We start from the raw sequence: 72089 nt of genomic DNA on the forward strand, positions 1-72089 counted from the left end.
TTCAATGGCTTGGAAATGTTGCTTGTGCTTATATATATTGATATAATTTAATTTCCCAACAGTGACCTCTGAGAACTTTATATAGGTTAAAATTGATTAAAGCTGTGTTATTACTCATTTAAGAGTTACCCTGCCTTGTAATAATGCTGCAGTGTTGCTGAAACCTGTTCGAGATATTAACTGCTAGAGTTGTCACAGAGAACATACTGCACATCTGCAGACATACCTGAGAGTAAAAAGAGATTTTTACTGTTTTTCCAAGAGATATTTAAAATATGAGTTAAAAAAATAGCTTGTAAGGATAAAAGCTAAATGTGTATCAAGGGATACTGCGCTGCTATTGTTTGTGATAAAAAATGGTAACAGTGAAGAAAACTTGTGTAAACTGAACCTTTTTCAGTAACTTGCTTTTTCTGCATGTGTTTTTCAAAGACAACTCTTTTATATCCAGTTGCCTCTTGAAAAAGTCTCTTAGGAAGTATTAGTCAAAGGGTGCAGAAAAGTAAGGCTTTTATGCAGAGATATAAAAATATGTTTTTAAAAAATTGAAATCTGTATTTTTGAAAGCACTAACTATACAGACATTGATGCTGGTAAGAATGTTGTAAAATTACCATGCAGATTTTCTTTATTTGTTTTTATTTCCTTTTCAAAGTCTTTGAGAATACTTTGTTTTGATGTGTCTTTGAAGGGCTGGGTCATGCAGGACAGTGAGTAACATAGAATACTTCCACCTCCCTGGGTCACCCCTGCAAATGCAAGGGTAGGAAGAAATGGTAAAGGTTAAGAATTCACTGATGTATTGCTGCAAATCTATAAAGAGAAAAGTGAGGACAAGTTAGGCAGAGCGCTGATTTGAATGACAAGCTTTGGTGATCAGGGAAGCTGTCTGCATAGCCTTCTGTTCCATGTTGTGACACTCTGTAAAATTAAGTCGGGGCTCTGGAATACATGAAGAGCCAGAGCCAGGACTTTCTTGCTTAGTAATTAAAGACCGCATTTTAAGAGGGCAGCAAGACCTCAGGTCTTATCTAGGCTTAAAAAAGGGGGAATTTAAATTCACACTGGAGACGGTGACTCCACCACCTCCCCGGGCAGGAGGAATACGCGGCACTGCGGACAGACAGCAGAATTCCGCCTTCCAGAGCGTCCAACTTCTGCAACTTGCCGGGTATTTCAGCCACGCAGAGACACAGCGACCTCCCAAATGGTTACCGCGAACGGGCGGTACCAGGACACTTCCCAAGGCGTCTTTATCCCCTCCGCAGGTCCCCGGACGCCTTGCCCGCACCAACCCCCGCACCAGCGCAGCCCCGCCGGCTGCTGTCCGCACGGCTCTCGGTGCCACCCGCGCTGCCCCCAGCCTGGGCCAGCCCTGCCTGGGCCAGCCGCAGCCCCCCGGGACAGCCCGGGAGGGCCAGGACCGCCGGGCAGCGCCCCCGCTCCGCACCGCGGGGGCGGGCAAGGGGCAGCTCCGCGCATCGCCCCCGCCACGGAGTCCCCCGGGCCCGCCGTGACCGCGCTACGCGGCTCTCACCAGGACGAGGAAGAGGGCGGCGAGGGCCGCGGCGGCCGCGGGCAAGGGCAGAGGCAGGGGCAGGGGCAGGGGCCGAGGCAGGGGCAGGGACGAGGACGGCGGCAGCACCGTCCCCACCGCCCCGGCGGCGCGCGAGGCGGAAGTGGCCGCATCGCCGGGAGCCGCCGGCGCCCCCCCGCGGCCGGGCCCCGCCAGCGCCGCCGCCCCGAGCGCCGCCGCCCCGAGCGCCGCCGCCCCGAGCGCCGCCGCCCCGAGGGCCGCCGCCCCGAGCGCCGCCGCCCCGAGCGCCGCCGCCCCGAGCGCCGCCGCCAAGGCCGGTCCTCCCGCAGAGCCCGCCCGGCGGGCCCGCCGCCAGGGGGCGCTACATGCGGGGCGGCGGCGGTGCCGCCATGGCGGCCGCCTTCAAGTAAGTGCCGGCTCTGGCGGCCGCAGTCCCGCCCGCCCCGCTCCGGGGGCCCCGCCCGCCCCGCTCCGGGGGCCCCGCCCGCCCCGCTCCGGGGGCCCCGCCCGCGCGCGAGGATCGCGGCAGAGCCGGCTGGGTCCCGCGGTGCCGCCGGGCTCCCCTGTGCTACTGCGCGCGCGAGGGGAGCGGGCTCGGCGCGGCCCCCGGGATGGGGTCGGTGCTGAGGACGTGTGCGGGGGGCTGCTGAGCGAGCAGGGCACCCCCTTTCTTGCCGGGAAAGTGCCCGACAAAGCGCGGAACTCGGTGTGGCCCGGAGCTGCCCAGTGTCACAGAATTGCAGAGTATCCCGAGTTGGATCCACAAGGACCGCCGAGTCCAAGTCCTGGACCTGCGCAGGACACCCAAGTCACACCACATGTGACGTCTCACATCTGAGAGCGTTGTCCAGATCTTCTTGGACTCTCTCAGGCTTGATGCTGTGACCACTTCCCCGGGGGAGCCTCTTCCGGCACCCATCCACCCACAGGGTGAAGAACCTTTTCCTGATATCCACCCTAAACCTCCCCTGACACAGCTGATAGAATTACAAGGAAGTTAAAACTGTAGGGAATTCAGTGGCTTCCCATTTATAACTACTAGTTTTAGAATAGTAAAATGGTTTGGGTCAGAGGGGATCTTCAAAGATCATCTGATTCCAACCTCCCTGCCGTTGGCAGAACAGTTTCCACTAGAGCAGATTACTCAGAGCCTCATCCAACCTGGCCTTGAACACTTCCAGGGATGAGACATCCACAGCTTCTCTGGGCAGCCTATTCTAGTGTTCTTGCTTCTGTATTTATGTCTTAAATGCACAAAACACTGTTTAGTAAGTGCTTTTACGTGAATTGGAAGAGAACAGGCCTTGTGTTGGGCTTCAGAAAACCAGTAGTACAGGACCAACATATGTGGAGCCAACAGGAACTAATTCATGCTTGCCATTTGTTTGTGATATCTCTATATGTGAGTTTGCATTTGGAAAACTTGCTTTTCCCTTTTATCTTTGGTGTTTTTTTTTTCCTCCAGAAGTACTATTTTAACAAAACTGTGAATGCTTTGTTTGTGTTAACACTTTTATAAAAAAAAGGTGAGGTTTTTTTACATTAATCATCCCTGCTTAAAATACTAATACACGAAGACTGTTAGTAGTATGTAATTAATAAGGAGCATTAATTATTTCTTACCTGAAGCCTTGCATGAAGCATATTTTGTAATTTTATATTTTCTCAAAGATTCTAAGAAAAACTGTAGCATTTAAAATTGTTTTATACCATTTTGTACATCTGAATGTGGTCCTTGAACTAACATATTTCAGACACAGTTATAACATTATGCTTTCTGCATTTCTTGAAAACCATTCTATACCCTTCTGTCAGTAAACACTTCTTTTGATTTATAACTAATATTACTGAGGTGAAAGCTTAGTAGTTTTTGTTAGGTATATGTGCAGGCAGGTTCCTTGTAAGGAGGAGGCATTTTGGAACTGAATGTAGGAAAACATCTTAGACAGTTCAGAGTTTCCTCCTCTTTCTGTAACCATATTGCTAAGCAGCTTTGCCAGACATCTTGCTTCTCAAATTATATGTTGTTGTGGGTTAGTGCTTGCTTATCTTTTTTTTTACTGTCAGTTGCCTACTCAAGAGCTTGCATGTGAACTTCTCTTTCTATTTGTTTTAGAACTGTGGAACCATTGGAATATTACAAAAGATTTTTGGTGAGTAAAATGTGAGATGCTTGTATAAATAGCTTATAATGAATTTTTTTTTCTTGCGGTTCTTCAGATCTAACATGATGGAATATTATAATTTCTGACTTAAGAGTCCAGTATTGTACAGCTTCTGCCTGATGGTATTTGAATTATGCGGTTTTTTGGGGGTTGTTTTGGGGGTTGTTTTTTGTTCACTCTCTTTAGAGCTCCACTAGGTGGGAATGGAGGAGGGGAATTGCCTACGAAACCTGAACAATGTAGACAGGTGGAAACTCTCATTTTAAGTTACCAATGGGTACTCATTCTTGGATGATATTCTGAATGTAGCCTGTAGTACTTACCTTTGAGACAATAAATCTATTGTTATATTTTCTAAATAAATTATAATAAAGGATATAATAAATTATAATAAGGGATTTTTTTTTTTTTGCAGACCTACAACCACAAACTACATATCAGTTGATGAAAAACCAGCTAGAGTGTGACCAAGTTTTCCCTAGCATTTTTGAGGCTACATATTTCTGCTAAAAAGAATATTATTTTATATCAACTCCTATAGCATAAATATTACTGTATTATTTAATAAAATATGTTTTCTAATTTGAACTTTGTAATTTTTGTTTAGAAAGAGAACTGTCGACCTGATGGAAGGGAGTTAGGTGAATTCCGGGCAACCACTGTCAACATAGGCAAGTGCTTATTTGGAATGATAATAATAATGGGGGAGGTATTATTAATATCAGGTTATAATAGTGACCTTAATGACTTGCTTGGTTTTCTTGGTGCTTGCTTTGCAACAAGGAAGAGAAAGGATTTTTATTTACTGTTTCAGCAAGCGTGAAAGAGATTGCATGGTACAGTAATATACTTTAACATTGTTTTCAGTCCTGATCCTAGGTTGATGTGCACAGTGTAATTACTCAGGTCTGCTTCTGTCCTGGTATATGCAGCACAAATTAGGTGGTTGTGGAATCTTGTCTCTGTCTCAGGTCAGCAGCATATGTTATAGATGTGGAAGGCAGTGTCAAGGCATACGCTGCCCAGCACAAAATTGATGCCTGAGCGTCTTGGGAGGGACACTGAGTCGTGGCTTCTGCTGTGTTCTGAGCTTGGTAGGCAACTGAATCAAGCAGAGGCAAAATGAGCCAGTAAAGTGCCCTTGCTGCAAAGAAGCCAATGCTATCCTGGGCTGCATTAGGCACAGCATTGCCAGCAGGTCAAGGGAGGTGATCTTGCTCTCTGCTCAGCACTGGTGAGGCCATACCTCGAGTGTTGTGTCCAATGCGGGGCAGTGTATATAAGGGGGGGTGCGGAGAAGACAAAACCGGGTTCTATTCATTAGTGCCCAGTGACAGAACTTAAGTCAATGGGCACAAGCTATAGCACAGGATGTTCCCTCTGAATATGATGAAACACTTTTTTACTGATGGAGTGATGGAGCGCTGGCACAGGTTGGCCAGAGAAGTTGTGGAGTTTCCTTCCTTGGAGATAATCAAAAGCCATCTGGGTACAGTTCTGGGCAACCAGCTCTAGGTGGCCCTCCTTCAGTAGGGGTGTTGGACCAGATGAGGTCCAGCTGTCTCAGCCTCAGCCATTCTATGTGATTGTCCCACTCTGGATTTGAGCTGTTGCTTAGCCTCTGTTTAGTATAAAATGATGGGACGTTAACAGTTTGTGAAGGCAGATGTTAATAATGCTCTTTGAATGAAAAATAGATTTTATTGAACAGTACTTTTTCTCTTCAGGTTCAATTACAACTGCAGATGGTTCTGCCCTGGTGAAGTTAGGAAGTACCACGGTGATTTGTGGAGTGAAAGCAGTATGGTTGGCTTTTATTTTAATTTATCTGTTAGCTTAATCTGTGCACTGGTGTTTAGAATGAATCGCCCACAGAGTTACAATAATGTGCCAGTCAGACACAATTACAGTTTTTCACCTGAATTACTTTCAGACATGAAATTCCTTAATATAGGAATTTAATTACCTAATCCTACCTGTATAGTCTGAGGACATGTATTTTTATGGTGCCCATCATGTAGGGGGAAAGATGTATACAAATACAAACTCTTTGTTATTTCTAGGTAAAAGATATATAATTGAGAAGTTACTGAATATGGATCAATAAGTGCACTGGGGATTAGATGGCTGGACTGTTACATGCTTTGTAGCCTCAACTTTACTGCTGGCCCTCCATGAACTATGAGACAAGTCACTGCATGCCCGTGTACTGAATTTTTCCACAGAAAATTTACAGACAAGGACTGATTAAAAATGGCTTTTGTAAATATCATTGTAATGATAACTGGTAAGAAAATGCCTATTTATGTATAGAATAGCTGGAAAATCTCTTCTTTTTTGTTTCTCCGGGAACTTGCTGCACCTGCAGCAGATTCTGCTAATACGGGATATATTGGTGAGTGTTTCAGCATGGATCTTGCTCAGGTCTTGTACTGCTTCAACTAAGATGCTGTAATTACAGATTATGTTGTGAAGATTTCTTAAGAGAATGGATTTGGTAAAATTATATTTTCAAATTGACATCTAGGCAGTGGTACTTCGAAAATTTTAGAATTCCCTCTGCTCTGCTTGTGAGTTTTCCATGTAAAAGTACTCTTTTATGGCTGATTCCAGGCCAGGTTGGAAACAGATCTGCAGCAGGGGTAAGTGTGTATATTAAGAGGGGGAAGGTAGTTAATCTATAAAAGATTGTGGCATGAAAGGTTGTGCAAAGGCACGTTAACTCCAGTTTTGAAGTCCCAGTAGGCAAAAAATGTAACTCTTAAAAAAATAAACCCTGTTTATTTCTCAGAAAACTGTAAAAGTCGTGGGAGTACCTCCCTGCTCCTGTTAGGAGTTTCTTTGGAAATAAAATAGTTCTGTGGAACTGAGAGGTTAGACCAAATCCCTTTTTTGCAAGGCATCTCCAAAGTATGTTCTTTTCAGTGAGCTTGGGGTTTTTTCCAAAATGTTTATGCATGTTTTTGCTTCAAGTTTAAAGCCTCAGTTTTTAATGGATGATGAAAAACAGATAGCATACCGGTCAAGTCAGGCAGTGGGATGAAAATATTGCTGTTTCCTGATCTACTGAAGAGTGCCTAACACTTCAAGAAGAGTTTGTGTGGGGTTGTGATAGCCATAGCAGGATTATAAATAGAATATGGTAGTTAGGATTATATGTTTTTCCATGAAATATATATTTTCTATATACAGAGTACTACAAGTTCTTTAATATCAACTCATGCATAACTTTAGTTTTGAAGGGAGTAGGGAGGCTTGATTGAAAAATTTTTGGTCTTGCCTTGCATTTGAAGTACATGAAATGGTATTAAGAGTGACTGTTGTCATATCTGTTTTTGATATCCAGTTGCCTGCTTTTTTGATACCTAGTACCAAATGTAGAACTGCCATCCCTCTGTTTAGAGAGGTTTCGCTCTGGACCACCTGGTGAAGAGGCTCAAGCAGCGAGCCAGTTCATTGCAGATATGATTGAAAAGTAAGAACCATCTTAGTACAGTTAAAACACAGACAACTCTGCAACACAGTTTTCTGTTTCCTGGCTTATTCTCTGATCTTATTTTAGTTCACAGATGATAGTGAAAGAAGATCTGTGTATTGCAAATGGCAAGGGAAGTTGTATATAGAAGTGAAGAGGGAGATACTAACAAGATCTCAGTAATGAGATGTAAAAGAAGGTATCTGGGGTTATAGGTTGTTCTGTTGTTTTGCTTTTCAGTCTTCATAGCTTGGTTTACATCTGAAGTGTAAAAATTGCAAGATAGAAATCAGTATCTGTATTCAATGTGGCCAGAATTTTCTTGCATATTGCACCATTTGCTTAGCTGCTGTGATATCTCACATGTGCAAACCTTTTTTGATAGCTTGCTTGGGTGTTATACTGTGATATCATATGTCTGGACTATGATGGAAACCTTTTGGATGCCAGTGTCTTTGCTTTGTTAGCAGCATTAAAAAATGGTAAGTCTTCCTTAGAGCAAGAAACATGTTCTGATTAGTGTTGCTTGGAGAAATGCGTTAGTTTTGAACCATGATTAACAGGTAACTGGTTCACAGTCTGTTAGGACTGTTTGTTTCCTGTCATTTGAATGCTAAATTACTAAAACACAAAGTGGAAATGATGGTATGGGTGCCACAGGTGTGTAACACCTGGAGAGACTATATTCCTGGTTTTTATATGTCCAGTGGGCTTTTTGGGGAAAAAATACTTTTTGTTAAATATGACTCCAAACTATTTTAATTGCATGGCATTTTGGAAGTAGAAAATGCTTCTGTGCAAGGAGAAATGCTACTGTTACTTTGAGGAGAAAAATCAAATACTTCCTTGAACAGGTAGTCCTAAGCTAAATACTTTGCTTGAAATCAAGAGTACCATTAACATAGCCAAATCTCTGATTGATTTTTGGTGGGTTAAAAGAACAGCTTAAATATTTCAGTAGTCTTGGACATCTTTAGGCCTGCTAAACCCAGCAATGTTTAATATTAGACCACTGTAATTTTTTTATCTCTTCAGTACAACTGCCATCGGTTATTATAAATGAAGAAACTGGTTTATCAGAAGTGAATTTAAAACAGAAGACTCCTTTGATTATCAGAAAGCATCCAGTTGCCACATCATTTGCTGTATTTGATGAGTAAGTTCATAACTGTTTTGTACTTACGGAAACAACTGTGTCTGTAAAAGTCTGAGTGAAAGACAGAGGATGCTACCAGTGATGCCTCTGCACTTCTAGTGATGAGTATGCAGCCCCAGGCAGTGCTGTTTAACTCGTCTTAAATCCAGGCCTCTCTTGTTGAACTGACCTGTAGTTCTGTGATATGAATGAGTATGCAGAACAAAACATATATAGCTTCTTCCTGTTACTTGAAGCAGAACTGTTCCCCAACCTAAAAGATATGCTTAAAAGTACGGGGTAGGTATTGTTTTAGGTTTTTGTAGTATCCGTGAAATGAAACAATGTTACCAATGCAATTAATGTTTTAGAAGCCTATGTAAATAACTGATATAAAAGATGGTAGTTTTTGAACAGCTTATACTAATGATGTAGTCAACAGAGCAAGTAAGAAGTAACAGTCTAGTTAGAACATAACCTCTGGATAACTGAAAATATAATTACCCAAGATGAAGTATGACCAGCATTCTTAAGTCATTGTTCATATAGGAAAATAATCGAATTATGAGATTTCAGAATAATCACATCTGGTAATTTACTCCTCACCTGAAATTGTTTACAGGCTCTTCATTAGTCCAAGTATGTTAAGGATATTTTCTGCTGCTGTTTAGAAGAAATGCAGTCATTTCTGGTGGCATCCATTTGAAAGCAGAAAATGACAAGAAGGACAGTGCTCACTGCACTGTGTAAGATTTAGCTCTATTTAGAGATATCCGTGATTTATGGCACATTAATCTGTATTCACAGAAGTGATTAGCAGGGCCTTTCACTCAAATAAGAGATAGGGTGGGGAAAGCAATTAACTCAAATGTTGACCAAGTGATTACCAAAATGAGCCAGAACACCATTTTATCAGTACTTTAGAGTGCCTGTGTTAATTGCTTTAATACCAGTTCTGATGGGTCTGAAGTTTGATGTAGACTGAAAGTGAGAGAGGTTGGGTAACATACCAGACAGACACACAAATCACACTTACTTACACACGGATGAAAAAATTGCCTTTGTAAGAAAGCTTTCCATGCATGTCTCGGGCTTTGTTTCCTTCACCGAAATCAACTGTTGCATCAAACAAGCTACTTAAGTCTCCCTTGAGCTCCTAAAACTAAATATCGAGGGGGTGTGTGCCTATGTTGTGTGGTTTGTTTAATTCTCATTTATTAGTTCTACAGCTGTTGACACAGCCCTCTAAATATAATGCTTTACATACTCTGGCATTCAGAGGCATTTTTATTCTGTATAAAAGCCCTCCTTAAATAAATAAAACTTGTAGGTTACTGGATAGTGTGGCCATGGGTGAGGAGCACTGGTGCAGAATGTGGTGCAGCTCCACAGCTGGCTCCTGGGGTGTTGAGTTGTACATAAAAAATAAATGATGCATTGAACTCTTCACACCTCCCTGCATCACACAAAGGGCTGATGTGTCACAGTGCATGCGGTTAGACTTCAAAAAGCAGCATTTTTGAACAGCGTAGCTAAGGACTTCTGTTTTTGTTACTACTGCTATTAAATGGCAATCTGAAATATTGGTGAGGTTTTAAAGTTCAGCTTTAAGTTCAAGTTTTATTTGTTGAACAAAGTTGGCTTATAGTTAGATCCTCTTTTTTTTCCATTGATTTTGCTCTATTTTTAACTTAAATGGCTCAAAAATAAGAGTATTTAATCTCTCAGAGATATGCCTCATGTGATGTATGACAAATTTATTTTGGATGCCTTAAGGACAGTCAAACACCCTGTAAATCCATTTTTTAATCATTCCCAGGCTGAGTGATATTAGAGTTCTCTAACAAGAAACTGAGAACTACTTTGGTGAACTTACCATTGGAAATGAGTTTTGCATTAAGGTGGAGATTAGTGCAGCCTACACCCTGTATCAGTCTTCATGTAACTACAAAATAAGTGACTGCATCCTTCAAATGGCAGTTTAGTGGCATTTTCCTGCAAGACACGGATGTCACAAATCTAGGAAACTTTAGGCATAAAGCTGCATTTTCAATAGACATATGCACTTGATTATGTGGAATCTCCCATATTTTTTGACTTTTTAATTTTTTTAAAATTGGTGCACTTTGCTAAGAAAACAGGTAAGCCTGGGCACTAAATCCAGCTGCAAGTATTTTGTAAGACTACAGTAAAAATTAACGTTATATGTGTTTTGCAATAATGTTAATGAAGCAATATGTACAAACAAGTCTGCATGAGTCTTGCTTTCACAAGCACAGTACTCATTGTTGATCCAACTGCTAAAAAAGAAGATTTAGCAACTGGAACAGTAACCACTGTCACTGATGAAGAAGGCAGATTATGTTCTGTCCATAAACCAGGTACTTCCAAACTTATTACAAAGAAACCTATGGAGATGATAATGTTTAGGTCAAGAAAAGACTATGTACCTGCTTTGTTTTGTAAGATTTGGGTGCTTTATAGTAATGGAGTGCCTGTTCAAGTACTCATTAAATTACTTGCTCTTGAAAATAGTTTTTAAGATGGTGGCATGACTGAAGTTCAAAAAGAAGTCACAGCTTGACCTACATACAGCAGAGGACAGATACTGAGCATGTCTCCTGTTACAGCTCTAGTTTGTTTCCGTTATCTTTGCCTGAGGCTAGAGCTGGGAAAGCTGCATGCTCCCCTATGAAAGGTGTTGCTCATTGGAATTACTGTATTAGTACTCTTATTTGGAAATCACATTTAGAGATACATAACTGAAGTATAAGTAGAAAATCAAATTGTTCCCTTTAATTTTTAGGTGGAAGTCTTCTTACAGGAGCCAAGCTTCAGGACTGTATCACCAGAGCAATTACAAGACACAAAGAAGTAAAGAAGCTGATAGACAAAGTAATAAAAAGTATAATGCCCAAGTGAACAAAAGGAGAGAGCTTTTCAAAAATGGATTTGTAAAAATTGTATTTGTTACAGTGTTCACAAACCTTTTATACTAAATAAACAAATACCAATACTACCTTTACAAAGTTCATTTTTTCTAAAATGTTTTTCACCCTATGTACAGAGCTGTTGAGTGGTAAAAAATACAAGATAAAACATTCTGTTAAAAAATTGACTTAAGGAAACCAGATCCTAGCTGCTTTATAGATGAAATTTCTAGGTTCTGTAGGGCTGGCTTCCAAAATCAGTTCATTTTTTTTAGTGTAACGTCAAAAGTTAATTTTCCCACCAGTAATAAAAACCACTGATTTAACTTTAAGCTTTCTCCTTACTAATCTGAAAAAAATCCCCTTTGAACCAATTTTTTGGGGAGGAGGCAAGTCTCATGATTTTGGAGGGGCCGGTGTGCCTCTTTTCCTTTTACTTTTTGAGTGGCTGCCTGAATGCTGTTGATGGTGCAGGTGAGCTGCTTGTGCTGCTGCCGTTGCCATAGCCATTTGATGCTGCAAGAATCGCAACTGCTGCCATGAAGGAGAAGGAGGAGAAAAAGCTTGTTAGTGTTGACTATAAAGCTTTCATGTCAGGAAGAATGAGAGGAAGGTGGGGGGGGAGAGGGGAAGGTAGAAAAATGAGGAAGCACCAGGTTGACCAAAGGAATACACCATGTACTGGGGCAGTGGGTACAGTCAAGCAGCACCAGTGGCACAGAAACCTGCTGAGGGCACAGCTATCATTTTATATGTGTATGTGCCCAGCCTTGTTTCTTTGCCCTTTCTCTCCATTGCAGTAACTTCAGTAACTCAGCAACTTCTGTGAATATTTAGGTCACATAGTACATTTTTAACATATTACCTTCTCAGTGTATGCATCGTATGTATTTTCTGTATATATTACAAAGAGGGGACTGTGTGCTGAAAAAATATTAAAATATTTTCATAAAGCATCTGGATGACAGAATGGTAAAAGGAATGCTTTGTAGAGCTGTTGCTTCCACGTGCTGATTGTAGCAGTGCTGCATTTGAACTTGCAGGTGCTTACATTCATGCAATTTTAAAATCTATTGGCACCTGGCAGAGCTGATTTAGATATGTGCCACAAGCACCCCTTGAATGTTTTCGTATCAGGAAGGTGGATGGCTTAAATGAATAAAAATAAATTCAGTGCTCCAAGCTGAGATAACCACAGATTATAAATCTTGCATGATGGTTTGCCAAATTCATGTTTGTTTGTTTTTTGTAATTTGTGAGACCATAGTGACATTAGTTAAAGAAGTCAAAAGGGCAAGATTTTTGATTTTGGAGCCAAGAATTGTATTTTTAGTTTTTTGGTTTGTTTGTTTGTTTTTTAAACACAGAGTGAAGTTGCTGGATTACTTGTATCTGTTGCTGCTGCTGCTGCAAGGCTTGTTGTTGCTGTTGCAAGCCAGAAGAGAGCTGGAGTCTCTGCTGAGGAAGGCTTTGCCCAGGTCTGTTCATGGCAGAGCCAAGCTGAGACAACACTGAGAAAGGAGAATGGGAAAGCAGGCAGGTCAAAGAGGTCGAGTTTGTCAGGGTTGGGGAAGGAAGACATAGGAATACAGTGTAACACAGGAATACAGGAAAGGGGGATCCATAGAATTAGTTTCAGAGTCAAACTGGAAACAGTGCAGAATAAGGTATACATGCTATACATACTCTGTTAGAACATAGTTAGATTATGAAGTGCTTGTGGAGGCACAAAGAGGTTTCTCACAGTGGATGTTAAGCACAGAGTTAAAGAATTATTCCTCAATGAAGTCTGGCATGGAAGTTCCCTGCATTTTCTTTTTGTATTAAGTGTAGCTTATTTTCGTGTGATACAATCAATTGACTGCACTTAACTGCCGAATAAAATAGAGAAGTGCATGCGTTAAAAGTCCAGTATTTCTTGTGTAATTGACATGCTGATAATCATTAAATTGTTCTGATCTAACACATGACTTCTTTAAGACCAAACTTCATTTCAGTGTGAATTTATCAATATACACATTTAACTACAAAAGGAGGCTCAGCAAGCACATACCTGTGGCTTGAGGTTGCATAAAATTCCCTACTCCAGTCAGGTTAATTACAGCAGCTTGTTGGGCAGATAATGCCTGATCTTGATTGGATGGACCTTGGTCAGACCCCTAGCAAAAATGAAAAGCTTGATCCTTATTACCAAACTTTGGTATCAATGAATAAGCAAACAAAGCCAGTGTGCAGGCAAACTTTTGAAGTGCCATTTAAAAACATTTAATGCTATGTCATCCAGTGCATGTAGATGTAGCAGTCACTACAAGTAGAACAGATGCTGATTGCCCCAAAACAGCTTTATTTTGGCAGAAATGCTACTGCACCGGTTACCCTGCAGAAGTCCCATGTAGTTGTCAACTTCCTTCCCTGCAGTCTAGCAGAGACTGCACTTTATGGTTGTAATCTTAGGACTATTTCCTATCCTACTCCCAGCCCCAGAGTCTTCAGGTGACCCTGAAACCATCCATGTGCAAAGGTCCTAATCAATCAAAGTGTGCAAAGCCTGACACTTTACTTTCCCATGCTCATTGTGCCACACACACCTTAATTTCATAAAAAATACAAACCCTGCTTTTAAAATTACATTTTCAGAACAGAGTAGTTCTCAAGTAATCACTCAAATGGAGTAAGTGGAGTCTGACAGTATCTCCTGAAGTCAAAGGGTGCTGAATAATGACCTCTTCTAGAACTTAAATTATGCATTGATTTATAACATAGGGAAATAAAGCATTATATTCACAATCCAAGCAAGCTGCATGGCTTATCAGTCAGATAAAGAGCTGGTGCATTCCAGGATTTGTGATGCTTCTTTAGCATAACCATATGATATAATGCCACTAAGATCTAAGTAAACCAGACCAAAAGATTGCACATTAAGAAGACATCATCACCTCAGTGATGACTAAGACTTATAGAATCATAGAACCACCATGTGGGGAAAACCCTAAGAATGACATGAGAATACATATATTCTGTTGGTAGCCAAGAAAATTGTTGGTCTTTTTGGGCTTAGTTTGTTTCCACTAAGCACTATACACCATAAAACATCTGAGACAGGCATCTTGTTTATGAACAGTCTACAGGAACACAAGTGAAATTATTATGACAAACTTCAGTATCCAGTAGAGACTATTTGGTAAGCAGAAGTCTTGCATGTCTGGGAAGACGAGCACAAAAGCAGAGCAGCTAGTTTTCCCAAATTGCTGCATCAGTGTTGGTAAAGATTTTTTAGTGCAGGTAGAACTAACCACTCAAAATTTGTCATTTTGATAACAGGTCTCGAGAACAAGACTTTAGACATTTTCAGTGCTTAAAGCCTTTAACACCAATTACAAGCAGCATTAGAGCAAATGCCTTAAGATTACATCATTAAAGCCAACTGATACTTCCTTTGGTGCAAAGAAAATTCTGTTGAACTACAGCAGTGAGGATTGTAAGCCAACTCACAGCAGTGTAAGTAGGAAGTTTTAGTTAACTCTGCAAAAATCCTGACAGCGTTTTTTTCTCTGTTCATCTGATGTATCGGCTAGTTATGACAAACGTTAACACTAAGCTGATTTTACACCACTCATACAGTAGGCTGGCTCTCTTCATGATAAGAGTTAGACAATGCTCAGCCAGTTGTTTTGTTACAGCTCTTCTATATAGGATACAAATAAAGGAGTATAACCCAGTTAGCAACAGAGCCACTGCAGTCTTTGCTGTTTGAGAAGATTTAGGAGGAAGACTTTCCTCCCCCTCTGCTACAGATCTGTTGGGTAAAGGCTCATTTACTTGTGAAGATGGGGAGAATAGGAGAAACAGTTTCATCCATGCACCCCAGACTGAGGGAGGTTCTCCCTGTTGCTGAGATCTACAGGTTGTGGGCTGCTGAGATTGTTGCTGTGGAGAAAACTGTGATAGCTGCTGCTGGAGTGGGTTAAAAATAAGTGAACCACCTGGAAGCTGCTAAAGATTAAAAACAAAAGGCATAATTCAAACTGCTGAGTTTCCCACTGTTCTAGGATGAACATAATATTGATAATGACATACTCCCTAGAGGTTTGGTTTTTGTTTTGTTTTTTAATTCCTTTAAAATCAGTAAGTTTACAATTGCTGCTGTTTGTGAAAAAGTCTTATGTTCTGAAAACAAACCTGTGTGCAATTATAGTGAGATATGTCCACAGAAGAATATATTTTAATTATTCTAATTAAAACAGTATTGTACTGATACTGAAAATGTAAATGTTAGCCTTCAAAAGCCCTGCATATTGTTTCCACTTTCAGAACATTCCACTGGATTTTAATAGATAGTGAGATGGCCTTGATTCCTCTCCCTTACCCCAGCTTTAATTGCACTGATTTCAGCCAAATATTCTTGGTGTATATGGGTGGCAGAGCTAGCCTGAAATGTACTTCAATGTGGAATCACACAAATACAAGCATTTAGATCTATAGAAGAGCTCTACTCTGGCATAATTGCCTCCTGTGCCTCCCTTTTCCATGTTTCTGGAGTATGTTACAGGAGTGGGAGAAGGAAGTGGCAAAGCTACAGCTGTTCTTTCACTGGTAATAATTTTTTGAAGCATGGTGCAACACATATGGAACACCGTAGCTGCAATTCTGCACCTGTAACTGGCAGCGGACTTCAAGATCCGGGAACGCCAGCCAGTTCCACAAACAGTCCCTGTTCTGCTTTTAAATGCAACTCTGACATAATAAGCAATATTCTGCTCATGTTTATATTTGTATGCATGCTTAGTGGAAAGAAAGCATTTACAGACATTCTAAACTCCTTATCCCACAGGAGCTTCTATTTCCATTACCAGAAACTCTTTAAACCTATTACTGTACTTACCTGGGCATGCTGAGCTCAGCTTTTAGGCATTCTATGTGTAACCCCCGAGTGATTCTACTGTACTGTTTTGTACAGTATAATCATAATTTCAGTATAGAGAATGATTTGTCATAAGAGCTTAGGCAAATCCTGAAAATGGAACATCGTATTTTAGCATTAATCTTTTGAATCCAAATGTCAGCATTTTTAGATCGTTACTGAAAATTAACTGCTTTGTTCTGAGCTAGGAATATAATTTCCACCTGGTATCTATGCATGTAGCTTTTTCACTTATTCTAAGCATTTTAAATAAGCAATTAAAATTTACAGTAAATGGTCTGACCAACTGGCTCCAAAGATCTGTGTGGGGCAGTGCAGTAAACAGGTCTCTATAGAAAGATAAGAAATTATCATTCTTAGTGTCCAAGTATATCAATTACCTGTAGAAGATTTAAGGGCCGAAGATTTGATGTATTTTTCAAACCAAAGGGGCTGCCTGTTAAAGAGAACATCTTTTCATTAGTAGGGAGGCTTTACTCAGTTATATTTGTGAATTGCAATATACCTTTCCACTGGGACTATTTCTAAGTTGGAAAACTGACAAGTGTAAATTTTATACTTAATACAATGCTGCATTTTCCATAATGTAAAATTCACAGTTATTCAGACTCAAAGTACAAGAGAGCTATATTGCTACTAAACACTGCACCTTGTAACCTATAACTTGCTAATGCATTTACACAAAGGTGAATGGAGAACCCTAGCAGTTACTCTTCAGTGATTCTTATTCTGCCTTTAAAAACTTTTACTGTTTGTGCAGTAAATGTAAAAAACTCCATGGTCTCAATGAAGTAAGACACTCTCAGTTTATCAATCTTTAACAGAAAACAATCCCACACAAAATCTGAGCAGCTCTCCAGTAAGCCAGCAGCTATCAAGCAGAACCCCTGGAGGTCTCACACAGACCCATCTCAGTTCACTACTCCCATCTGTTGTGTGGGCGACAGCACAGCGTGGAAAAATCTGTGACACCAAAGTGGTAAAGGTTGGTAGTGCTTGAAAGGGCAGAGTTAGACTAAAAGTGATCCTAGTGAATTGAACAAATGGTCCAAAATTCAATAACACTGAATTTAAAAAAGACAAATGAACAAGTACAAACTTGTAACTAGCTTTGTGTCTATACAGCAAGAAAGGACATGAGAAGTTACAATAAGTCACAAACATATCCAAATCATCCATATCACAAACTACAGAGCACACAAAAGAAAAGAACCTCTTCAGAGAGTTTACATTTATAAAATTCACTGTCACAAGATGCTGTAGGTTCCAGAAGTATAAATGGGTTCAGAAACCAATTAGATAAATCCACAGACTAGAAATCTAGCATGGGATATTAAGCACAAAGATCCATGTGGATATTCTTCAGCTTAGAAAGTCTCAAAGCTGTAGATTGCCAGAAGAGGTACAGTTGTAGAGAAGGGATGTTTTACGTCACACTTTTGCCTCATCTTAAACTCTTTCCTCAGTATCCTCTAATGGCAACTGTCAGAGACAAAATATAAACTGGATGGATTTTTGGCCTAAACCAGTAAAGCCATTCTTATGTTAATGTAATGCTCTTGCAAAAAAATACAGATAAAAAACAGGCAGACCTCATTTGGGGAAATGTTAACAGGAATGTTGTAAAAGAGATGAGATGCATTTATTCTGCTGTGCTCCACAGTGGTAAATCAGCCAAGCTCAGGCTTGTGTCCAGTTTTGGTTATCACATTTTAAGAAGGATGTAAGCAAATTGGACAGTCTAGAAGAGAGTGACAGCATTATGAAAAGTTTGAAAAATACGACCTATCAGAAAGAGAAGACAAATGTGGGACATGACAGCATGTTTGATATTTAGAAGGTAAAGAGAAAGGGTGAACGATCATTTTACATGCCTGAAAGGTATAGGAGAAAAAAAATAACTTGCAGTTAAGGAGATGCACTGTAACTAAAAGGAAACAATTTACACGGATAATAAACTACTCCAAAGAGCTACTGAGGAAGATTGGAATCTTCTTTAGTGAAGGTAAAGACAATTTAGATAAACACTGGTTCCATATGGTTTAGACAGACTTGACTGTCTTAGCATAAGGGATGGATATCTTGAAGTCTCCTATCATTCTCATTCTGTAATCATACATTAGGGTTTTTTTCTTTATTATATGTTCAGAAAAAATAAACTGAGAATTTAAATTGGGCTTTTAATATTTATACGGTCACATTTGAAGGCAATAAGGAATTATTTAATTGTGGTACTAGAAGAAAGTAGTACCAGGGACAGAATAAAATGCCTCACACATTTAAAAAGTGAGGCCTCTTTCTAAGTTCAGTCATGCCCTTTTTCTGGCAGTCATCATTATCAAAGTTGCATTTGAATTTGGAGTTTCTCTCAAATTTCCTACTGAGCATACCGAACAATCCGGGTTTCGAGTGTGTATCCCCCAGTCTAGCTTACCAAAAATCAACTTCAAACAATCTCCAACATAGTCTATACTTTGAATGCAAAAACACATAGGTTATTCCTGAGCTCCAGCCATCAAATCCACAGTCTATTCCCACAATGGTCACTTTCGTCCATGTTTCTCACAAAACGTTCCCACACTGTCCCTATCTGAAGGGTGGCTTTTCAACTGAGTCACACTGACCTGCTTGAGAGGCAGACTGCATTGCAGCGGGCAGCGCACTTGGTACCAGACCTCCTGATGGTAAAATGCCACTCAGATTTATACCTGCAGGGGCAATGGCACCAGTGTTGCACCCCAGCATAGGGTTTGAACCACTCATCAGTGACTGTGCTCCACTGTAGAAGAGGAAAGACAACATATGAAACCCAAGTGGCACGAGTGAATCTGAGTAACTACATTTTTTCCCTCTGTCTCATGGCAAGTAAATCAATTGTTTGTTGTGAATGGGATAAAGCATCAATGCAGTTTAAAAAAAATTGTTTTGCCTAGAGCATAACATATTCTCACCATATACAGGTTTTTTAATTCTATGGTAGCAGCTAAAGAAAGTAAACTACAAGCGGTTCTTTTATTCTAGAAATACTAAAAGATCAACAGTGTTCAAAATGGTTGTACTACCATAAAAGGAACAGGTCTGCATTTTCTTTTTGCCCTATAGAAAATATTTCCAATTTATCAACAGTGATCAACTGCTAAACACCTTAGATGAATAATTCAAGTGTCGGATACTTGCACTGGCGCACACTGTGTCTTACACCAACTATCTTAATTGCAGAATTTCATTTAGTCTAAAAAGTAGTTCATGTTATACCACACAAATTATTCTTGACAGCATTTATTATTTTCTTTAAACCACAAAGTGAGTTTTAAGGCCTGAAGAATGTTTAACCTCAATGTTTGTTTAAATTGATCAAAACAAATCTGTTTCCATTTTTCATTTAAATTGGTCTGCATATGGTATTCTACCTCCTCTCTGATTAATAAAAGCTTTCAAAACCTCTGAGCAAAACCTCAGAAATCAACCAAGATTAAGCCTTAAGAAATATGACTCCAAAAAGATTAACGTAATAAATGTCTTTCTTAATAGATCTTTTCAATATTCCAATAGTAAGTGCCTTCTATTTGAGAAATAAAAATATTTTCTAGTGGCTCTTCACTTTATAATTAAAAAAAGTGAGTGAACTTCTTATATTGCAGATCCTGAAATATATCTATCCTAACGGATGGTGGACAGTTCTGGACTACTCTCCCCCTCCCACCAACCAACCCACGGCAAATTAAGAAACCATCATAATAAAAGACTTACCACACAGAGCCCACTACATTGATGAAGTTAAGTCCTGCAGGGTTTGCCATGACCTGGGTGGAGGCTGTTCCTGTAGTAATGGATGTTACCATGGTGGAAAGAGGAATGGTCATTACAGGCAGTGCCTGGCTCAGAGACATTTGCTGCTGAGCAAACGGGGTTAACAAAGTGGGCTGAGGGGTGAAGCCTGAATCTTGGGGAGTAGGGGTGGCAGAAGGGGTAATAGGAGTTGAGCTCTGAGCATCAGGAGGGTGTGGGGTCGATGAAGGGGTGTTGGTTGGAGTAGGAGTAGATGGTTTAGGAGTTCCAGACCCTGCTCATTGAGAAAAATAAAAAGTGCTAGTTTGTTATAAAAGGCCAATCCTTTTTGTATAATATGGTTAATGGAATCTTACTTAGCAGTGACAATTTGTTCTGTTTTTTAGACTGCAAGTGTTCTACATGGCACGAGTGTTGCATCACGCACTCATTGTTAAGGATGCAGTATAATCACAAAGAAAACCCGTTCTCCATGCTTCATTCCTTATGGCATACACTGATTTGTATCCTCCTTTAAGGCTTCCATAATTTATCGTACATTAAGTCATAACTCCATTCAGGAATACTTACAAGTTCTTAGTGCCACTTTAACCTACTTAATGTTTTTGTCCTAGACTGTTATATAAATACTATATATGCATGGTCTGCACAATAGCATAGTGTTAAAAACATATGGAAAATGACAGAGCCAACAAAGAACACGTACTATTTCCATCATCACGGGGCTGATCTAAATTTCATCAGATAGTTAAACTGCCATTTGCCAAATATGGACCACCTAAAAAGCAATTATTTAAGAACCAGAGGATAATACTGCATCTTTAAAAGCTACTGTGTAATTCCTTCTGCTTGAATGTAGCATGTTACAGCTGTATTTCTTGTGGATGCAGTAGCCAAAGTTTATCATTAGAAAAACATAACCCCCCAAAAGCTTGAGCTGGTTTTTTTTGTTTTCTTTTTTTTTTTTTAAGCTTTCATGTCCTGCAGAAAGAAAGGAAATAAATGTGAATGGTGACCAGAGCCTTAACGTAACAACTGTGTGCAGCAGATTTATGCAATTCAGAGCACTAACATAAAACCAGAGTCAATATATTAGAAGAAAACTTTTTATAAGTTTTCTTTTTTTTCTTTGTGCAAAACAAAAAAGTTACACCTTATGAGCTACCCAGTTTTTAAATTATTTAATGCAAAAAGCACATTATAATACTGTGCAGGATACTGAAACGTGCAGTATACAATTATTCGTAAGAAAACTGAGAAACTGCAGATATGGTTTCCTCTTTGTATAAATCTGTTCATGAAATGGCTCAAGACACATACGTATTTTAAAATTTTTTTATGATCTATAGCTATGATTACAATGAACCTGACAATGTTAAACTGGGACATCACTTTTGATTGAAATTTGCATTTTAACACCTCAGGATATGGTGCTATTATCATCAGCATCACCACCACACTTGTAATCAGCAATGATTTGTAAAACAGTGTAGGAGTGTTTTTAAAAAATCATCTTATCGTTTATTGTATTATCACCTTGGGACTGATCAGATTATATACATACATAGATACACAACTGCACCAGCTCCTATAACATTTAATAAACTAGATGCTTAAATTATGTAAAGGCAAACTGATCTAACATACTGTTTTTACATTGGAGGAAAAAAATCTACACTTTGGAATTTTATCTCATCACATCATCTACCAGCCTTTCATATATGAGGAGATCACACTAATTGCATAAAATGTATTAAAACGTATACACAGAGGGTGCATACATATATATATACAGAAAACAAACACAGTTACAATAAACAGAAATTACATACAGTGAACAAGAGACCTGCCTAAAGCTGCACAACTTATACAATTTAGGGTACACTGTACACTTAAGTTTCATCATTCCACAGGTTAAGAAGTTTATCTCAGGAAGCATTTATACAAAAGCCTAAGATTTAATGGAGAATTTAGGTCGTGACTCACTTTGTGAAGAGCTCGCAGGAGACATGGCAGCTGGAGAGAGCATGTTAACTTGATTAAGATCCATAGATTGTTTCCGAGAAAGACCAGGAGGCTTAGAAGGAGGAGGAGGAGTTGGGGATTTTAGATGGCCACTTGACTGTTGTGAACTAAAAATATTACCTGAAAAAGCATAATTAAAATATATTGTTGTTCTGTGAGTACAGATTAACTCAAATATTTGTTAGGGTACAATTTTGTAGCCAATATAATTAGAAATCAAAAAAAATATGCTCTTCTCACAGATAAGACACTGGTATTTTTTTATTAAATCTTTACTAAAGGTATATCCTGTAATTTTACAACAGGCAGAACATGTAAAAAGGAGAGGCTTGAGTCAATAAATAATTACCTGAAGAACTACTTCCTGAACTTGAAGGTAATTTGATAGGAGGAGGTCGGTGTTTTACACCTTTCCCCAGCACTGAAGACTGAACAGAACCTGATATGCTTTCTGGCTGCTGGGAGGAAAGAAAAATTAACACTACCACAGCAATGATGTGAGCTTCCACACAGTTGGCAGAAAAGACAATTCAGTTAATGTGTATTAAGATACCTCAAAACTATGACAAAATTCCTGTCATACATTTCAGCAATTAGATTTTTATGTACTTATTTAAAAAACATAACCTATGACCAACTCCCTTTATCTACAGTGTTTATGATCAAGAAGCAGCATGAAAGTGCTGGCAAAAATTTAAACTGAGCAAATTAAAGTAATTAAGGAGTTTCACTTTTATCCATAATTCTGAAATCCTTCTTAGTAATTTTCAGAAATGCAAGAGTGACAAATGCACTTGAAGTAAATGAATACTTTGGTTTTACTTGAAAAATTGCATAATTTCATTCATTCTCTCTGTATATACTTGCCATTTCCAACCAAGATATATTTAAAGAAAGGGATCAGAATTCCTGATTCTAGCAGTAGGATTTTAAACACATTCAGCAAAATCCTGAATGTACAGAAATCAAGACACATTCCCCCATTGGCTTCAGTGGGATCAAAACTTCATTAATGTTTTTAGAGGGAAAATGCTCCCTTTTTATTTGTTCTTAAAATCTACTTATCAGGCTATCTGAACATAAATTAACTTCAGGTACTTGAGTCGGTAGTTTGCAGTCACTCACAACAGACCAAAATCCGTAACTCCAATAGCTGACAGTGTCAAAAGACTCAAGAATGAAACATATTTACAGTTATATATAGTCTACATATTTTTACCTATAAAATTTTTACCTATGTGTATTTTTCCATAAATGAAAGTAATGTCTAAACAAACGTAAGGCCCACAAACTGCTGAAACTAGAAAACGAGGCTGTTGACATGGTGAAGGGAATATTTCAATGCTGGAGCCTAAATTAAATGTGCATGGGTTAAGAAATCAGATCATTCTGCATTGTGCAGAGTCACCCTTTCTGGTAAGCTTAGCTTCCACTGATTCTCTCTATTCTCATAGAGTCCCTCTATGTGTTTCTAATTGCTTGCTTATAAAAAAGAATCTTATGAGGAAAATTTTAAGGACTACCTTTCTCTTCTTCTACTAAAATCTGCTTTCTTGGTTTTGAAAATAAAGACTAATGCCCCATTTCAAAGGTAACAAGATCACTGAATACAGTAAACCTGAGTAACTTTGGTCCAGATTTTGGTGGGGGCTTGTACAGGCAGACAAGATGACTTCTGCAAGTACCCTCCCACCCCAGGTTATATGATTTTAATGCATATATACATGTGCATGTACATGCCTGTATGTGTATACACATAAACATTCATATCCCTTTCTGCAACTGCTGGCCTTGGAATGCTGCTGGTCTGGTTGACACCAAGAACTACCTCTTTCACAGCAATGTTGTAGGAGTTTAAAACTAGGTGTTTAGAGGAGGATGTCACTAAGGAAATAGCCCAACAGATACAACTCTCATTGACTACTTGAAGCCTAAATACAGCTCACTGCTGAAGTACTGAATCTGACCAACAAAGCCAGAAGCAGAATGTAAAACAAGGCAATGCCAACAGGCAGGAAAATTTGGGAATGCAAGAATTTATACTGGAAAGGTAGAAATGTGTGTGCATGCAAATATACACATTTTAAAGTTCTTGGGGGGTTTTTTGTTTGCTAGTTTTTGTTTTGGGGTTTTTTGGGTTTTTTTCTTGTTTTGTTTTACGTTTTCCTCTTCAAAGTAAAGAGAAAATAATTTTAATTTCTACAGGTAAAAGAAGTTTAGCTACTCCATCTCCTTCTGTGTTTACTGACCTGCAAAATAAAACACATAGCTGCATTTTACTATACTGTTCTGTGAAAGGTTCATCTGAACAGGGGAAAATGCTAAAACAAAACCTTGGAGCTAACTACACTATACACAGCCAAAAAACCCCCGAAACATCTAGAAGACAGCATTTGAACACTGAAAACATAAATGCTTTCCTTTAACTTTTCCAATGAATGATCATGACCACAACACATTTAAAAACTCGTTCGCGATGACATTTTTAGGTTATTTTACTTTTAAATGTCGGTAGCAAAGAGAACCCTGAGATTAACTCAGTTGGTTAGAGCACATGCTACGCCAACGACACGGGTTTGATCCCTGTATGGGCCACTCACCTAACAGCTGATGATCCTTGTGGGTCCCTTCCAACTCAAAATATTCTTTGAAACAAACAAAGCAATCTCTGAAATTCTAACAATTCAATAATCAAAGGCAAATAAAAAAATGTGTGGCTTAATAAACTCACTTCCATTTCCTTCCCTGGAGAAAGATGACTAAGATTGACTGATCCACTTGAATTATGAAATATTTTCACAGGACATTTAGCTTCACTTTGTACTAACTCCTGATACTGATTCACTACCCTGAAACAAACAATGAAGACATAAAAAGATTAACAACTTTTAACTTCTAAAATAGATACATATATAAAAACACATAATTGCATATGTTACGGTCATATATTTTATCTATTATGTAAGCATATCTCTATATAAAACAGATACGCATATATATAAAAAATATTTATATCTCTCTGTATCTTTCTACATTATGTTCCTGGGCTCTTAGGTTTATTCCATTTTAACTTTTAATCCCGGTCTTTTTTTTTCTAATGCAAAATACAGTGTAAGAAACACTCTTCTGGAGGAATATGTAAAACAGTAGATGGAGCAGTTCCCTTCCTGAAAGCAACTGCAGGTCTTTGGGATGTCAGTCAATGGGGATCCCATTCCCTTCACACAGGCCCAGAATCTTTTATAAAGGTGTCTCTTCTGCTTATGCTCCCTGTGGAACAGTCAACCCCTCCTTTAACTTGAGGTCTGTGTCAGATGAGGAATCTAAATGCAAGGGATGAACAATCACTCCTCTTTGAGCATCACGACAGACATTTAATAAAGCACCAATAGCATCAGGCAAACAAATTTAAAATACTGTTCTATCAAATGAAATACTACATCTCTACTAATCTAAGACAACCAAGTTGAGGGAAAACTCTTTCACAAACATGAGCAGAATATACGAAGTGACCTTGCTGACTTGAAAAATCAAGCTGAAGTGCTGTTGTCACTTACAGACTGAATCTCAATGAAAAACTGCTGGAATATTTCTATTACCTTACACCTAAGCGTGATGAACTACACTTTATTTTGGTATAGCACTGATTCTGTAATATGCTGTTACTTGACTAATGCAGACCTAAGCAAGGGCCCTGAGATACACAGCAGAGGAAAGGGTGCAGTGTACTTTTTTCAGCAATTAGATTTCAGACTGACTTAAAATTACAGTGGAATTAAGAGCAGTAAAATGCCAAATACTCAAAAAGGTAGTCCTGACCTCTTATATTGTTGCATCTTGTCCTAGTCCCTGGAACCCAGTTGCTATTCTGACAGAAGGACTTGTGCAACCAAGTGACAAGCAGGATCGGGAAACCAACCCCAGTTACAACTAGGCCCCTGTATTATTGTTTTAGTTTTCAGCCAGCCAATCCCCCAGTTCCGCTTACAGAACAAACAGCAAAAGTATCAGCACAAAGGATGCAGGAGAGAATATAAGCACAGGGTTTCTTGATCAAAATTACCTATTTAAAAAAAGAACACGATTACTGATTTCTGATCAAATCAAATACTCATTTCCCTGCCAGGCACATAAGATAGGGATAAGAGCTATGGCATGTACATCAGCTCGAGGTATCCTATGGAAGTATAAAAACACAACTGGCTTTGACAGAGGTTGATTTTTAAAGGTTCTGTGTTCATATGCACAGGTATCTAATGTGATGCATGCAGACAAACATTTGAAAAAACAGTTATTTTGCTGCCTGTTTCTCTGAATTGCTACTCCTACTCATTCTATGACTAAAATACACTGAAATACTCTTTAATTACTTGATTCTGTAGGAAAGCTGAATCAAGTAAGGCACAACACACAAAAGTAAGTTGTATAAATCTTAAGTCCTAGATTACACTTCAAATGACAAGTTCAAATGTACCAGTTCCATGACTGGTAATTTACTATCCAAAATGTCAGGATGAAATTCCTGCAAAGTGCTCTCAGAGTTCAGGTAGCACAACAAACTGTGCTCACATATTTGATTTCCTCTATTCTTTCTTGCTCCTTAAATAAAGAAACTACACACTATATTCTACTTCTTGTTATGATGATTAATTCCTCTTATTTCACCTCATCTGTTCTGCATCTGTTTCCATAATCATAACATTAGCAGTCATAATGGCTAAAAGGAACAAAATTCATTATTTGGCATCAAACCAAATGGCTGTACATACTATATTAAATTACCTTTCAGCATCAGTCTTCGAACCAATAAGGAACCTAAAATGTAAAATACATTTTCAGTCATGAATTGGACTAAAAGATCATATTTTTAAAATTACAAGACTTCAGACAAATGTCAGTGCTACCTTTTTTTCTGACCTGCTCAAAATACAAGTGATAATGTATCCATTCAATGGACTGGGTATTATTCAGTACTTGAAATACATACTTGACTTCCTAACTATATATACAATATACACACATGGTCTAATACGGTCTCCTTTAGGAGCAAATAACCTACAGAGAAAAAGGCAGAGTATGGAAGTTTGGGATTTTATATTTTCAAAGAAATGGACGTAACTGCTACAGAATTGTAACTGTAAAAAGTACAAAGTTATGTATAAATCAACAACATATCAATATGCTCACACTGAAATATAACTCTTCTGAGGGTATGTCAAAAGCAGCCCTACCCATAATATTTTAGCAAATATTTAGTTTCCATTGTTTGATTTCACTTATGTAAATTCCAATTCCCTCTGATTTTCCAGCCCTCCTAAATAAATATTTATCTTTTGCATAACACTTACAGCTTGCAAACTTATTACTGCAGTGATTTTTTTTAACACTTTTTTCCTCTTTCTCCAGCTCCAAAAATAAAAAAAAATTATGTAAAAAACATTGTTTTATTTTACTGAACAACTTTTATTTTGTATGACAGTTTGCTAATGAGGGATTATCCAAGTTTTGATGAACTTCAATTGGCAATGTCTTAGCAATGAATTCCAACCTCCCCTGAGGCATCTAATACCTCTAAATCCATTTAATTCCCAGTCTTATTACACAATTCTAAGTTAGCACTGCTGGTTTAGGAAGATAAATTCTAAGTATGTATGCTGGTTTTCGCTGGGGTAGAGTTAACTTTCTCCATAGTAGCTGATATAGGGCTGTGTTTTGTGCTGAAAATAGTTTTAATAATACATGGGTGTTTTAGGTATTCCTGAGCAGTACCTACAAAGTTCCTTTTTGTCTCTCACCAGCAAGTGGGCTTGAGGTGCACAAGAAGTTGCAAAGTGATACTGCAAGGACAGCTGACCTCAAGTGACCAAAGACAGGGATATTCCATACCATATGGTGTCATCAGCATATAAAGCCAGTGGGAAAAAGAAAGAAAAGGGGGAGGGGAGTATTTAGGGTGATGGCATTTGTCTTTCCAAGTAACCATTAGACATGATGGGGCCCTGCTGTCCCTGAGACAGATGAACACATGTCTGCCCATGGGAAGTGGTGAATGAATTCCTTGGTTTGCTTTGCTTGCGTGTGTGGGTTTTCCTTTTCCTATTCAACTGTCTTTATCTCAACCGACAAGTTTCCTCACTTTTACCCTTCCAGTTCTTTCCCCCATCCCACTGGGGAGGCAGGGGGAGGAGGGGCAGAGTGAGTGCCTGCATGGTTCTTAGTTGCCAGCTGGGGTTAAACCACAACAGTATGGAAACAAACTGTAAATACTGAAGTCTATGGATAAAATATTCCTAATACTCAAGATGTTTTACGATTTGGATAAAAAAAATAAGAGAAGAATTACATACTAGACAATAAAAATAATTTTCATTAGCAAAACTAAAAAGTTTGCTCAGGCTCACTGCTCCTTGCCTTACTGAAATTTATAGGTTCTACTCTGCTGCACAGGTTCCTCCACACAAGTAATCTAGTACATACAACAAAAAGAGCCAAGAATAGCAAATATTTGTAGCACCACAGCCAAAACCAGCATATTCAAAACAATTCAAAATTAAAAAGCTTCTTAGAAGCTTATGTTTTCTTTCATCTATTTAGCTTAAATTTCTCTGTCTAAGGGTAAATAGAATAAAGTCATGTCTTAAGGTAAATAGAATAAAGTCATGTCTTAAGCTTTCACAGCATCAGGGACATTTTAAGAACAATCAAAATTCTGAATAACACTAAAAAAAGAGTGCAACAACATCTCATGGTGTCTCCACAATTTGCGTGGATTGTGTTTGTGGGAGATTGCTTTTAGCCCCAATATATTTTCAATGTAAAAGAACAGGCAAATTTAACATAAAAGTACATTAAAGATATGATGGTTGCTTGAACGCATTTTGTTTGGTATTGTTTTTTGTTAAAAACTCGTAAATCAGATTTTAGCTCTGGAGTAGTTTTATGACTGAAAATGACAAGCAATATTTGTATTCCTTCATCCATCAGATCACAGCACAGTTTAAAAGAGCATGTAACTTACTGTGATGGAGTTAATAGGTTGTCATTTTCCTCATCACCTTTGAGTGTCTGAATTTTACCATAGTACAAGGGATTGCCAAGAGACTGGAAAATGGTCAGCTTTGTTTTTTGAAGCTGATTACCAACTTCACATTCAAATACATAATCATCTTTTATTTCCTAAAATGACAGAAGAAAACAACCTAGTAAGTCTTGAACAAGTGTTAGCAGAACCAGTGACTAAAACAGACCAGCTCTATATACAACATAGTAAAAAACATTCTATAAGTAACTCTGTAAGCAAGTAAAACTCTATAGGAAGGAGTGCATAATATGAAATGGAAGTGATTTGAGAGTAAGTTATCTAAAGGGATGAAGGGAAAAAGAGTTTATCATCTCTTAAAAAACACAACGATATTGCAAAAGCTAAACAATCATGTTAGACATGGAAAGGCAGATGGGCTAAACATATATAGGAACAGTTGTATACAAATTATGACAAAGCAAAAAATGTTCAGAGTAAAATGTTGGGAGTGAAGATTAAGTTCTGTGAGAAAGTATTATTTTTTTTCAATATGAAACTACAAAGACATCATGCTGTTAATAAAGATAGTATCTTGCCTCTAAAATTATAAAAAAATTAATCAATTATCTATGGTTGATTACATTAAATTATTACTTTCTATCAACATAATTTGTGCCAAAAATCTTAAGGTTCAACTTACATATTGCAGAAAGAGCTTTTTGTAAGAGGCATTTAATACTAACCTCTTTCAAAATTTAACATTTTGATTTTAACTGAAGCTCTTTTCCATCAGCATTGGAGTGTCTGAGTAAAGAAAGCAATTTGTTGAGCAGAGTACTGCTCCCTGTAAATTATTATGCTTTCTTTACTGCAAGCTGCTCTTCCTTGTATTTCTGGAAAACCTGAGGAAATTACAAGACTGATCACATGCTTGCTGTACTGTAGAAAATTACAAGTATCTCTGGTAATCTTCCCATGTCCATATAACACATGGAAGATTAATTAAATTGGGGCAGAGAAGATTATTCCTACTTTACTTTGTTTTTATTGAAATAAGAGGCATTTTAACTAGAGACAGTGAAGTTTGGCCAAAGGCCTAAACTACTCACATGTGCTGGCCAGACAGTTGGTTGTGAGTCATCAGGCTTGATAGACTTTTCCACTTTGGCATATTTTTCCACCTTAAAGAAAATAGAGAGATCAGAAAATAAAGAATCTCCTATTTTATGCGTTCAGAAAAACTAAATCAGAGAATCTTCAGAACTTGACACTTACAGTGTTACACCGTATTTGCTAGGTTAAACAACAAAAGAGTGAATGAAACATAGCTTAAGACTACAGATCGAAATAATTGTCTGCAATGTGGAATGATTAAGAAGTCAAAGTGAAAAAAGTACAAACTTATACCATCATTTCATGTGTAATGCACGTTCTTGCCAGCCCTATGATGTCCAAAGCTTGTAGACTTGTCTAGTCTACAGAGTCTTGCAGAAGACTCGTTAGACTAGGGAAGACTTGTGGAAAAGGCCCTCGGGGTCTTGGTCAATGACAAGTTGAATCTGAGTCAGCAGTGCCCTGGCAGCCAGGAGGGCCAACCGTGTCCTGGGGGGCATCAGGCAAAGTATCCCCAGCCAGCTGAGGGAGGGGATTGTCCTGTTCTGCTCTGCACTGGTGTGGCCTCACTTTGAATATTGTGTGCAGTTTTGGGTGCCACAATCTAAGAAGGATTTAAAGTTATTACAGAGTGTCCAAAGAAGGGACAAGAAAAAGGTGAAAGGCCTTGGGGGAAAGCCATATGAGGAGCAGCTGAGGTCATTTAGTCTGTTCAGTCTGGAGGAGACTGAGGGAAGACCTTATTGCAGTCTACAACTTCCTTGTGAGGAAGAGGAGGGGCAGGCCCTGATCTCTTCTCTGTGTTGACCAGTGACAGGACCTGAGAGGAGGTTTAGGCTGGATTTTAGGAAAAATTGCTTCACCCAGAGGGTGGTCAGGTACTGGAACGAGCTCCCCAGGGAAGTGTTCACAGTACCAAGCCTGATGGAGTTTAAGTGTTTGGACAAGACACTTGGTGTGATTTTTGAGGTTGTCTTGTCCTGCAGGACCAGGAGTTAGACTTTTGATGATGCTTGTAGGTCCCTTCCAACTCAGGGTATTCTATGATTCTATGAGTCCCTTCCATACACTGGTAGTATATGTTTTGTCAGTGATAGAAACTAAGAACACAAATGTCCCTGAGAGAAGAATGCACACAGAGTGATCAAAAGAACTCTCAACTAGAATTCTCTGTATAAAAATCAAAACTTCTCAAAATATTAATGTGCCATAGTATCATAACATATCTAAAGAGAGGAATTTCTACCAAGATGAGAAGTGACTCATTTTTAAATAATCCACAAATCTCATTTGTTTTTCTGGTTTTCATATTATCAAACAACTTCAAATAGACATGTGCTCATTGAACCCACAGAAGAAAAACAGTAACAGCTGTACTGTTTACCTCATACAAACTATTCTGTTACAATTACAGTGTGGTTTCACTTGTGTTTATACCTTATGGTATAGAAAAGTAACTGTAAAAAGTAAAGTTATCCCATTTTTTCTTTGATACCAGATACTTTTTAGTCACTTCTTCATATAATACAATGTTCAATAAAATTGCTAATAATTGCTAATGGTAACAACTGGTCTTACGTCTACTTCAGAAGGTGCAGTCAAGTAGCAAGGGTTCTGTTTCCACATATCTACGCACTGGAAAATGAAAAAGCAGGATTAATATGTTAAATGTTCTAATTAAATAGTTAGAAGCATATGAAATTACTTCTCAGAACACTTACATTTCCAGCTTTAGAAATTTTGAGGTCATACTGCTGGGCTGCTTTCCTCTCCTTCCTTTTCTGTAAGTAGTCAAGTATTCTGAGCTGAGGTGGAGCTGAGTAGTGAGTTACTTCCTGCTGTCTGTTCAGAGAGGACCTTGAGTACCTTTTGAAGCACCTATGGAAAAATGACACAAGCTTGTAAAACCATCAACATTAAATTCTCCACTGCCTGTGTACAAACACAAAAATATGCAGAGAACTCCTACTTAAATTGAGACTAATAGGTTTTCAAATATTAATTTAAAATTGCTTTTCTGGGTTACACTGTACAACTCTTAACTTTTTATTTCATATTTATAAAATATAATAGTATTCTGTTCATGTGTTTCAGCACTAAGAATGGGGTTATTTTTTTGATGCATAATTGAATGCAACTCTTGTAGCAGAATAAATATTAACCATTTCAAGCTTTTGTGGAAAAAAAGTGAATAACCACGCACAAAAGTGAAATAATTTCAACTTTTCCAAGATTCTGATATGCTTACACTTCTGTTTAGCCTGAATGTCAAACATGCAAATAATTCCCTTGATTTCCTCATTCAGGATTAAGCTTATACATAGCTTTTAACAAATCAGAGACCAATATGCAACATATCAATTTATATATTTTACAATACTAAGCTGCCATCTGACTCAGCCTACACATAAATTACGCAAAAAAAAGGCAAAATCCAGTATAACAGGTTATGTTGAGAAAATATATATATACACACCTTCCTTTGATATACAAAAATAAGCCTACTGCTGTATCTACTACTAACTGAAATAGAGCACAATATTGAGCACTTTGAAATAAGATATAATTTGACTGTTCCTCACACAATCCTAATATTTCAGTAAGTATTTCATATGAGTGGCTAAATTTTCACATAAAGCATTACTTATATTTTTCTTTGAAAATGTTTCACACTGAAAACTACCGTTTCATTGGGCGAGTGTTCATCTTCTGCTTGTTGTACAGGAGTCTGTTTGTAGTACACGTCACTGCTATTGAAGGATCAAGACACAAAGGCTCTGCTGTAGCCAAAATAAGTTGGCTCTCAAGTAGGAGTTTGTCTTCCTGTAATATACACAGCTATTAATAAATGTAAAAATATGAAAACTTTTACACTAATTAAGCTCTTATATACCTGTGCACATGGACATCATTTTAGAGAAAACTGAAAAAATTGTGTGTGAATAGTCAACAGAAGAAACTGTTCAACAATTAAGTATCCCTAACCATTATTATTAGTTACAGACCTTGGGTAGGGTTTCCAGTAGGAAAAAACCAAGAAATCTGCTGAAAAGCAGAGGTCACGTTCTGGGGGTTTTTGTGTGAGTTTTCTTTGCTTGCTTGCTTCAAACACAGTACTAGTGGCACTGAAATCCATTTTCTGTCAGTGATTTATATTGATGTATTAGCAATCAGTGCCATAAAGATGATCTACTGGGAATTAGATTACAATCTGAATTAGATTTGAGCATGACTGTGGCTCTGAAACACAAAAAAGAACACTGAGTACACCACCCTGTTCAGCAATTCGCTACCTATAACTGTACTACTGTAGTTACTTTAGATTCTCTTTACTTTAAAAGTATCAATAGTAAAATAAAGGTGGAGGAGCAATTGTGTCATTAGATTGCCAGTGCTGTTCTGGGGCTGCACACTGAAGATGAACGAAGCAGGGTAAACTAGCTAGAGTCACTCCAAGGATGTCATTTTTCACTTCAAAAATAAAGGTCTGACTCCACAAAATCTTTAGCAAATCCTATTGTATTCTATGGCATCTTGTGGAAAGATGCTATTAAGTTAATTTGGCAGCTCTCTGAATCATGTACCATGCACAACTATACACACTGACAGTTTGAATTAATAAAAAAAGAGTAAGTTCTGTATTTATTAAACAAATAGAAAATTTTACATAATTTTATTTTTTCGTGTATTTATGACATCACTATAAAGTTTTAAAATAACCTCTAACCCACCTGTGTCCATTTGTGGTTGTCACTTGTTATAGAATGCACATCACAAATTAAAGTCTGAAGAAGAAGACATAAGGGTAATTAGCTTTCAACTGAGTAATAAGATTTCTTAATATATGGTCTGTAATAGAATCCAGTCTAGGAACTATGGTAATACTGAGAAATTACTTAAGCCACTTCTTACCTGCATTGTAGGACGCAAAAGAATGTGTTTGCTTTGGTATGTTGGAGATTTCATGTTACCAGACTGCCTATAGTCACGTATTTCTGCTATGACACATCCACAATGAAATATATTAACCTAGTTGAAAGAAAAAAAAAACAACTTTTAAATAAACAAATATTTACCAATCCACCCCTGCCTCTAAATAGAAGTTTTTTATGTAACATATAAAATTCAGTGAAACTATGAATAAAACTAATCATTAATTTTTTCAGGCCGGTGCTCTTTACTACATGCCTAGACATACCTAAAATACAAGCTTAAAATGTACTGTTTCATATGCCAGCAAAGTAGTTTCAAAAAATTCCCATGCCAAATGTTGTCATTATGACCAAGAACAAAGGGCATTTTGCTAGAGCACAGAGATGAAGTTGTTTCACAGCTATAACCACAGCAATCTCTCTTCTATCTCTTTCTCCTCAGTATTTTTTTCCTAAAGAACAATAAAATATTTATTTGAGGTTTTAGATATTACAGTTTTAAATGCACAAGTGTCTTGTGATTAGAATCACCTATGCGAAGCATTCAAAAAAATCAAGGTCTATCTGGGTAAAAAACTTAAGTTCTTGCCGAAAACAAAACTTCCAAACCTGCGATTTTTCCAAAAGATCAACCAAAATAGGTGGTAGTTCCTCTGCATCCAAATATTCAAGCAGCTCTGCTTCCTCATAAGGCAGACGAATGGTCTCAGAATCTGAATTTAAACAAAACATATTACTTTTCTTTCGCCTTTCAAGTTCCAACTTTAACAATGAGAAATCCAAAACAAACTTGCTACAGGAAAAAGCAGGGTTGGCAGAAACCTATCCAAACAGACCGTTTTTTTTTTTTTGCACAGTATTAATTTTCACATCCCTTTCTGTTTCTAGAGCTTTATTTTGCTCTTATGGTGCTAATAGACAGAATTTTTGCTCCCAGGTGACATACTGTATATGCTCTTATTGCACGTCACAGTACCAACAGCAAGGAAATACAACCAAACTGGAACAAAAATGCCTTTAAATAGACCTAGATATAGGAAACAGCGAAACAATCAATCTGACAAAAGGAACTTGATATAAGAGAAACCTGGATATGCAACTCCAGAAACTAAGTGGAAATAAGAGAATGAAAGGCTATCAAAAAGACTCATATCTACAGATTTACACTGCACCTCACAGCTTTATGTAAATTTTTAATTCAAGTACAGTTGTTTGTTCTCCGTCCACCCGTCACCCCCAGAATGATCTTAGAAGTGGAACAGTTAAATGTAAGCAACAACACATGCTATTTATATAGCATTCTGAGTGTTTTTAAAAATTAAAGAGCAAAATTATTACCTGAACCATTTTTTCCCCTGAGCATTAGTGAATAACCCTCATTTCCTGGATAGAGGTTCACTACCAGACATGACAACGTCTCCTGCATAACCAGCTTCTCAAGTAAATTCACATTTCGTCTCAGCTTCTGCTTTAAAAGTAAACATTGCTCATGAACATAATACAATGAAATAATTAGTAGAAATAAAAACAATTGCTAGAATATGACTAATATTTAGATTAACAACAAAGTATACATCTAAACAAGCCAGTTAAATTTAATTGTACTGTATTCAGCAGAGTAAATATATTATGTATTATCACACATACTAATATACACTGATTTTTTTAAAAACCCGCACTCATTTAAATTACAAACCCTAGAACTGGAAGTTCACAGACAACAGAGTTAATGATGCTACGCTACAATGTTATAAATCTACAGTGGCCCTATTTATTTGTATAATTTCTAGGAACATCATTTATCCTCTACACATTGTTTGATAAAAACAACAAAATATTTAGTACTTTCAAATATTCCTAACAGAAGCAGATATTTCTCTCCGGGATTAAAATACTTAATTACAGCATTTGGAAGCTTTAATTGCATTTTCTTGTCTGCATTTGCTGAAATCTGATCCAGCAGCTGCAGACACTATTCCCTTATTTAACTATAAGAATGATTTTTCCCATGTATAACAGATTTTTAAAATTACTTGCTATGTGTTAGAGACCTCGTGTATATCCTATCAACTGAAACATTTAAAGCCCCCTTAGAACTTAAGACAATGAATTCTAAAACTCAGATAATTTAATACTTTCTGGCTGGAGGCCAGATTTCATCTCTGAATACCAGCCCTGAGTGGAGCCATTAATTGGGAGTTAACATGAGCTCTCTACTAACCCTGCCAAACAACTCATTTCACACACACCCAACTAAGTAGTAGTGGGCTATCTTTTTTTGAACAAATTCATCTTTCCATAGATATTGAAAAGAGGGAAAGCAGGATCATAACTTATTGGGGAACAAACCTAGAGAAAAGGACTGAAAACAAAACCTCCAAATCCCACAGCAATATAATTAAAGGAAGAGAAAAGTATTTTCAATTTCCTGCTATGTAGTTTTAGAATCATTGCCTAAAGTTAACTCTTCCCCATGCATCATGAATGATGGTGACTACATCTCACTGGCTTTTACAGTACAGAAATAGTGGAAAACTAAGAAACAGATAAAGTAGCACCTAAATTCTTTCAGAATTAATGGGAAAAGAACTGGAGGAGTGGGGGACAATGGGAGAAAGTATGTCATAGCAACAACAGAGGTAAGAGACTGGTCATGAAAGCCAATTTCTCATACAGGATGCTGGAGATGCAGCATGTTAAGCAAAACATTCTTCAGCCAGAACTCCTAATAACCCCTCCATCATCCACCAAACACCAGGAGGCTGCATGTGCAGTGCTTCAATATTCAGATACATCCCTGAGTAGAGGATTTAGCTATTGGGCTTTCACTTAGACATAGTAGGAAGCAGCCTGAGGTACAGAAAATGTCATCTGAGACCGAAGTCAGCACTCAACTACTCTGACATCCTCTTTTTTAAAAACTGAGATACTGTCATGTTTTGATGGAAAAGTTTTTCAGTATGTTCCCCCGTGTTGGGTAAATTAATTCTTTCATATTTAGCTATGCACTGGCACTAGGACAGAAAGAAACATGAGAATTCTGTAAGGTATATAAAGGAGATTAATTAATTACACTAAAGTTATATTTAAAAATACCAAATAAAACAATAAAAAACAATTCCATTCCTCTATCACTGGGATAGAACCAATAAAACTTCTAGAAGCTGTTACTGATAATACTGTTAACAGTTCTAATCCAACTTTGCTATTTTCAGGAGCTGAAGAAAAAGGATCATTCAATTAAAGGCATTATTCCATCCAAAATACAGGTACAGAATAATTTATACTAACTAGTAACCACTCATGGAATTTCTAAATAAACAATATTTTTTTCCTAAATATTTGTCTATGTATGCAAGAAATAGACATGAGATTTATTTTGTGGAAGGCTTCTGCTCCTTAAACACCTCAGAAGTAAAATATATATCATGGTAATTAAATTGCAAATATAATAAAATTCAGTTAATTGCATCACTCTCTAAATTTATAATTCAGTGAATGATATGTTAGTTTTATTTTTTAAGTTTTGTTCAATAATCTTTGGCCACTCATGGCTTGGATTTTTAGGTTGTTACACTTTTTTGGAGGCTAGGATGTTGAGGGGGGAAAATAGGTAAAGGAAAAAAGACAGAACAATCACATAGGCCTGAGAACATTTCTGACATTGCATTCGTATAACCTCAGATTTTAAAGACATATTATAAAAACATTTTAAAATATAAAGCCTTTCCAAGATATTGGAGTAAATTAGTGTTTTAAGTACAAACATTTCAACGTGTTGATAAAGTTACGTTTCACTAAGCACGAAAAGTTTTTATGTCTACAAAAAAATACCTTTCTCCTTTGAGCTGGCACTCAGATACTCTGTCAAAACTGATATTAAGCATTAGCTCAGGTCTTGTGTGTAAAGGTTATAAAGATCAAGGACTGGCCTGAGGTGTATTATGTTTCTTAAGCATTCATTGCTTTATACTACAAGAGTTCAGATACCAAGCCACCAGGCCAGCTTTACTGCTCTGTTACATCAGCTAAACCTTTACCCTCTCTGATTTCACTCAGAGAAAAGCAGCACTCCTCCCTCCTGAACATGCACTGCAGGGACTGGATGGGACTGCGTGATGGATGGGAAGCTGCACAGAGAAGACACAGGTGCTTCTTTCACTTCCTGTGAATTCTGATGACTATCACTGAATAAAGAATACTGAGCACTCCTGCCTAACCAGACTGAAGTAGTGATTTTATGTTGTTTATTACTCCTCCACCCTGGGCTACAAGCAAAATGTTAATTTTAATACCTACTCCTCAAACAGTGCACAGAGTATTACACAAAATTATTATGTTATCTTTATCATGATTGCTTTTCTTATTCCCCACTGTAGCATATTAAACTGATTTTCCCATCTACCTTTATAACTGAAAAGTTGGTCAAAAAGCTTAAAATAAACAGATCACTTCCAAAAAAAAAAAAAGCACTACTTCATGAATGCACAGAAGATGCACCTTTAGAGGAACTGAAGTGACTTTCATTAACAGTGTTCTGAAACTCTGCTTACTCCAAGATGTTTTTCATTCTTGCACACAGCTGTCATAAGACACTAATTGAGAATAAGCAACTGATCAATGATTCTCCATTTTTTTTAAAATTTGTTTTTGTAGCAGAGATCTTCAGATTTACCTGCCTTGCAGAAGGCATGATCTATGATCCTACGAGTCTATGATCCTTCCAGTCCATAGGCCAGGTCTGTTTCCACATTTGTGTTTAACACTGAGTCCAAAATTATTTTTTGGTTTGTTTTTTTTTTTTTTTTATTTCAACTTTTACATATGGGAATGTTGCACACTAGAGGCCAAGTGAAGCCAACTGTTTCATTAGACAACCACCTCAGCACAGTTAGTTCTCTCTTGAGTGTGCATATGCAGAAATAGAAGAGACCCAAAAAGCAATGAAGCTGGGCAGACTGGAGTAATAGAGGAAGAATAATTAATTAGGGAGAAAGTTAAGACTGAAAAACAATATTCAGTGTTAATTTAAAAATTGCTTCTGAGTGGACAATCTAATTACAACTTGTACCATCAAAACGGTGCAATACTGGAATACAAACTTTGACAGTTCTGTACACTAAAACCTTTAAGCTACATCCAAGTCATTGATCAAATTCTAGTTAGAACTCAGTTCAGTTTTACTTTGCCAATTAAGAAACAAATACACAATCCTATGCTTGTGGATGAAGTTTCACAGTAGCATTATCTTTTAACCTTTGTACTTTGATCTTTGAGCTTCTCATTTTCAGTTGTCACAATCCCTAACATAAGACCAAGGTATGTATTAACTATCCACATCTCAGTTCAGTGAATAAGGGCTCTACGTACAAACTTGCCTATCATAAGCTTCCAACTCCTCAACAAAGAACTTAATTTTTTATTCAAATCTAGATCAGCAACAATCCCTTTCACCTACTCTGATGTTATAACTCGTTTCACTACTTCAATTTTATTATAGTTGGGTAAGTTTGCCCAGTGCCTTCTAGTTTAGCAAGGTCTATTGCATTAAAATCCCAGGGGTTTTCCTAGATTCCAGTCTAGCAAGGTTGATCTTCTCCCTGCTGCTCAAACATTTTACTACTCATTCACTACTGATGTTTTTCAAGTCTATAATTTGCTTAAAACCTCACATCTGTGATTTGAATCAAGATCATATGCTAAATACAATCGACCATATCAGAATCACCGAAAGGAATTACAGGTGCTCAATAACTAACATCTCACGTCCATTTAGCTTCTCATTTGTTTTTATTTCCTTGGAAGCAGCAATACAGCAGATTCCACAGCTTGTTCTTCTTGTTCCATTTGACATTCATGGTTTAGCAAAGTAACTTGTGCCTTTTTACACCTTATATTTAGCATTGCTAAGTCTGCTTGAGCTTCTTTGCTAACGTTATGAAAAAATTTCACAAACTTCTGAGTTTACAAGCTGCTAGAGAAATAAATCTGACTTTACAGCAAAGCATAGAGTCAAAAATCACCCACATTTTTTCCTACGGCAGTCATTCGAAGCAATTGATTCTGAAACAGTGATACTGACAACAGTGCACGTGGCATTGACATCGGCCCTGAACTTGACCTCAATTGACTTCTGTGACACAGGATTAAGACAGAATGAACAGGTCACTCAAGCCAGTCTAGGCCTTACTATTCATATTATATCATTCAGTTACTTCAATAGTACTGCTCTCTAATAAACCTGTTAGATAGATCTGTCCTTTCCAGACCGTTCCTTTGAAATTCTCTCTTTCCATATAAAGAAAAGCATCTCAAGAGTACACTAAATACAATCCTCAGTAAGCATTCTACCTCAGCAAGCATTTATAACCTCTAAAAACACATTTAGGGTTACCAGTTACCAGGTAGTCATTGGCCTTCCCATTACCTTGTTTTTATTTCAAACTGCACTAAGATGATGCTATTAAATTACACAGTTTAGTCCACAAAACTCATAATAATTGTTTCTCCTTCAGTCTTAGCCTTAGGTAACTACTACAGTCGGAAGAGTTTATTCTTCTTTTAACAAAGAAATTAATTGAAATAAAAAAATGTATTTTCTGAACTTGCCTGTTTAGACAGCAATTAAAAGCTTCTTAGCAATTTCCACTTACCTTTATTTCGGGCTCTTTTTCACATTCTTCTGTATATAAATCATAGAGTTTTTGAAACACAGATTTTCTGCAATTAAAAAAGCTTAACATGTAACCAAAATTAAATCAAAAGAAATGCTATTTAAAAACTGAATACTGAAACTCTTAATACCTTCCACTGGATAAATATTTTCTTTTGGGAGGTCTCTGACGGGCACTTTCAATGATATACTACAAGAGAAAAGTAAACAAAAAAATAACATACATTACAAAGAAATTTAATTCTATCTACCACACAGCTTTAGACCATTACCAGACAGTGTTCCACATATACAGAAAGTAATTAGCAGCTATGCTACATGACTGTTCCAAAAGTGTACTGAACACAATTTGGTCTATGTTATATTCATCAACAAGAACACAGCTCATTTTAGTTGTCAAAAGTAGCATTTCATGGCTATGGCATTAGTTGCACACAGAGTCTTGATTCTGCATTCATGTTTTTTAATTACAGCAGTAATTAACACTACTGTACTTCGCTAACGTTACTGAAGTTGACATAGTTAACACGCTGACAGTAATGCTAAGATATGACCAAATTTATGCATACTGGCTCAACAACATCTACAATCAAGTACTCCTCAACAAAACTAATTTCAGGAAGTTTACTTTTCCCCTTGTCTTTTGCATTTACATTTGTTTTCTCTATAGAGCTGTGCATTATAAATACAATTCACATTCATTAAATATTCCTATTAAAAAAGAATAAGAGAGATATCATCCTACATTAAATGTGATTTATATTCTAATAAGGTTTTTCCTAATCACTGTTCTTTGTCTGAAGTATTTTGATTAACAGCTTAGTTCAGAATTTCAGTGAAGAGAGGATCGCCCACAGAAACATTTCCCATTACAGGAATGGTTCAAGGTAACGTGTCACGTGTCAGCATGAAAGAACATGAATGTGAAGACACTTGCCTCTTTGTTCTAACTGGGCTATCCTTAAAAACAAACAGGATTTTACCATATATTTCTGCCAGCTGTCTTGTAGAGCTCTGCCTATTTCACAGCACACAGATGCTAGTTTAAAAAGGGAAAACTGAAGTCCTGCATAGTCTATCACCATCATATTTGATGTCCGTAGTACAATGGGTAAGAGACAAATATATGACAACAATTGTAGTGAGGATTTTGTAAACTCAGTGTTACATGTATGGGTGATTATTTATACACATACCTATATTTACATAACATGCTTTTCCACTGCTTTTCAGACGAAATAAAAATATAACTTGTACTTTTATAACTGTGAGATGAATATATTATGTACAAGCAAGTAATTTAGCTGCTTCTTACCTCAGCACGATCCAATGCCTGTTCTAAAGCTTGTTGCTGCAAGAATCACAAAGGGGTTTTTCAAATTACATGACTTGTTTAAACATCCTCATGCATAAAAACACCACATATGGACTTATAATTAGAAGATGTGCTCAAACATTCTTTAGCCCATACTAAACAGCTGAAATCTCATGTAACTGTATCACGAGGTTTGGCTAAATTATGTAGCCTTAGAACAATGAAAGGCAATTGAAATTAAAAATAGGAATAGAAATTACACCTAATAAAAGCAGTAACAAATATTAACCGAAACACTTAGCGATGACAAGTAGATAACCTGTTCTCCTTTGTTAAGGTGGTCACCGACTCAACAGAAAGCCTAAGCCAATGTGTCCCTCAACAGCTGTCCAGGAAGAAAACATTTTAACTTCTAGATACTGGTGCCCAAGTATTAATACATAAAATGGAAATTAAGATCTTTTGTTAAGAATGTTACTTCTGCACACAATACAATTTGAGAAGAGTTTCTTATGACATACTGTTAGGTGGCTAAGAAACAAAACCAGCTTCCACTCCAGATTTCCTCTAAAGTAGGCTAAGTCTGGACAACTCTACCAAAACACAGCAAAATATGGAAAAGCTACTCTACATCCCATTGCATAGTATACTCAATACCATTTACTTTAATGAATTTAGCTCCTCTGAAATGTCTTTCACTTCAGTATACCTGCAGCCAATATTCCTGTATTTCAAGAAGATCAAAAAGAATAAAGAGTTCTTGGACTAAAATTTAACAAGTATTTCAATCTGGAATAAACAAAAAAAGAAAGTCTTCCTTGGCACCTAACTTTCCTCCTCTGGCACTCACTTTAGCTCTGATGCCTCCTTTGTGTCCTTTGTACAGGAATAACATGCAGCTGCTAAATGCACCTGATATGGTTTGAAGCTGGCTCCCTGCCAAGTCTCCAAACCTTACCATAGGAAGTCCCACCCCCTCAAACCTCAGGGAGAAGAGGGAGAAAAAACAACTAAGAAAACCCAAAACGAGAGAGAGACAGCTCAAGTGATATATATAAATATATATAAATATATTTACACTTATGTTACAGTATATACAATTGAAATATATACAATTTCACAAGGGAAAGGGAAGGGGGAAGGGAAAAGGAACAAAACCAAAATAAAATATATATATATATATATATATATATATATCCCGATTAGTGGCCCAATATCTAAACAACTAAAAGAGTTAGCAAAGAAATAGCTCACTACTCTCCTTGGGACAACCGAGAGTCGCTCTGGAACGATCGCCGGCAACCTCCGTCTCCCAAGGTCGACAAGGCCTAACCAGGCCTCGCTCCCCAACACGGCAGACTCAACAGCAGGGAACCTGCACCTCCAAGCCGCCGGAAGGAAAGAGAGCGAAGGCCTCTCCTCCTTTCTTCTTATAGTTTGGCTTACGTAAAAATCGTAGGGAATACTGGGTAAATCTGGGCACTTCCTTGGTTACAAACTGGTCACCAAGGAAGGCCTAGCCCAAACCACCACAGCACCAGACAATGAAACTGATTCGGGGCAGGGAGGAGAGAGAGAACAATACTAAGAACTAAAGTCTTGGAGGAGAATGCTTGGGACTTGATTCAGCTCCATGAAAGTCCAGAGAAGCAATGCATTAATTTCAGGGACAGGTGGATAATGCCCCTAGGAACGTATTGTAACAAGCTCTAATATTCAGTAAAGCTTAAAAACATTTGTAATAGATATCTCTTCCCACATACATATTTGTGTTATTTCCTCAGTTTAAACCATCCCTATGAGCTGTTCGTGAAAGCAAATACCTTTACTTGAACGTCAAGGAACAGAAGGCACGTGAGCCATGTCCAATCCAAGGTAACACCAGTTATTTCACAGTGAATATTTCATATTTTGTTATAATAGAATTCAAGGAAGAAAAACATTACACAACAACAAAGTAACAACAAAGAAATATACAACACAAAACCACTCAGGCATTTTACCATTCATCTACAACATACCTAACACAAAATTTCTTACCTGTTCATGAAAAAAGCCATCTACTTAATATGCTATTACTTCTTAGAATCCACCACTACAGAACATGTAAATTTTCAAGTGTCTAGGTGTTTTAATGAAAATGTCTAATACTCATGCTTTCTATTTAAGTCTAGTGGATAACTGCATGATTTCAGATATTCAGTTTCCTGACTGCTTAACATCAGGTGACAATCCAAAGCAATATTAGGACTAGTGAACAGAATACTATGTGGAAGCACGATTTATATGCACCCAACTGGCCATCAATTGTGACTGTAAACCCACCACTAGCTTCATATGACAATTCCTATGATGCACTGGTCAGTGACTAAGTGTTTAGAAGCATTCACAAGCTATGAAGGAATGAACATACCCCTGAAAAAAGGAATGTCAGAGCCCAGAAGTGACATGCAAAATAATTTTTTTAAAGAAGATGTGAAACATTGATGGTATTCTCCTTGTCAGCCAGACAGCTAGCAGGCTAGAGCAAAAAGATCTGAAAATATATTATCCGAATCGTAACTTACCATTGTAGTTGAGGCCATGTGACCAAACTACAAAAGAAGTACTCAGGGAGTTTGGTGCAGCAGGCAAAGAATCATATTTTATGGTCACACTTGGGGTACCGAAAAAAAAAAAAAAAGAGAAAAAATATCACTAAGAAACTAAATGAGTATTTTATTTAAATATAAGATTTTTCATAGCTAATTGTACTGAAATGTCATTTGCAAAGTATCCTTTCTGCCAAACGCAGAAACAAAAGAGTTCCATTCACTGCTAGTGTAGAGGTTCTCCTTCTAATGACTACTCCTCCTCCTTATAATCATTTGCACTAGTTACATTAAATAGTAACGAGCATGTAAGCTTACATAGCCAAGTACTCTTCTCTATTGCAGCAGTCTGCCTAGACATCCCACATATCATATCCTCAGATGCACAGAAGGCTAAAGTATTTAATGACAAGCAGAGCGCTTAGCATACTCCATCAGTTCTTTTGTTTTGCTTTCGAGCAGGTGTCATTCCCAGCCAACACCTCCACTAGCGGTGTCTTCCAGCACTGTTTTGCGATGTTAGTTTAACACTGACTCACGGCAAGCATCTGCCGGGGCGGAGAGCGACCGAGGGCAGGAGCCGACCAGGAAGGGCCGGGCCGGCCTAAGCCGAGGGCGCAGGACGGGTCCCAGTCCCGACACCTCCCGCCGCCCCCTCCCCGGCGCGGTCGGGGGAGGGTCATACCCGGGGGACCCCCGCGCCCCGCCAAGCGCAGCTACCTGTCGGCCTGTCCCGCGGAGCCCCTGGCACACCGGCCTTGTTGCCCGCCCGCCCGCCCGCCCATCAACCCCGCCGCTTCCGAGCCGCTCCGGAAGGGGCGGGAGCGGCGCCATGGCGAGCGGGCGGGCAGGGCGGGGAGAGACTGGCGGCGCTGTTGGGGGGGCGGAAGTCCGGAGGGTTCAGTGGTAAAAAGGGAGGTGGGAGAGCTCTTCGAGGCGAAGGGTTAGTTCCGTTATGAAGGTCAGAATAGGTTTCCGTGTGTCTCAAGGGTGCTGTAAGGATATTTGAAGGTTTTTGGTGTGTGACTCCCGGCTAGCAGCACGTCGTGGAAACTGGTTTCTTTTGAGAGCAGAGAGGATTCAGAGTATCCTGAGCTGGAAGGAACCCACTGGGATCATCAAGTCAAGTTCCTGGCCCTGCACAGGACAACCCCAAAAATCACACCATGTGTCTGAGAACATTGTCCAGACACTTATTGAACTCTCTCAGGCTTAGTGCCACAACTACCTCCCTAGGGAGCCTGTTCCAGTGCCTGACCACCCTCTGGGTAAAGAACCTTACTGTAAAATCCAACCTAAACCTCCTATGACACAGCTTCGTGCCATCCCTTTGGATCCTGTCACTAGTCACCTGAGAGAAGTCCCTCCTCTTCCCCTCACAAGGAAGTTGTAGGGTAGGATGAGGTCTCCCCTCTGTCTCCACTTCTCCAGGCTGAATAGAGCAAGTGACCTCAGCTGCTCCTCATATCGCTTCCCCTCAAGGCCCTTTACCATCTTCTTGTCCCTCTTTTGGATGCTCCCTAAAAGCTTAATGTCTTTCTTACGTTGTAGCACCCAAGACTGCATGCAGGACTCGAAGTGAGGCTGCACCAGTGCAGAGAGGAGCCAGACAATCCCCTTGTTCGACTGGCTGGTGATGCTTTGCCTGATGCCTCCCAGGACACGGTTGGCCCTCCTGGCTGCCAGGGCACTGCTGACTCATATTCAACGTGCCATCGACCAGGACCCCCAGGTCCCTTTCTGCAGGAAACGTTGCCTTGTGGGTGGTGTGATAGCAATTCAGGGTCAGAGAGGGATAACCTGGGAAAGGTATGGTGGGCACATGGCTGGGGCAGCTATGCTTAGTATAAGCTCAGTGATTGTAAAGTTTACTCAATCTTAATGCTCTGTATTTTCATAATTCTTGTTTGAGGTACACAGGAATTATGCTACAGAATGATACTGGGAACATTTAGGCCTCTTTTCTCTGTAATAAATTATTGCGTTTTAGCATCTGCTTCTGGGCAACTTGCTAGAGCTGCTGGATGGTTCATCAGATCATTATGTAAACATTATGCCATCAATTTGAAGTGATAAAAGCTAATTTTAAAATTTAATTAAAAGCCTGCTGTTTGTAAAGTGAAAAAAAATGACTGCCTGGTTTTGGGGGTTGGTTTGTTTGTTTTTCCAGAATGTTCAATTTTCTGTAAAATCAGACAAAATAGATAAAGCAGAACTGCTCAGCAGATTTGATATGTTCATGTACATATTGAAAATTTGTTTGATTTATATAGTAAATAGCTAAGGGATTGGAAGCAACTTGAGAAGAAATTTACTGTGACCTCTCCCTCCAGAGAGGTTAAATAATGCCTGTATTGTTTTTGGCAGATAGTTGTCTAACAATGATCAGATCTGTCTGCAAGCAAAGTTAAATAATGTTGTTGTTGGATTTGTAACAACACATATGTTGTTACAGATTAACAAACATCACTATTGCTTGATAAAATGTCTCTATGATAAAGGAATGAAACATCATCATGTTAGGAAAACGGTTAATTTATTATTTGTATTTCTAAAAGAATAAGAACTGGGAAAAAAATATTTTCTCTTCCCACAACATGAACAGGAGAGTCGAAGGATGTGGCTAAAATAAACTAGTCCCAGGATCACGTGAGATGCGTACAGTGCTGTGTTAGATCACTTCTAAGGGCATCCATACTCTTAAGTATTTCCAAGCTCTCCTAGGCACATCTCCACTATACATGGCACATACTGTCCCTGGGTACAGCACTTACCTGACTTGTAGCATGTTACTTCCAGGCCTTTCTAGAACTTCCAGCTGAGTCATAATTTATTTGCTCACAGCAATAAGTGAATGTTCTACCCTGTGATCCAGCAGCCAGTCCTATGGGAAAAAACCACACCTAAGACTACCTTTCAATGGCTTTGTTAACCTTGCAGTGCTGATTGTCCTAAAAAGCAGTGACTTCAAGAAAGTTTAAACGCTGTGAGCTCCAGGTAGCTCTGGACAGAGTGAAGTGCTTCCTGGAGGACTACCCAGGTACTCTGTCCTGGTGCTGACACTGTTTTGATTTCAGCACTGTATTCTTTGTAGCCCTTCTGTGTCTCACAGCATAGCCAAAATGTTGTGAGTCATAATTGGTGATGGTGCCTAGAGTCTCTCAGAGGTTCTCAGTACATAAAAATAAAAACCTCTGATGAAATGAGTTTTTCAGCTGTGGGCATAGACAAGTTGGACACCTAATTTCAGCAATTGAGAAGCTACTTTATTGGTTTGTTAGGAGCCCATGTTGTTCCTGAACACCAGAGAAAAGGTAATCAGGATCCCATCCTGGTCCAGGAGCAGGTGGCATCCTTCCTCAACTCATCCAGGAGCTCAATAGATGTATGGTACAGCAGTTCTGCAGCAGCATTTGATCCAGCTTTGAAGTTAGCTCACCTTTGAGCATGCAGTTGGGCTACCTTTTAACCTAAACTTTTCTAAACTTCTGCACTGTATGCCATCTTCTTCACATTGCCCAGTAACTGTAAAAGTTGTCAGAACATGATTGTCATTGTGAAAGCCACTTTTGGGTCAATTTTGTTGTGAACTGAAGAACACTGGGAATGTGAGAGTGCTAAACTGTTAGCTGAGCTTTGTTTTGAAAGTATTAATTATAATTTTTTTTATTTCAGCTTAAGTCTGTAACTTTCTGTATTTTAACGTGATTAAAGAGTTGAACATGGCAAAATACAGGCATAAATTAAATCTCATTTCATCTCAGCTTCATCTGATGCTCAGAGCAACATTGTGGAGCTCTGGCTCACCACCAGAGTGGCAATCTGCAGGAGGTTCTTGTGTGTCTAAACTCTGTCATGTTTCACTTGGATTAGACAGGCTACCTCTCTGCCCAGCAACATCCTCACCCCCTTTGAAGGACCTACACATTCACATGTTCTTTTGCCATGGTCCAGCTTGGTGAGCATGATACCAACTCTTAGTTGACTGCACAATCTGTTACTTCTCAGTGCCCATCTGATCAGGTCTTCTGTTGGCTCATGTTGTGTTGCTTTGGGAACAGCTCTTTGCCAGTGTGCCAAATGCCAGAAAGTCCCACAGGCATTCACTGCAGAGAAACGGTGACCTGAGTAGCTGCAGAAATTTCATAAGACCTCCTTAATAAGGCTTATTTAATAATCCCAATGTCACATTTTCTGGTCCATTCCTCTAGAAAGATTATTGTTATGTGGAAAAAATTATCACTTTACTCTCAGCTATTCACTGTTTGGCTGTAGAAAACGAAGATTGGCACTTGAGCTGTGTTCTTAGCCTGTACCACCAGGGTTCATGTTTTGAGTGCCTTTTTACTTCACTTTGGGCTGGAATGAGGAGATCTAACCTCTCAAGAGTGTAATATATAGCCCTGATGTGCCTGAAGACTCCCCAAAATACCTGGTATCCAAGGCAGAAACATTTTCTCAGACCTCATCAATAACCTGTGTTATGTTCGGTCTCCTGGAGGTTGTATGACCTTCTTCCAGAGCTACCTCCACGTTGGGATATGTCTGGGCTGGAGAATCTGGCCAAAGACATCTCAGTGTTGGATCTGGAAATGGGCTTTCTTCTCAAAAGAGGAACTAGGCATCTTGGATCATGGATGATTTTGTGAATGCTCTAAACATATTGTCTCTTTATGCCCTCTTTGTCCCCTTATCAGAAACTAATTAATATATATTCCTTAGTGTGTGCAGCTGGAATAAATGATGAATGTATGGTCAACTTTTACACAATGACAGACATTATTATAGTTATGGTCTTGTGAATGCTTAGTATTATCTGTTCTAAGTCTATTATGGTCATTCTACCATCTTCTGCTTGACTTGACATATATTAGTCATATGTATTTTACTGAAAATTAGTCTTTTCACTGTAGATAATTTGTCACTGGAGCTAACTAGCTAAAAATCACTTACATGACAGTAGTAAATCTAAGATCATTAAAACCAGAGGTATAAAACATCAGTGTCAATAAAAACAATTACTTTCTTTATAATTCTATTAAAAATATGCAGATTTTTGGGAGATTCTATCCATGTCCTTATCCTCCTGCAAAGACTGTAGGATTTGTGATGATGGTTTTGAGATAGGAAAGATTGGTGATGGGCATTCAAATACTATAATACATTTCTGAATTTTGCTATACTTACTCAGAATAGGAGGTATTAAATTCAGAGACTTTTATTCTGAGTTCAGTGATTAAGTTGGGAGCACTGGATGTGCTTTCCTGGTCATTTAGCTACTGATTGTACTAGGTGAACTTCCTCACCACCATCTTCCTTTCCAAGGAATTCTGAGCATCAGGCTGAGATAATTTGAAACATTAACTTCTATATAGTCTTTTCCCTCTTAAATGACCAGAGTGGATTTCATGATGAAAACTGCCTTCCTCAGTTACTCATTCTTTTGGAAATCTTAGACTGTCCTATACCAACTCATATTTTCTTCATTTCTATCCAGTTGTCTTTGTGTTCTCTGTGCTCTCTACAATCCATGTGGAAAAGCCTGAAGACTTTGAAATAGCAAAACTGGAGGTTTGAAACTGATCTGGGAACCCAATGACTTTTCCAGTGAAAAAAATGGAAAATCAGTCCCCAGGGCTGGTAGTCCCTCTTGTTGTTTGTCCATCTTGTCCATTCTTGAGTGTAACCCACTTAAAGAACCACCGTCAAAGGTTTTGGCAAAAAGCAGGTTTTAATATGAATTTGTGAAAGTGCAACTTTAACAGAGTTTGATGGCAAGGTTCACTCTATTGCTTATTATGTAGATGAAACATACAGAGGAAAATTGGATTGGAATCAACATAGAATAATTTACACAGAGACTGGGGATTCAAAGATGAAGGTGCAAAGGATATAAACACAAAAGATAAGGGTGCAAAAGGGTTTAGCAGCATTTAATTATTAACTGATTTAACAATTAAAAAGTGATTAAATAGGATTTAATACAATTAAAAACAGTGACTTAATTATAGATTCATAATAGCAACATTCATGTCATGATAAATTCTCACAAGCAAAAAGAGGTATACAGCTATATCTAAATTATAAAGGTACCTATTAAAAATTCCCCTCGGGTTCAGTGAAATACTCTCCTCAAATCCCTTAACATTCCTCAACAGGCATGGGTTGCACCTAGAGGAAGGCATGTGAGGGGTGGAGTATCAGCCTAGCCCTTGTCATCAGCGACGGTCTTTTCTATATTGCAGACTTGAGGGTTCACAAGTTCTGGGGTGTGTCCCACTCAGAGGGAGGTGCTGGTACAGCCCACTGCAGTCCAGGAGAGCTCAAAGGGCTTCATTTAGGACCACTGTTTATAGGGTCGCAAATTGATTGTCTTTAGTCATCCTCAAAGTTTCCATCCTCAGGCTGGTAATTGCTGTTGAGCAACAATGGTAGTGTTCCACTTGGGCTACCATTCAAGTAGGGAATATTCCAAGACTGTCAATGGATGACCCGCTTTGTTCCCTACCTTGGTCAGGCAGTTAATGGTTCCTGTTATTGTCAGTGTCGTTTCCACCTTTTCCATTCAAGGGCTCCTGGTATGGTCAGGGGCACTTCACTGTCCAACTGGTACTGTAAAGGGTGCTTCACTGCCCAGCTGGTTTGGTCAAGGCTTGTCAGGAACTCCTGAGATTGTAGAGCAGGCCTGAGGGCAGGTGACGAGGGAGTGTACCAACACGTCTAATCACCTTACAATTGTTCCATCTATTTTTTAATTTGTCCATTGTCTTATTTTCTTATTTGTGCAGCATATGTCATTTAAAAAACCATCTTTTTAAGATCCTTTATTACCATTCCTCATATGCATGCAGAGCATTTGAAGACAGATGCTATCCAAGAAATAATGCAGTGAGTAATCTTGTAGTTAACTGGCTAAATGTCATTGACAGCTCTTGCTGCCAAACATTGCTTTCTCCATCAGAAGGGGAAATGGCAACAAGGAATACTGAAAGTCATTTCCCCCCGTTCTTTCTGTGCTTTCATTAAGCTTTCCATTTTCTCATATATGAGTTTTTGTATTCTGTTTCTCAGGAAACTGTTAACTGAGAACAAGACCCAGTACTGGATTTCAGGCTGGGTCATTTCAAATGCATGAATACTGTGGACCCAGTTTTGCCTCTACCTTTGCTTTGCTGTGTTTGCATTATGAGGGGAAGGCGTTGGAGAGAACAGACATTCTGCATTTCCTTTTCTGCAAGCCCTTCTAGCGTTGTACTATCTTGTCTGCAAGATCTCACCATTTTCTATACTACTGGCCTCTCAGCACTAGAAATTTGGTATTATAGAATGTTGCCACCTTGTTGTTTACCCTTACCCAGATGGTTTCTGAATGTGTTAAGTGGCACAGGTCCCTCACAGCCACCTGTGGAGTCTTTCTGGTTCCCTATAGAAACAGGCTGTTTATTCTTTCTTTTTGATTCTTATTTGCTCTCAAAACTCCATGTTCTGTCAGTCTCTAAATCCAACCTTGATTCCCTGTAGTCCTTGTAGGACTTCACGCAACTTCTGCAGTCTTGTCAGTTGCCCTTAGGCCCTCGTCATCCCAGCAAACTGAATTCTGTTGTTCGACTGAGCAAGTGTTGTTGTCTGCCCATAACTCAGTGTCCCAAGCTCCTTTTTCTGATAGCAGCATCCCCCTTTTAGACCTCAGTAGGAAACATGATTTTCTTTTGTTTGAGTCAAGAACCTTATATGGTATAACAGATGAGAGGAACAGATTAGAGTCTGTGTATCCCATGCTCCTAAAGGCTAGTGTGCTTTATTACAGAAAAGGCTCTGCAGTGGAAATCCACCACTAGATGAATCAGCACTTGACTTTAGCTGACTCCAGAAAGACAATTCAAGTTTGTTGATAACTGCATTTGAGTTCTTATATATAGATGTCTTCTTAAGGTCCCTCCATTCTTCATCCCTTTCACTGTGGCTTTTCTGCCTTGGGTCTTCAAAATTGGTTTGTTCTGTCATCATGGCTAGACTTTGTGAACGAAGATTTGGGGAGGGCTCTACCCACATTTGTTACAAGCTGGTGGCTAAAAAGGCCAGTATGAGACAGGCATGTCCGGTTGCAAAAGGCACAACAGAAAGACTCCTTAGGTGGTATATTCTGCAAGGCACGATTCTTTCTGCATTGTCTTTTCTCCTCAAGAGTGATCCTGCATGCGTTCTCAAAGGCATCAGCAGCGTTATAGATGGTGTGTCTCCAGGCCTCCCGATTGGAGGCCAGAGTAGACCAGTTATGTTGATCAATATGGCCGAGGCTGAGATGTTGTTTCAGAGAGTCCTTGTATCTTCTCTTCGGGGCTCCTCTCTTGCGGCAGCCGGTGTCAAGTTCACCATAAAGCAAGATCTTAGGGAGGCGGTGGTCCTTCATCCTGGAGATGTGCCCTGCCCAGCGCAGCTGTGAGAACACAGAGGCCATGGTTTGTTCTGTAATACTGACAGAACAATACTAGACAATACATTTTATTTCTCTCAACATTGTTTATTCACTGAATTAAGCTTTGAAATCAGTTGATCCTACTCTCACAGCCCCACAAGAGGAAGAGGGAATAACTATGCTGCTGCAAGGCTCTTTTGGGAGATGAGCTATGGCAGAAATGTTTGCAATGACTCTTCTTTCCCTTCTGAGACTGAGGGAAAATAAATCCATTCCTTTGGAAAGGGGCTTTCCTGCACGTGCAACCCCAGGTACCTTCTTGGGACAAAAGCTCTCAGTTTCTTACCTCCCCTTTCTTGCCTACCTGTTGTCCTGAGTGGACAAAGCCCTCAGCAACCTGGTCTACCTGCATAGCTGATCTTGCCGTGAACAGGCAGATGGGCTCTTCAGGTCCTGAATTAACTGAAAAAGAACAGTGAGCTCAGTTATCTATAAAAAGGTCAGTCAAAGATTGACTATAAATCTCTGATACCTATTATTAGAGCAATTTTTTCCCAGAATTTCTTAGACAAGTACCAACTTTTACTTTTGTAAAAGTTCAGTTTGCTCATTGTGTTGAACAATAAAAATACAAACCAGAAAAGGCAGTGCAAGAATTTTCAGATCTAAGTGTTGTGATGGGACTGCGAGCTTTTTAGCTTTAAAAATTTCTCTGTGTCCGAGAAGTCAGTCTCATTGGTAATCTATAGAAATTGGATTATTCTTTAACAATAACAAACTTTCATTAGTAATATCTGTCTGTAAGTGGATCTGCATGATTAGTACATTTGATGCATTTATGGGAACAGAATACCAGAGTTCTGTAGCCATAGGTGATACACTTGTCCCAATACAAAATTGCAAGGCTGTTTTTTATTTTCTTGTGTTGTTTCAAAATTAAATGGCATGCAGGCCTGTGAATCTGAGTCAGATTCATATGCTCAGGCTGAGACAGTGATTCAAGTATGGTCCCTCTCATTTGAGTATAAAAAAAAAAAAAGACAGGACAACATGCTATGAGTAGAAAGTGCTCAAGTCAGATAGACTGTGGGCATGTGATGAAAATAAGGGCAAAGAGACTCCTAACTCAGTTATGCCACTGACTTTCTGTGGGGGCTGTTATAAATCCCCGTGATTAACATTTCCTACCGTGGGTACGTACAGCTTCTGCCTATTTTTAAGGTCAGATACACCTTGTCAAGTACAACCATCCACTCTTTTGTAGGTAGATATTTCTAATTTGACTACTTAAATGGAATTTTACTGTTGGTGAATAGAGATGAACAGCATTCTTATTCAATTTATCTTTATTTTGTTCACTGAACATTTGTTTTTCCTTCCTGAATGCAGGCAGAGAAAGTTACAGAGAAACCTGCTGATTTATTCACAGGCAGTAGAGGTCAAGAAAACATGAAATATCATGGAATAAATATTTTGAAGTGACTTGGGGTAGGTTTCAGTGTGTAATTAAGACACATAAAATAACTATAAGTGATGTGGGAGCTTAAGTCTTTGTTACACTCCACAAAGCCTAGAAATCAATTCAGCTCACTCTAAAGTAGGTATTTTGGGAAGGTTCCAGTTGCTTGAACATAAGTATCTTGTTCTTTTTGTAGTGCCCCTGGTGTATCTTACAGGACTGGCAAATGTAACAAAGAACTTGAGGGAGATCTGTATTCTTCATTTGAAAATGTCCTAATCAATGTGCTGCTGGTGATCTGAGTTGCTTTCTTTGGACTTCTTGGCTGCATTGAAGAGTTCCTCTGGCTATGGGAGCATTAACACTATAGACAACTAAAATTTTGTCTCCTCAAACTGAACCTTTATCCCTCAGTTTTGAGATGCTTAGCAGACATGCCTTAAAAACAGTCTTGGTTTTCAGAATTTTCTGAGTTATATTTAGTGATTTAGTCATCTTTGTTGGGTTTCTGGATTGATTATTAAAGAAGTTGATTTATGATTGCAAATTATCTATGATTGCTATCAGACAAATATAACACTTGAAGCTACTCAGTTCCAGTCATGTACTATTTTCAATTTTCTCTTCTGATGGAAGTTGCAGTGAAGGTGCCTATAGCTGCACTATCTCATCTACATTGCAGGACACTGTGAAACCTTAGGAAGATGATCAGGGGATTCACATCACAGATGTATGGGACACCTGGAGACAATATCTATTCCACAACTTCTTCAACATCTCCATCTTGTTCCACCCTGAACTTATTTGCATCTCTAACACTTTACTTTCCAGTCCTGCATAAAAGACTGTCTCACTCTTACCAGAAGCTAATAGACATGAAGGAGGAGCAAGATGGGCAACCTGACCCAGAATGTTTAATTACCATCCCTTCTTCATTGCTTCCCAATTGTTTGAACTTGACAGCTCCTACTGGACAAAGCACAAACTGTTCAATAGGAGATGAAGTGGGTAAAGACTTGCTTGGATTTCTGTATGCAGAGAATATCAGAGAATGAATTTAGGAGCTAACAATCCTTTTCAGGATAGCAAATAAAGCAAGAATTTAATAGCAGATGCTAAATCTGAAATGTCATGGGCCACAGAGAGTAAGCCAGAGGCTGAGGTTATAGGACTGATTTTTGGATGCAGTTTTTCTGTTTTCTTGAGAAAGGGAGGGAGAAGGAGGTAAGAACTGAGGAGATGGACAGTGGTCAGGGTAGATCAACTCCCTGATGATCTGGAGGCAGGCACACAGAGTTAGCTTGGGCCAGACTAGGTCACACAGTCCAGGTTGCACTTTATATATAAGAAGGCTACTCTGCCTGGTCTTTTTTTTGCCCTGTGCTTACATAGAACACATTATGAAAATACCAAAGCGTGCTTATAATAATTAATGTCTCATGATGTTAAGTCAATCTGTTGTTTGTGTTTGGAATTGGGATAGCTGTCATACTTTTTCCAAGAGCAAGGGAACCTGTGGTTTGAGAAGTTTGGCACTGTAGGCACTTCAAGGAGAACTTAGGGCAATACAGATACAGCCAAAAATTCAGGTATGAGTCTGTGATGCCAAACTTACATAGCTTATTAGCATATAAAGGGCGGCTTACAATTAAACCATTACATTTAGAGTATTTCAAGGAAGAGAATTTGTCCAGTACCAGTTGATCCAATATGACTGATCATAGCAGTCAACTTGTTTTTACTGAACAGGGAGGTTGTCATGGCAAAGCACAGTGGTACAATAAAACAAGGCCCTGTAATTAAGTCAGTGATGTCTCAATGCAAGAATCTCAGTGTAACAAAGTTTGGGACAGTCTCTGGAATCCCTAGAAATTTTTGTCAAATTATTCTTAATTTGTTAAAATATAATATGTATGTTTCTATTATAACAAAATTGATGTGGATAGTGAGTCAATCTGTAATAAGGATAGAAATATGATGTTTTCTTCTCCTTAGAAGATTAAAAAGTGTGTCTTTTATTGTACTGCTACTGTAATGAATAAGCAAAGAAATGTACTATTTCTACATAATTAATTTTTGGATGGGCTGTTTTGACTGAGTGTTCCAGAATTCATAAGAAACAGACTTGTTGGCCTTGTCTTGCAGTACTCAGAATCTGGAAAACATATTTGCATTTTGAACTTGTACAGATGATATGAAAGTGCAGCACATTTGTCACTCTTTGGAAGAGGTATCTTTGTTTAATTTTTTTAATTATTATTTTTTATTCCAATAATTACGTCCTTGTTATGTTCTGTCTGTCTAGTTTGGTGTGATTCCCATTTGCTTAGTTCACATCGAATCAGAATAACATTTAGTTACACTAATGTAGGTACATAATGTGACTAAGAGAATCAACTGTATGAGTGCTTTCATAAGGATTTATGTGCTGGAGACTGTCGGATATGTAGGAAGGAGCATAGCAGAGTAACTAGGGCTATCCTATTCAGACTGTCCCTACATCATTTACCCTGTGTCAGGAATTTGAAGTAGGCAGCCCTCATTCCTGTCACTTTGTGTCCTTCTTTGGCCTTCTAGATGAAGACATCTGAATTTAATGTTATCTCTTGTGTATTTTCTGCAGTCTTCATGTAGAAGCCTCCCATATTTAATTGGAAAATCATTGCAGTAATCTTTTCAGAGTTCTGGATTTAATTTTCACTGTAGGACAAAAATAACAGGAAACCTAAGATTCTCACTCTTTGAAGTCTGGAGTGTACTGTGGAAGTGTTAAGTTTTTACTGAATGTGTCAGTGGTTCATAAGCCTTTGCAGGAATCAGGTATTCTTAGATGATAGAAAAGTTGGAATGTACTTATCCTTAACCTGATTTACTTGTTTTTCTGAAGGCAGTGATAGATATCTCTTGGTCTAAAGGTAAGTTTACCAAAAAAAGATAAGTTAACCAAACTATGCAGATAGCTAAGAGACTAATAATAGGGTTTACTTAATACAGAGCTCCCAACGGGAATGAGCAGTCATCTGCTGAATGTCAAAACACCTCATCAATCAGAGAGATGTTGGCATAAGGCAAACATAGTACTTCTGTTAACCTGTAATTAATTTTCAGTTGTTTAATGAAACAGTTAGTCCTTGACTGATTGCATGGCTTTGCTGCAACTTCTACATTTTCCAGCTTTAAATGAAATTGTTTATGAGACTAGATTAGTGTGTTATCCTCCCTGCAATGCTGTTTCACTGAACCACTAGAGGTCAGAGCTGTACTGCTAACGTACATGGTTAAAAATCATCTAGGAAGAAATCCCTTAAGATATTGCCAGAAGTGATAATCTTGTCTGAGACTTCTAAATTGTGGAAATTTAGAATATGTTTTATAATTCAGTTAATATTATATAATCCGTTGTATTTAATACTGGTGAAGTAGGCCAATTTGGCAGGTATATGGTTAGTGACAAAAAATATCTAATCTCTTTTTAATTCATATATCTCTAAATTTCTGTTACATTGCTGTTGCAGTTTTAGTTCCAGCTTTGTGATTCCATTTTATACACTGGTTATTTAAATGTCTACTTAAAGAAGATCAGAGACAGGTATAAAGAGTATTTCTTAGTTCTGTAGAACAAGGGTTAATTCCAGTCATGTCACCTTCTCAGCAATGTTTTGAAGGAATGGGTTACAATGGTAATGGTTTGTAATCCAAAGGATGGGCAAGGCCTTTGAAATAACATTTCACACACAGTCCAGGGACTTTTCCACATTACTTGCTGATTTCATAAGAACTGATTTCATCTTGTTATGAATAGCTAAAACACAGCACATGATCAGTACTTTGTTAATATTTTATTCTGCTCTTTAATAGTGTCCCTTTTGTAAAATCCATGCATGCTAAAACAGGTTGACATGTGACATCTGACATGTGTGGCTCTGCAGCAGTGAAGCTGCAAAACCACAGACTGAAGGGACCATGGGAGAACCAGAAGGCCGAATCGGACACTGAAAGTAAGAGGTTTGAAAGGTCTGATAGTGTTTGGTTTTAACATTTTTCATGGGGTGAAACCTCCCTCCTCCCCTAAATTTTTGAAAAAGTCAATAATTTAAAATGTCACATATGCAGTTATGTATTTATCCAGAAAAACTAAGATTTTTTTCCCATGATAATTGGCTTCATTATTCTTTCAGAAATCTTGCACTTACAGAACTTGATTGAATTCGAGCAATGGAAGTCGTTGTTATGTTTCCAAGCGCTCTGATACCGATATTTGCAGGAGAATGCAATGTGATGCGTTTGTACATTTGTCAATACTCTCTAGCAAAGGAAATCCCTTTGGCTATGTACTGGAATTTGTTTTCAATTTGTTTTAGTGAACCGAAGTTGGGAAAAGTAATGTGGACTCTTTTAAAATTTTCACAATATAGTAAGATGGTGCAGAACGAACATATCTATCTCTGTCAGCATGAAGGGTGATATATATTGTGATTATTTGCTACCATAAACTTTATTCAACTTTTGCTGTAGCACACTGACAGTCCAGGATAATTTCATTTGTTTTTTGTCAAACCTGGCTGAGCTACTCTGTGTCTCAATATGAACAAACTGCCATTTTGAAGCCTCAGTTGTTTTAAGTCTTTTGACGCTCACATTTTACTTGTCCCATGATGCTGTCTTTCAGGACACCCAATTAAAGAAGAGTTACTTATTCAGTACATCTTTGTCCTACTACTTATGCCAAAATAAATATCAAGAATTGCTTCTAAATGCTAGTCATGTGTAGATGATGTAGCTGATAGCCTCAGCAATCTCATACACCTTCCTGCATGTCATAAGCTTTCTGAAACTAATTGGTTACACAGCATTTGGCAAGAGTTGGGGTAATGAGGCTCTAAAGAGTGAAGAACGACAATCTTTTTTCTGTTGGGATGGGCTGGTGGATTATGATGGTCTCATGCTGGATATCCAGAGGCAGTTCTCTACAGAGAATTTCAAAGGTGTCCTGCTCTAAGAGGAAATTCTTAAATGTTGTCAGCCCACTTGTAGCACAATGTAGTGTTGCCAAATGGATGTTAGTCTTTCAGGCATTAGACCTTTCCTCTCTTAAGGGGTAATGAGAAGCAGACTTTGACCCTCCTTATTGCAATTGTCCTTGGCAAGGAATTCTGGGCCTTAATAGCACTTTTCTTTATTGCATTGCCAAGTCCCAGAATGAGGCATAGTATATGTGTATTGTGGATCCTTTGCTGACTAACATCTATATTGGTCCCAACCAAGAAGGCAAACCTTAGAAACCATGGAGGTGTGTCTGATGTGGATGAAAGTAATACAAAAATCAAAGCAGTAGGAGCTTCAGGAATATGAACATCCAGAGGCAGCATGTTAAGACACATTGTGCTCAGTAACTGCCCATGTGAGAGCATCTATGGGCTGAGGTTATTCACTGTGTGTGGCCTATATGACATGCTAGAGAGATGTGTGGGTAACTTCCAAGCTCTGAGAGATAGATCCTGTGCACAGGTCTCTGCCACCTAATTGGCATCTGGCCCAAGGTCACTCTGGTTTGGAAGGTGGTGAGTTTACTATCCTGGGTGCCCACCATGCTATGCCACCTTGCTGAAGGGCCAGAGCAAGTGCTTTGGCATGGCCATTTTTCTAGTGGAAACATATTGTAATCATATTAGGCAGAGCTAAATACCTGAGGATGTTTCATGAGTGCCAACTGTGGTGGTTTCACCCACCTGCCCCCCCGCCGGGGCTGGAAATGGTTAATCCCAAGTAAGTTTCGGATGTAGGACCACTGGAGCGCTGTGTTTCGCCCCTGTGAAATTAACGTATCACACCAGCGGGAAGGGAAGCTGTTGGCATAGTTGGAAAATCGGGCAGCCATGTAAGTGCCGAGGGGAGTCCCCCCCAAGTCTGGGGGAGCCCCTGGGCCCCCGCTGCCCTGGCCCAGCCAGGACTGCGGGAGTTTTTCACCGTTTTCCCCCCACACTGCCAGTGGGGGCAGCGGCACAGCCCCGAAGGCCAGCCGGGGCTGGAGCTGGGCCCCCGGCGGGCAGGCATGGCACTGGAGCAAGAGAGAAACTCCTCAGGAGTTTTCCAGCCGGCGTCACCGCGGGGTGGTGAGGAGCTGTCTGGGCCCTGCAGCAGCCACAGAGTAGCCTGGGACAGGCTGGAGCGGCAGCCGTGATGCCGGTGCGGCGGCGATGGCCTGGGGCCGTCCGGCCCTGGCCCGGACTGAGCCCCCGGGAGGAAGCGGCGACAGCAATGCGCAGACAGCACAGAGCAGAGCGGGCCTAGAATGTGGCACAGAGCTAAACCGAGCAGGTGTTTCTGGGAAGAAACTCTAATGAAATTTCGGGGTATATAAAAGACTGTGCAAAACCTAGAAAAATCCTGCGACCTGGGGGGGAAGAATAGATCCAGCATAAAGGAGTCCTTGAACCTTATCCCCCGGGAGGAACCCCACGGGACAGGAAAAAAAGTCTCAAAAGCTTTAATTCTTTGACTGTGGCAAAGACCTGGTGAGACGAGAGTTCCCTCGAAACCCAGGAGGAGCTGCTCGACAGAGGCCGAGCAGTCGGTGGGAGTGCAGCCTGACCCCCAAAACCCCGATCGAGAGAGAGACTTTAACTATCGCCCTGAAAACTTCTCCTGAACTGATGTGGGAGGATCCAGGAGTGGTAGAAATTGTATTAATGCTCTGTATTTACTTATTCTTTAGTTTAAGTTTCTTTAGTTATAGTTTTCATACTTAAAATTGTTGTATATATATATATATGTATATAATATTTGTTGTGTTAGTGATTTTAATATAATTCCCTTCCCCCATACTGAGTTGTGTCTGTCTGAAAATTTCTCTCACTCCTGAACAAATTGTGGAGAAACTTGGAAATTGAATTTTTTGGGGTCAAACCTACTACACCAGCATATTGACTGGGAAATCATATATGCTACACTGTTGAAACTGTTGTGAACAGCAGTGTTGCTAATCATAGCTTTTCCCGCCTTTCTCTGAAACAGGATTATTGCCCAGGAATTCCTTTGAAGGTAGAGCCATAGTAACAAAACTAAGGTGACATCGGTCCTTGCTCTCAAAAGATAATCAAATTAGATCCACATTTTTCATTCCTTTCTCTGGAGTTTTTCCTCACTTTCTTCCGTGTTCTTTTCTCCTATCTGGTTTGAAGAACCTTTTCTTAGTAATGAGCAATGGCCCAATTTGAACAGAGCTAGCAGAAATAGTTCAAATTTTCTCCACTCTTCCCTCGCACTGTCTTATGCTGAAAACAGACATTTTTCTAAACATCCTAAAGCTGTGGGTAAGGGATTCTCTGGAATAGCAAGAACAGTGTCTTTAATTATTCAAGCAACGACTTAAATGTGCTTCATATACATCTTTGTTACACACTAATCATTGTGCAACCACTAATGGTGGAAAGAGGGACACTTCATTCTCCTTTATGGAGAGATTGATTCCTCTGCGTACGCTCTGAACATGCCTCAAAGTCTGAGCTCTTAAGGTAATAGGCCTGGGACTGGAGGAACCCTTTACCTGGTTTATGCATGAAATAGGTGCTTAGTTTTCAGAGCTGTCAGGAGTACATTTCTTCAGAGAACTACCAGGAGCAGCATTCTAGGCATCAGGTGAGCTCTGGTATCAGAAACTTGGCCGGCTGCACAGTTTCTGTGCAGGTTGAACAGATACCAAATGGTGATTTTGCTGAGCTTCACTTCCAGTTAACACGCCTGAAATGGCATTTGGGACTCATCTGCGGTGAGACTCAGGCACTTAAAGGAAATCTGGATGATATTATTTAATGCTAATTTTAACTGTAGTAAAATTAATAATGGATCAATAAAGTAGCTGACAGCAAGGTCCTTCATTTTTTTCTCAAGCTCAGAAAGACTGCCATTATGTTATAATTCTCTTTGCATGCCTCAAAATTTAGAAATTCTCAATATTTCTCTGTTTTAAGTCAATTTAAAATGGTATTCAGTATAAATATTATTCTTTTTTTATAAAGAAGTAGTTCTGAAAAGAAGTCAGATTAAAAATTGCTAAACTGACAGAGCATGGAAAAAATCACCTGGTGAGAAGGCCAAGTGTCCTTATGGTGTAACTATGTCTTACATATCAGATCATAATTTTATTTGAGAATATATGTTTCTTTCCAGCTGTTGGCAGCTTCTGCTTTTCAGCTTTATGAGCCTCAAGTGTGTCTGTTAAGAAGAACATTGACTCAAAGCCATTTTCTTTTTGTTTCTTTTCAGATAGAGTCAAGTCACTGTATCTGCTTTTTGTGTAGAAAATCCAGAAAGCTCTCCTATGGGAATTTGCTTCCTTTTCATTTCAGATTTTTATTTTCTTTCTTTGATGTATTATTTGTGTACAGTATGCTATAAATAATAAAACCAAAACTTTGAACTGATACTGAAATCTAGAGTATTTGGGCCTTTCTTACAAGAACACAGCAAAAGTGTTCCATATGTTAATGAAAAGTTGGCTTGTAATTCCTGATTATATGTTAACATAAATGTCTTAAAACTAGCAGCTACTCCTCATGATTTTAAGGACTTTTTTGCTATAGATTTCGTTTCAGTCCTGGAAGAGTGTGTAGCCAGGTAGGCTAACTGAAGAGACCACCAGCCCAAAGCCCGCTGCCTTAAAAGAAGCATAGTGCGCCTTTCACTAACCTGGGTCTCTCCACAATTTGAGATCCTTTTTTGTTTTACTGCAACTGTTAATTACTATGTCCAGGACAAACTGCTGCCTTGGGAACAATACACTTTTTGACTTTACAGATCATACATGTTCATATGTTTTCAACACAGTGGTGCTTTTAGTTATTGTCTAAGCTCTTGGTGTGGCATGGCTTCTGGTGTGTGTAAGGGCAAGAAATGGACATTTCTTGCTTTAGACTTGTTCTACAACTGTGGAAAGGTGGACTTGATACCTGAGGACATCTGATCTGTTGCCATATTTCTATACATTTGTAATCTCTATGGAATTCCAGACAGGATATGTTATTTCTATTTGAAATTCTTATGCATATTTGAAGATATCATTCAAGTATTTGTATCTCCAAGAACCCAAGATGGGAATCATGCCCAGATTATAGTCACCTAAGATTCTGTGTCTCAAAAGAAGTTTCCACATTTACATGAGGTGCCTTAGATGCTGATATAGTAAAGAGAGATCAATATAGGGAATAGAGTGGGATTCAGTTCCATGAATTAACCCAACAGTCTTAAAAGATTATTCAACTGGTCATCTGTAGGTGTCTCTTTTAGGATAGACTGGATCTCTCTATAAGCTCAGTTGATTATGTAGATGGGAGGAAGATTTTGTTTCCTAAGCATGTGAGTTTAATGTCCTTTTTAGTGTTCAGGGTACACTCCTGGAATTTAGCTGCTGCTCCACATTTTTCCCCCAAGTCCTATGACATAGCTTCTGGCTCTGTGCAGAGGTTTTGCATTGTCCATGACAATGGAAATCCCTCTTAAGGCTACTGAATCCCACTCTAGGTCTGGTGATATCAAAATATCATTTTCAAAGTCTGACACTGATCCACACTTTGTCCTTCACTGTTCTGCTAATCATGTCTCTGTTAATCTACCTCAGATTTTTGTCTTATGCACAAAGCGTTATGCACTGGTCCTGCATGTATGTTTTAAACTTTATGTCATATAAGTAATCCAGTCCTGGTTTTAAGTTCACAGTACTACTCAGCCAGTTAAACATACTGATAAAGTTTTTAGTTAGAAATTTGAATAAAAAATTGTATAATTCTCTTTACAAAATGCCTTATGAATAGTATAACATAATTTTTCAAGTATTACTGTATTTCGGTTATTTGTGAAGCAATTCTTAATTGTGGTTTTGTGATCCTTCTAAATTAATGACATTGATGTAATTGTTATTTGCTTTAAAGAAGAGTTTTACCATAAATTTAATAATGTGAGTTATAAATACTAGATGTCCTTTCTCTTGACTTCATAACCTCATCTTTCAAGCAGCTCCAATATTATTGTGATACACACGGCAACTATCCAGTTCTGCAGATGCTATGAACAGGCTTAATTAAAAAACCTTACTCTTCTCCTCAGCAAAGAGTATTCTGAATGGCTAGACAAAAAATCAGATTTTGAAGTTGATCCAGCTGTAAGGTGGAGAATTCTCTGGCATTGACTTTTGCTATTTCTGTCTGAAACTAATGCCTTCTACAATAACTGAGTTATATATCATTTTGTACAGCTACCAATTTCAAATTCTGCATTTACTATATCACACATGAAAAAGTATACAACATTTCATGGCACTAAAGGAGTGAGAATTCACAGTGAGGAATATATAGGAATGCCTCAAAAGAAGTCTATCTAGGTATTGGGTTGCCTTCTTGAACTTTAGAGACTTACAAAGAGTGGTTAGAGTATGTGGGGTTTAGGTTCATGTTTCTCTATAAAAAAGAGAAAACTTTAGATTCAGGTTTTATTTTAACATTTTGCTGAAGCTTTAGTTCAGTACTGATTGACACATACCAGATAACACTCAAATTATGCCACAGTCTAAGATGTCATAGGAAGACTCCTGGCACAGCAGGAATGCTGAGGGAGACACTGCTCTTGTGGTCACAAGAAATAAAGGTTTATTCACTAGCTGTGGGACTTTACAAGCTATATACTCCTAACCTTCAATACTTTCCTGTCCTACTCTGGTGGGTTGACCTTGGCTAGCTACAAGATGCCTATCAAGCTCCTTGGTCACTCCCTTTCCATCAACAGGATGGGGAAAAAAACGCAATGAAAAGCTTGTAGGTGGTCTGAGGACAGGAAAATCACTTACCAACTGCTGTCATGGGCAAGACAGACTCAACTTGGCAAAATTAATTTAATGTATTGATGATTAAACAGAGCAGGATAATGAGAAATAAGAACAAATCTAAAAATACCTTCTCCCCACCCCTCCCTTCTCCCCAGGCTCAACTTCACTCCCAACTTCTCTACCTTCTTCCTCCCCAAGCTCTTCCCCCATTCAGCATGGGGTCCTTACCCATAGGCTACAGTCCTGCATGACCTTCTCCTATGTGAGTCACCCCATGGTCTGCAATTTGTCACAAAATGCTCCAGTGTGGGTCCCTTCCACCAAGTGGAAGAGCTCTTCAGGAAGGAACTGCTTCAGTGTGGGTCCCTCACGTACTCATAAGTCCCACCAGAAACCCTGCTTCAGTGTGGGCTCCTCTCCACAGACTGCAGCTCCTGCAAGGAGCTTGCACCTGTGTGGGACGTCCATGGGCTGCAGCTTTCTTCAGGGCACATCCATGCTGCTCCAGTGTGGGGCCTGCCACAGGCTGCAGGTGGATATCTGATCCACTGTGGTCCTCCATGGGCTTCAGGGGAACAACCTGCCTCATCATGGTCTGCATCACAGGCTGCAGGGTAATCTCTTCTTGGGCATCTGGAGCACCTCCTTCCCCTCCTTTTTGACTGGCCTTGGTATCTGCAGAGTTGTTTCTCTCACATTTTCTCACTCCTCACACTCAGATGCTGGCATGCAGCATTTTCTACCCTTTCTTAAAGATCACAAAGGCATTGCCACTGTTGCTGATGGGCTCAGCTTTGGCCAGTGGTGCATTCATCTTGGAGCCAGCTGGAACAGACTGTCCAATGTGGTAGAGCTTCTGGTATCTTCTCATAGAAACCACCCTTGCAGCCCCCCACTACTGAAACCTTGCCACATAAGCCAAATACACTTTGGACATGAATTAGAGGTTTATCTGCAGGAATATTCAGGACCTACCACTTGTTACTGAAATAGGAAGGTTTCTCTTAGTAAATATTTACAAGAGGAAAGTTAGTTTTATTAGTTGTGTGTATGACTGCAGCCCTAAAGAATCCTGTGTTTCTGTCATGGCTACTCTGTGTCACTAGAAGAGTTATTTTCTGGTGGCCAGTACATAACATAGTCAACAAGTGGCTGCTCAGTCTGTTATGGTTACTTTTATAGAAGTTCTAAGGATTCACAGCTGGATGGAAGTCAATGGAAGCTGTCTTTGAAGCCTCAGGTAATGCTCAGTACAGCCAGGAGACAGATACAATTTCAGTTACAATAAATAACCATGACAAATTACCCAAAATGTACAGTTTTGTCTTCAGAGCAGTGTTGAACAGCCTACAATGAATAATATGTAAAAGTGAACACAGAGTAAACAAAACATGAAACAGTTTGGTCACTGCCTAGTCCTGTGTAACAAAAGTGTTGCATAGAAAAGGACTGTTTTTATTAGCTGAAAGTATTCTATTTTTACAGATGAGTGGTACTGAAACAACTGCACTGAAATACAAGGTAAAAGAAATATGATTGCTGCAACTGATTGATGACACATAAAATACAGAGTTGAATTAACCAGTAAGCTTTGCCTCTTAATTTCAGTGTTTCAGAGTTGTTCTAATTATCCAAAGAAAAAGCAGTTGAAAATGTACCCAGTAAGACATACTTGTTTCATGTTTCCAGTCGTTATTTTAGAAAAAAATCCCACTCTTTTCAGTCAGTCTCACTTTGAGAGAAAGGGCAACCTCTGTAAACCTGGAGAAAGTTACCCAAGCACTTAAATGGAAAGCTCAAAATTGCATGAAAGAATGGGAGAAGTTTCAGTAAAAACCAAGTTATGTCATTCCCTCATTATATGTCTGACTTGTCACTGATAGATTTTCCTTTCCTGCAGCCCCCCTCCCTGCCCAGCACAGTGCAAATAACATGTGTCTTGCATAGCAGATACAGTAGAAATACTTTGGACAGATAAATGTTAAAACCATACACTTGGAATATAGTCTAGTTAGGGTTTCCAGCTAGAGTTTTCTTGCAAACCCAGCAAGAGGTAGACTAAATGGTTTAGGGTTCTTTTTTCACAACTACTCTTTCCTTGTTCCTTTTTCTCTTAGAATGAAATCGAATAACATTTAAGATCTTTGCTATTTTCATTATTTTTTTTCCTCTTCTACTTCTCTGTAAGTTTTTAAAATCTTCATTGGAAAAAATGGTAAAATGACAAAAAAAAAGGGGAAGAAAAAGAAAACATGTGGAAAACTTCTGAACTTTACTTACTCATTTCTATTCAGTCATATAAAGAGGAAAAGGCACTTCCAGTAATTAAGTTTCATACTTTCTGAAGACCTTTTGGTAGAGAGGTTGAGTAAGAGAATGACTTTACACAATCTCTTATTATACAAAAAGAGAAAAAATAAGTATTTCTAGTTAGTCAAAGGGATGAAAGAAGTTCTGTGTAGCTGTTAGTAATGGTGGTCTAGATGCAAACTCTAGCTCAGTATGCCTCTGGACTGGTGATTGTGGGGAACGAAGAAAATATTATTAAAAGATGTCTCTATACTTACATTTTCCTTCTCTTTTCCTTAAATCAAATGCTAGTGGGCACTGTTTAATCAAATGAACCTGTTTTTGTAGCTGCAAAGACAGTTCTTACGTTCTTAAGTTCCCATGCTATCCTCACTTTTTGAGTATTTTATGTAATAACACCTGCTTTAACTAACATTACACTTTTCAAATCCACACAGATTGCCACATGAATGAAGCGTTGTTCTCCATTTTAGATTTCCCACTTTGAGAGTCAGATGTTTTAGAGCCTGGAGAGATGCATAGCAGTCAATACAGTCAATAAACTCTGTGTCTCTGACTCAGATTCATCTGTGCCTTACATATTTCCTGCTGAGTCACTATATGACCTTTTCACCGACTTTTAGTCTTGTCATTTTTGAGTGGGAAATTATTTTGGCTGCAGGCCATACTTTTCATGTATTTCTATGTATTCCATACAATGAAGAAACTTTATGTAAAAAGCTCGGAAAAAACAGCCACGGGATGATCATAAGAAAGTCTTTTTTTGAACGAATCAGGGCATTCATTTATAAATGAAGGTAAAACTGTCAACTAGTGTTCTTTCCATTGACTGGGCATATGTTGTTGTAGCTGCTGGAAGTTGGTCTGCAAGTTGTCATTTGGACAGAGGAAATCACCATGCTGGTCACAGATTCTCTGATTTACAGAGAAGAAATTGAGCTGTTAGTTCTGTACTTGTAACTCTACTACGCCCGTATCTCCAAGACTAAGAAATCTGAAAATCTGGATGTAGTTGAGATGAACGTGTAGTTGAGATTAAGAACTTTATATAACAAATATGGATTATACTCAGAAAGAAAAAGTTTCTTTTGGTGGTTTTCCTCTGCTTCCATCTTCTTCACAGTTGCATGTCTAAAATGGTCTGCTGGCATAACTCAGTTAAGTTAAATGGAGAAATGAAATCAGTCCAGATAAACTTATAAAAACAGATATTTTAATGTTCACGTGGATGACTCAGCATACTTTTACACAGCTAAAATAATAGTTAAAGGCTAATAATTAATAAAAATTAAATAGGTTTAAAACTGGGCCCTAGTTGTCTATTGGTTGAAGTGTACTTGATCTCTTGTGGTGAGAGAAATGTTGCAGGATTACAGAACAATGCATCATTCCCTCTTCCTTTCCCTTCCAGGCTTTCCACTTCATTACCTGGATTCTTCTGCTCTCTTTTTTTTTTTTTTTTTTTTTGTCATTCAAGGAAAAGTTTTAACAAATGAAAAGGCTTTGTATCCTTAGTAAAGCATTTGAAAATTGGGGCTTGTATTAATATGTGGCAGCCTGTTTCTGAGAATCCTCTATCCTGCAGTCTTTCAGCAGACCTTTTTCTGTTTGCATTGCTTCTTCAGATTATCTAGGTGGCTACTGAACTGTCTGAGTCTATCAGGTCTCCAAACTCTAAAGGCCTTAAATTAATGTTACTACTATGGTTTTGAGGCAGAGAAAAACAGAGAGGTAGGGAAGCTGTCTGCATGGAGGTGGCATATCAATGCTTGGTTTTGTCATGAAGTGAGCTGGAGACAGCAAAGTCCATAGGTGCTTACACGGGTTGAGAACACGGCCAAATATTGTAATGAATCAGTGATTTCCGTATCCAGAAAGTTATTTCATACCTTCTATAGCTTTCTTCACTTATGTGAATGCAAATATTTATATTTATGGAAGATAAGTGTTAACATTTCTGGTGGGATTGTTTTAAGCTCACTTTTGCCTGTTCTTTGAACAAGAATGAACTTTGGATACAAAGTTTTCGAAACCTGCAGATGCTTAGTTTCCTGTGTCCCATGGATTAGACCGTGTATGTGTAACAGATGTGCAGCTCAAGGATTTCTGGACATAGAACAGTTGGTAGGTCATTGCTTGGAGCAGTAGAATGGCAGCATATTGCTGTGTAACACTGAAAGCAAAGACTGAGAAGTAGCCTAATGGTCACAAACAAAGGTCTATTTCTCCTTTGAGTCATAGCCCCAGAAATTCCAACATTAACTATGTTGCTTTAATCCAGTCTGTGAAGCTAAGCAGCTGTTTCTCATGACTGATTCCTAGTACTTTAATAGTATTTTATTTTTTGTGCCACGGTGATTCAGTTACAGGAGAAGCTTAGCAAGGTTCATTGGCATCCCTTTTCTGTGATTACTAGAATGAAGTAATTGACATATGGGAGCATTTAGAAGATTGTATTAGACAAGCTAGACTGAAAGCAACAGACAGATGTCCAATGAGTTAAATATGCAAATCTTGAATGTAAATGATGAATTAATGAACAGATGAAAAATGACAATGAAAAAACGATGGGAATATGATCTCATTCCTTCTGGGAGAGTTTTTGTGAATCACAAAGACAGCATGTTTCTTGTTTAGTATAATTCTGAATAACTGGCACATTCTTTGCTATTATTGTGCTATATACAAATGTGTTTTTCTGTGTCTAGGTGGAACTTTTAGGCAGGTACTTTCTAATTATTTGTCAGTCACATTCGCTTTTATTTGGACACAGTACTGGGTAGATGGCAGTAACAGGAGTCTTGGTTCATACTCTCAGTAAATTTAAAATTCTAATAATTGCTATGAAGGTGCCTGATCAAAGTAACAAAAATAAAATTCTACCTTTTATTTTCTGTGTATATTTTCATCACTGAGAACTGCATGAAGATACATAAGAATTGATATTGAACCACTGGAGATTTTAGGGTTTTGCTGGGACACAGCTGAGCTAATCAGATTTGGTATGAAATGCATTTAATTGCAACAGAAGGGATTAATTTCTCTCTAGTAGACAGCCTGAGGTACTTTTTTAAAACGTCGTCTAAGCCAGTGGAGAGAAGTAGACTGAGGTCATGGCCAGAGGCATGCTAGCTTAAAGTTCATCCCACTGCTCCTTCTGTGTCTCTTTTAGCAGCTGCTGGAATGAGCAGGGTCAGGGTCCAGCATACTATCTGTCTTCCCAGAGGGATGCAGGAGAATGGGGAATGTGGAAACATCCCTTTTGGTCATAGTTCAGGCTTCTGTTACACAAAGGTGCCCATTTAACCACAACTGACAATGCACATTTCTGTCAAGCTGCTTTTTGCCTGGGTGGCCCACAGTATATACCTGTGCCTGACACTGTACATCCCCAGGTGTAGGACTTTAAAGTTCATCTTATTGAACAAAAAGTTATTAAAATGTATTCAACATTTAGAAAAAAATCTTTTGAACGGTTGTAACCACAGGGATATTCCTCCGTGAGATACAGGGCTTTCTTTACCCAGTTAGGTTTCTTCCTGGTGCTCCTGTTTAGTTTGTCTGTGGGTTTTTTGTACAGTTTTCTGAGGAAAAGGCAAAATAGCATTAAGCTGAGAGGGTAGTTACAGTATCTTGTGGTCAACACCGATAGGCAGCTGAGCCCCACACAGCTGCTCAGTCACTCCCCCCACAGCAAGATGGTGGAGAGAATCAGAAGGGTAGAAGTGAAGAAGCTTGTGGGTTGAGATAAAGGCAGTTTAATAGGGAAAGCAAAAGCTGCGCACACAAGGAAAGCAAAACAAGGAATTCATTCACCACTTCGCATGGGCAAGGAGGTGTTCAGCCATCTCCCTGAGAGCAGGGCTCCATGATACATAAGAGTGACTTGGGAAGACAAATTCCATCATTCCAAACATCCACCCTTTCTCTTTCTTCCCCCAACTTTGTATGCTGAGCATGATACCATATGGTATGGAATATCCATTTTGCCAGCTGGGGTCAGCTGTCCTGGCTATGTTCCCTCCCAACTTCTTGTGCACCCACAGCCTACCCTCTGATGGGGTGAGGTGAGGAGCAGAAAAGACTTTGACTCTATATAAGCACTGCTGTTTTCAACACAAATCCAAAACATTGCACCATCCCAGCTACTGTGATTAAAATTAACACAATCCAGTCAAAGTTGATAAAAGTATACTCAGTAATAAGAAAGAATGCACATCACTTCCTCATATTATCTACAATTCTGACCAGAGCAGGACTTTGTTTTCCATCAACTGATATTTGAATACACCATATGTTCTAGGAGGAGCTGAGATGTCACTCTAAAAATTTGAGTTCAAAGTAGTTTCTAACCGTTGTGAGTCTGCAGGAAAACCACCTTTGCTCACTTTCTCATAAGTCTATTCTGCCTTAGGCCTCAATTCATGAGAAAAAGAGAAGAATGCCTTCCCTCTCCTTTCACCCCT

At 38.7% G+C, this 72089-nt stretch overlaps 2 protein-coding genes across 13 annotated transcripts; one reads left to right on the top strand and one right to left on the bottom strand.

Annotated features, from left to right (window-relative positions):
* The first annotated feature begins 1860 nt into the window (after positions 1-1860).
* LOC127467915 (exosome complex component RRP43-like) lies at positions 1861-11274 on the top strand. The gene is made up of 11 exons (XM_051780523.1): positions 1861-1943; positions 3654-3690; positions 4310-4373; positions 5430-5502; positions 6051-6097; positions 7072-7177; positions 7265-7308; positions 7561-7659; positions 8213-8333; positions 10587-10693; positions 11119-11274. Exons 1-11 carry the CDS (start codon positions 1903-1905, stop codon positions 11232-11234), a joined length of 855 nt encoding a protein of 284 aa, XP_051636483.1. The 5' UTR covers positions 1861-1902; the 3' UTR covers positions 11235-11274.
* Positions 11260-45443, bottom strand: SUPT20H (SPT20 homolog, SAGA complex component). Of its 12 annotated transcripts, XM_051780444.1 has the most exons (24): positions 45343-45443; positions 44599-44696; positions 42032-42067; positions 40848-40906; positions 40697-40763; positions 35382-35508; positions 34653-34756; positions 34024-34140; positions 33843-33896; positions 32795-32934; positions 31833-31989; positions 31690-31746; positions 30108-30179; positions 28996-29153; positions 26760-26792; positions 24709-24826; positions 22327-22435; positions 21939-22097; positions 19914-20226; positions 18788-18942; positions 16544-16599; positions 15113-15232; positions 13296-13401; positions 11640-11776 (listed from the first exon to the last, which is right to left on the bottom strand). In XM_051780444.1, exons 2-24 carry the CDS (start codon positions 44614-44616, stop codon positions 11676-11678), a joined length of 2436 nt encoding a protein of 811 aa, XP_051636404.1. In that variant the 5' UTR covers positions 44617-44696; positions 45343-45443; the 3' UTR covers positions 11640-11675. The 12 variants fall into 12 exon arrangements, with proteins under 12 accessions (XP_051636403.1, XP_051636398.1, XP_051636397.1 ...); XM_051780443.1 differs by lacking the exon at positions 15113-15232 and having other exon boundaries at positions 11260-11776; positions 19914-19983; positions 22327-22432; XM_051780438.1 differs by lacking the exon at positions 15113-15232 and having other exon boundaries at positions 11260-11776; positions 22327-22432.
* Positions 45444-72089: the final 26646 nt, after the last annotated feature.

Source organism: Manacus candei, unplaced genomic scaffold, assembly GCF_025592945.1.
Source record: "Manacus candei isolate 608988 ecotype Guabito, Panama unplaced genomic scaffold, ASM2559294v1 h1tg000014l, whole genome shotgun sequence".
Lineage (NCBI taxonomy): Eukaryota > Metazoa > Chordata > Aves > Passeriformes > Pipridae > Manacus > Manacus candei.

Excerpts from the sequence above, each read along its gene's own strand:
- SUPT20H (XM_051780444.1), bottom strand. Across the intron at positions 34,141-34,652 it reads ATCTTTTGGAAAAATCGCAG|GTTAATATATTTCATTGTGG; the intron begins GTTTGGAAGTTT and ends TCTTTCAACTAG. Across the intron at positions 31,747-31,832 it reads AAATTTCTAAAGCTGGAAAT|TGCGTAGATATGTGGAAACA; the intron begins GTAAGTGTTCTG and ends TTCATTTTCCAG.
- LOC127467915 (XM_051780523.1), top strand. The coding sequence starts at position 1,903 with ATGCGGGGCGGCGGCGGTGCCGCCATGGCGGCCGCCTTCAA. Across the intron at positions 7,178-7,264 it reads ATTGCAGATATGATTGAAAA|TTCACAGATGATAGTGAAAG; the intron begins GTAAGAACCATC and ends ATCTTATTTTAG. Across the intron at positions 7,660-8,212 it reads GTTAGCAGCATTAAAAAATG|TACAACTGCCATCGGTTATT; the intron begins GTAAGTCTTCCT and ends TTATCTCTTCAG.